General features: G+C 37.7%; 1 protein-coding gene across 3 annotated transcripts; it reads right to left on the bottom strand.

The window, feature by feature from the left end:
* Positions 1-30,497: 30,497 nt before the first annotated feature.
* VRK1 (VRK serine/threonine kinase 1) lies at positions 30,498-66,269 on the bottom strand. 3 transcript variants are annotated; one of them, XM_068946992.1, is made up of 15 exons: positions 66,138-66,155; positions 62,930-63,016; positions 61,838-61,999; positions 59,608-59,776; positions 57,797-57,852; positions 53,343-53,412; positions 52,854-52,941; positions 51,312-51,420; positions 51,069-51,161; positions 49,929-50,061; positions 48,471-48,591; positions 47,368-47,426; positions 45,967-46,145; positions 41,601-41,694; positions 30,498-30,736 (listed from the first exon to the last, which is right to left on the bottom strand). In XM_068946992.1, the coding sequence occupies exons 3-15, from the start codon at positions 61,967-61,969 to the stop codon at positions 30,654-30,656; spliced, it is 1,386 nt and encodes a 461-aa protein (XP_068803093.1). In that variant the 5' UTR covers positions 61,970-61,999; positions 62,930-63,016; positions 66,138-66,155; the 3' UTR covers positions 30,498-30,653. The 3 variants fall into 3 exon arrangements, with proteins under 3 accessions (XP_068803093.1, XP_068803092.1, XP_068803094.1); XM_068946991.1 differs by lacking the exon at positions 62,930-63,016 and having other exon boundaries at positions 66,138-66,254; XM_068946993.1 differs by lacking the exons at positions 61,838-61,999; positions 62,930-63,016 and having other exon boundaries at positions 66,138-66,269.
* Between the last annotated feature and the right edge of the window lie 5,820 nt (positions 66,270-72,089).

Genomic DNA, 72,089 nt, shown 5'->3' with positions numbered 1-72,089 from the left:
GCAAAGACTCTTTGAAGTTATCAGGGCTAAAGTTTCCAATGCCAAGATGCCAATTATTCTAGATTCTCAGCTCGATTCTCAGGACCTGCTGTTCTAAGAAAACCTGTATCGACGACTTTCAGGAAAATCTATGTCATTTTTTCTGATGCAGAACTGCAGCATTTGGCCAGAAGGAGGCCATAAGTGAGTCAACCTAGCGACTCATTTAGAAAGTCAATAGTACACTGACTAAACTGGGCAAAGTTTTGTCTCGTAAACCTCAGAGAATACAAAGAACAGGAACAAAACATAAACAGGGTCACAGTGGAATGGCCTTTGGAGTTTCTGAATATAAACTTGTGGAGATGCTCAATTTAAGGTTAAGCAGACTTAACATGAAGTTTGGAGAGCAAGGGTTATGAAATCCTTCCTCTTAAATAGCTGGAAAAAGATTAGGACCTGCAGCTATTATATGCCACTGTCTTGTCCTTTTAGTCCTGTTTTTTGGAAGCAGGTGAATTTCATTTTGAAGACCCTTCGCTTCTGGTTTCTTTTCCTATTTACATTCCAAACAAAAAGGAGTAGGATTTTTTCAGAGTCAATATTTTGTTATTTGCAATTATATTTCTGTAACTGAAATCAAGCAGCCGGATCAGAGAGAGCCTCTGAGGCAGGTGCTAAGGACCATGTTTTTCACCTTGGTCTTTTGGGCTATACCCTTAATTGGAGCTTAGTGTCCCATTAATGATCGTGCCTCCTGGGATTTATATGACCATTTCAAAACTGCCGTTTCTGCCTAATAGACTGCTGAACAACAAAGAGTCCTTGTAGTCATATCCCAAAGGCCCCTCTATTAAATATACAGCAGTTCTCAATTAACCTTATGTTTAAAAACCACAATAGCTCTAAAGGCTATCTGCTTAGGAAAGTCCCTGGTCTAAACTGATATCATTTAATTGTCCCCTAATGCAATTCTGTCCATATGCAAAAACCAGCTTGCATATGACACTAATAGTTGACTTCATGCTCCGCTGTGACGAGGCTAACAGATTTCTCTACCCATAAGTATCAGTTTCAAGGCATTAGGATACCAAAATTAACCTTGATTGTATCTCACAGTACACAGTACCTGCAGTTTTAAGGAGTAAGCACAAGTTCCTATGAAGTTTAAGCCATTGCAGGAGGAATATGTCACAGCTCTTTCCATGAGTTCAGGAGGGTGGAGATGAGAAAAGAAGATGATAAATTCACTCATCTCAGAAGCATTGTGGAAAGATGGTGTCGATATGCTTTCTCGCTCAGGAAAGGGGTTTCCACCACCTTCCTGAAACAACAATGACAACCAAATCTCAAAAAGAAAGATCAATTATTTAACTACATACATACACAAACAAATACACAAAACAAATAAGTATGTATACTAGGAAAGTATGCATAAGCTGTTATTATTTTTCCATGCTCAAGAAGGAGGCTTCCAGAACTTTCTTAAAACATTTGCTTCAATCTCAGTTCCACGAAAGGCTGATGACACAGCCACAAAGAAGCTCTGAAGCTGCAAAATCAGTGTTTAGCTGCTGATACTTCCAGATTTGCTCAGGAGAGGAAAGAACAAATAGTAAGGTCTGCATAGGACCAAAGAAATATGGTTGACCAGCAGATATTTATCTGCATGGTTCTAGTATAGGGAATTAAAAGCTCTCCCTTGTTGTTTACCTGAATTTCTGAGTTTTCAGCTCCTAGCATGCTGAGCCTTCCCTACTGCCTGATTCTCCAGACAATCCCCTTCTGACTAGAAAACATCAATGGGAAATAAAAACTGATTCCCTATAAAAACAGTATAGACCCAGGTTTGCAAGGTTATATGGGGGACAAAAATAAGCAAAACTCAAGACATACATAAACCAAACAATCAGGTGTCCTCACTTTACTCACAACTCCATCACTTGTTATGGCTACTGTATTGCACCTGGGATTTCTCCTTCAACCTGCTGCTGAGAAACCTCATCTGAGCTTTATTTCAAAGTCAAAGCAAAATTTTAAAAATTGTGAAGATTTTAGCAAAAAAAAAAACCTCAAGAAATTGTGGCCCTAAGAACTATTATGTTTCTTGGGGGACATAATTTGTTTTTAGAGAAGTTTAGAGATGAAGGTTGTAGTTGAACAGAAACAGCAACTATCAAGTAAATATTCTGTGAAGGGAGAGTCAGACTTAGGGGCCAGGGCATTGTAATCAAGTCTCTGGAGATCTAAGTTCAGATCCATAGATTTTATGCGTGAGCCTGGTGCCAGAAACAACAGCTGCTAGAAGACTCTGAGGACAAGAATCCTTGATTTTTCTTAAAAAATGTAAATTTAGCTCTTGTTAATAACGTACAAGTCTGAAGATGTCACCTAAGGGAAGCAGATAACAGGAGCCCAACAAACAACAATAGTTCTGAGCTGGGATCTGGTACCTTTATATGAATGGATTAACTCTGAAACTCACTCCTCTGTGTAATTCCTCCAGCCAATGGATTTGTGTGGTCTCTTTCATCATCCCTAGGCTGCTACATATGCTAAGGATAACACGAGATCTTACTCCATAAATGGGGTCCAGCTAAGTACAGAGAGATAGAATTAGTCCTAGAGAAGGAAAGACCCAGGCTGACTACTGAGGATTGAAAGTCACTCATCACTGATGGCTGGAAATCTCCTCTTAAAGAGAAGGGGAGTCAGGGAAAAGATCATCAGAGAAATATCCTAGGGTATCCCCCAGGGCCTAGGAATGCTTTGATTTTGGTCCTAAACTGTTCTTCAAGTCCCTCTTAAAAAATTGGGAACTTCACTAATACCGAAGAGTTAACAAAGAGGGGAAGGCATATGGGAGGACTGGTGTGGTCTCTCTGGGGAACACTGAAGAACTGGGGGAATGCAGTTCTGTTCTACTCTTGTCCCACTTCCCTCAACTCTTACCTTTCATTCCCTCTTTTCCCCCTTCCTCAGCCACAATTGCGCTGACATTTATCTATCTGTTCACACCTCGATTCAATTCATCAGCCTGGCAAGAAGATACTTACTTCTTTCGGCTGAACTACTTTTCTGATATTTTACTGATTGGATCTCCTTCCCATACAATCAAATGAGGAGCTGAACACAAGGTGAACAGCAGGGCCATACAGCCAGGAGCAGGCAGGAGGACGGGGGAAGGGTCCTCTGAGTGTCAGCCATGGGAAACTCAGTCTAGCCTACAATGACTCACAAAACCATGCCTAACAGCTCCCTCTCAAGTGGGCTTGCTCCCTCACCCCTCCTGCACTTTGCTGCTGGCTCTTCCTTTAGTCTGCGTGGTCCTAACTGCACAGTTCCTACTGCGGACCCCTCTCTAGGGTTAGTGGCTTTAGTGTCCACAGGACTATTTCATGAGTCTAGTTTCTTTAGGTAAGTGAGTTAAAACTGGCTCACTGAACGATCCAATGGGAGACAGATCCATTGCAAAGTAAATGACAGACTGGCTAGGAGTTAGGGTGTAGGAGAAGGGAGCCCTACTCTTTCACAAAAGTGGTGACCTGCTAGATTGGCTCAGATAGTTGGGGGAAAATGCCTTCAGACACAGAAAACTGAAATGACTCCAAGTCAGTCTGAGAAATTTCTGGTGAAGTTACAGCTAACCATTACCAAAAGGAGGAGGTCCCAATAAGCCAACTAACTTGTTGAATCAACAGGGAACCATAGTACAGGAAAGAAACAGTTTTCTACTGGCTTACAGTGATGAATCAGCCCAGCAAAGGATACAATAATTGCCAAGCTAGTGCAAGGGAGAGGACCAGACTGCACAGCTGAGCATGAAAAGAACAGGGGAAGAAAAAGCAGAAAGTTGTCAGTCATGGTCAGCACCTCACCTGGTGCTTTGCATGTTCACCCAGATCTTAGCTGAATGCCTCCAGCCATTTCAATGCACTTCCATTAACTTCTCTGTGAGGTAGCTAAGGTTACCCATGTCTTATAGATGGGGAACTGAGACACAGAGAGCTCCAATAATTCCTATTAAGTCCCAGAGGAAATTAGGGGACTGTCTGGAATCTGAACTCAAGATTTATCAAGTTCTCTGGTATTACAAAGGATAAGATGTTCCTGGTTCTGAGGATCCCAATGAAGGCCGTGAAAGAAGATAAATAATAGAACTCACATCAAAAATATAGCCTTACCAAACTCCTCGTAGAGGCCTCGATGGCATCTTCCCTCACAATGTTTGTATTATTAAACAAAATTTGTATTGTTAACGATTTTAAATAAAGAAACTTCAGTAAGCACATTGAGAAAGCAGCAAATGCACTTAGAGCAGAAAGCTGCCTTTATCATTATAATAATAGCATGGAAGAGCTTTATAAAAAAAATCAAGTGTACAAATTATCCGACATTCATTGCATGACATCCTGACAGCTATGTTAGTCCTGTTAAAAATATCCAGGAGGACGGCACATTGCAGATGGTACTTCACAATGCGTTCACTTAAAAGCAGTCATTCTCTACCTCAGATTGAACGCAGCTTGATGAAGGCCATAGGACACTTGGTTCAGCCAGTAAAAGCTGCTTGATGAGGGCGTCTTTATTTAGTAAGTTAGTAACTTATTCATTCATTCATTTTATGCAGGAAAATTTGATGAGATTTTGAAGAAAAAATCATAGCCTTGCACCTTCTTTGTGTCCAAGTGTGTCTGAGGCCAGAATCAAGAATCTAGTTCTAGTTCAAATAATATCTGCTTCTCTGAGAACTACACGTGTGAAAAATGGGTTCAAATACCCTAGGCTGTCACCTCTGGAAACATGAGCTCACACCTGGTTTTCTATAGGTTACAAGTGAAATGTTTGACTAAATATTTGTCAGTGCCACAAAGTCAACAAAATACTGGGCAATCTTATAGGATTTATTGACAGAAAATGCTCAGGAGTGGCATATCCTGCCCTGGATGACGTATCTAACCAGAACCCTACAAGTAACCTTGAGGAACACTCACTGCCTTGCAGCCCACTCTTCTCTCATACACATTTTGCCTTGCAACAAAAAATACATTTGCCTATTACACAGAAGAATATTAAAAAAATACCAAGTAGAGAAATATAATTTTCTTAGCAAACAAGATGTCAACTCGACAGTACAAATGTCGTATTTACATTCATCTTATTAAGATTTATACCATTTAATGGTGGGCTTTAAGTATTACTCTATAAACAGAATATAATTTTCATATAAAAGGGATGGTATATTTTTAAATCAAGCCTGTAAAAACTCACTCATCAGTGGTTTATGAAACTTGAGTACACTGATGCTTCAGTACTCAATTAATGTCAGGCAATATGGATTTCAATCTGGCTTGAAATATATTTAAACAAATGAAGTAGATACAAATGTTGGCTCTTTGGCCAGCCAGAGCTAAAAATCCATTTTCTACCCCATTTATAATAAGAAATAATCCGAATGTAATTCATCTAAAGCACAATATGTTTCCCTAATTTTTACATGTAACCATTACTTATAGTTTAAGTAATAGTTATATCCATGGATCTTAGTGCACTTAATTGAAAATGTATGGTATTAAAACGGAAGGCTCCATCCTTCAAAAATAAAAGCATTATCCTAAGGATAATAATTGCAGTGGGGGAGAGGGAGCTGGGAAAAGGCCAAGGAAGGGAACCTTAAAAAAGAATCCTTAAATACAACCATCTCTTGCCCTTTATGTTATACTAGGATTGTGTTTGAATGAAATTAGTCTCTCTCAGCTCTGTATTTCAGTTCAGATTACAAAATTCTCTCATCTGATTGTCACATTTTGCACTGAAGTCAAATCCTTCTGCAGCAGAGTGACATGTCAAGGGTGACAGTGACAAATTGTCACTAAGTAAGGAATAACACATGACAGGGCGTTCGGCCATAATGAGATATATGCATGCCTCGAGAGCGTTTGCAGGCATGAGGCTGAAGGGCTATTGCTCCCAGCACTCATAATGTTGCTAAGTCTCATTAAGAGTTTACATGCACTGGAATAGATTTTTAGTGATTAAAAGAAAAAAAAAGATTTATGAATGAGTAAATCACGGCAGCAAGTTTTATTTTTATTCATACTTACCTAAAAGTTTGCATTGGCTTATAAAGCTGAGGGAAACAAAAAAAAAAAAAGAGAAGAGGTCTTTTATCCCTCTTTTAAAATTTTTATGCTACTGCCCATCATTGCAGTGTCCAAGTTCCATCCCCTCTAAATGAATAGCATCAGTGAAATCCTTGCCCTAATGGACTTGATGGTGTTCCCTGACACGTCTTCATTTGTAGCCATAAAGTCTGCATGGGCGAGGTGCTACTCTTCAAATATATAATGATTTTATTAATGTCTCTTTTCTGTTGGTGTGGGTTTAGAGGTAATAGAGGGGCATGTCAAAGTTCACAGAAAGGTTTTTAACTTATCCTTTGTGATTTGATTTCTAATGACTTTTTAAACTTAGTACCTCTTAATTAATTATAAGCGCAACCGCTAAAACCTGACAAGACTATCATAACATACGGACTTTTATGAAGAAGGTCAGGCCTGTGGTTAAAGGGACATAGGAAGTCATATATTCAGCTCAGCCAGTGTCTCTCACCACCAGGGAAGGGAGAAAAGAAGATGTTGTTATGAAGTTTACTGCAGTCCACACACTGCAGACCCCGCTGATTCAGGATTCAATGCAGATATAGGATAGTGGTTTGTGCAGTGAAAAACTTGAAGTCAGGCAAAGAGAAGTGGGTAGAGCTAAAGTTCTCTTACAGTCTCCCTACTATCAAGAGCACGTCACCTGGCCTTTCTACACCACAGTTAATCCTTGATTATGAAACGCTACTGTGAAGTTTAATTTCTCCAGCATCTGTACAACACTTTGAGCTTTTTGGACTAAGAATACTGTCATTCAGAGTGCAAAGCTTCTTGATGTTAATTTCAACGTATGAGAAGTTTGTCACCATGAGCAATAACAGCCAGTCTGTTTTTCCCACATATAGAAAAGAAAAAACTGTACTTGTTTACCCCAAAATGAAAGGCAGAGTCCCATCCTACTTTTCCCTACAATACATAAGCTTATCTCCTTTTGCTTTAAAAAATGAAGATGTACCAGAGTGTTTTCAACATTCGTGCATTTGCTCCTCAGGTGCCCCAATATTTAAGAAACTGCAGTGATATTCCCAGAAGATTTTACCCTTAAAGAAAGCTAGTGGATGACAGTCTGTTACCTCTTTTGTCCAATTCACAGGGCATTAGTAACATCTTGTCCTAAATAAAACTCCCTCATCTTTTTGAAAGAGGGAAAATACTATCATGACTTGCAGTGAAATGGAAGAAAGGATGAGTGCTTTGGAAGAGACAGGAAAACAAATACAAGCCCAAAATCCAGAAGCTGAGGCTGTGTCCCTGCTTGGATGCCTAACATGAGCATACCTGCTTGTTAAAACAAAACTCAGTGGCAAGTTAGTTTATTAATCACAGTAATACTTTGCATTTCTATAGCATCTGTCATTCGAGTGCTTCACAGACCCTTCACAGAATAAACTCTTCCCATCTTGCTATCAGATATATCTGTTTCAGGGTGTAGGGAAGTTACAGACTCAGACAAATCTATCACGGAGCAGAAATAGGGAAAACAGATCTCCCAGACGTAAGGGTTTTACCAGCATCATATTCTTCTGGAGATCCAGAACTTATTTTCCAAATCTCAGTCACAGTGATGCATAAAACTAGAAGTGATTTTGAAAGCCTTTCCATTTGTATTTGAAATAAAAAGAATCAGGGCTACCTAATTGCTAGGAATGGGGCAAATCAGAGACATTTTACATTATAGAAAATAATTACAGCCAATCAGATCAGCTTGGGGCCTCAGATTCAAACCCTTACTCATGTAAATGACTCCCATTGAGGTATTTTTCTTCCTGCCAAGGAGAGCAGAATGTGTCCCTACCTCTCATCCAGCACTTCCCCAGCCATACATCCCAGCCTCTAAACAGCAGTGCCAGTCACCAGCCTCAGCTCTCCCATTCAAACAATAAAGTTACAGGCCTCTTGGATCAGGGACCAACCCCTATGGCTGGAGCTGACAGCCTTGGATTCGTTGCTTTCCCTGCAATAAATGAGTTATGCAAGTACATAAATTTCAATTACCCACTGCTTTGGAGAGGGATTTCTGGATTTTGTTGTCTATGGTTATATCCTTGGCAATGAGACTACCCAGGCATTTTTCAAACAAGAGCGACACCTGGGTTGTGGCATTCATGGGACTGGCCTGGTTTATGCTTGCCACTCTCAACTGTCCCACAGAAATATGTTTCACAGATGGGATGGTCATTGTAACAAACTGGGAAGTGAACACAATGATGGCAGTTTTTATGCATTGGCAACTTGTCTGTTTTAATTTTAGACTTTCTTGATGGCTGTGTTGGCCCTTGACAGCTATCGCCCCGGATATTGCAGAATAGGGTTTTTGCTTTTTATATAGCACCATTTATACTTATTATAACATAGCATTCTACAAAGTAATGCATTCACTGCTGCTATTTAAAGGGAAAACTTAGGACAAAGAGGCCAATTGTTCTTCTGCACCCATAGACTATAATCTGCTTTACTATGTTGTGCTTGTTATCTGCATTATTCCTGTCCCTGTGCAAACATACAAGAGGCAGCCCATGTTCACTGGGACAGAGTCTAGCATCTTGCCCCAAAGACACACAGAGAATCATGAGCTTTGGGACCCACCCTACCACCTGGCATGCTGAGGTGGCAACGCTTTCCTGGGTGTCACAGGGAGTATGCTGGCCTCCCAGGAATCGTCCAGGTCTCTTGAGAAGTCACGTGAACAGTCAAGAGGCATCACTGAAAGCAGGAGCGGATAGGAGCAACATGCCCACATTTACGTATATGAATGTCCTGGGGTCAATTCAGTTTTGGCTAGAAAAACAAAGCGAAGGCAAGTTCAGGTTTCTCCTAGAACTTTCCATCTTCAGGAATTATAGGACCTGGAGGATCCCCAAAGAGAAAAACTAACATTGGATGTGGGAGGCCAAGTGCTTGTGGGGAGTTCGGTCTGCACACCATCTATCCCAAAACACAGGAACACTAATTAAAGCCTCAGAGAGCTAATTGGACTCAAATGAATGTAGCTGCAGTAGCCAGAGAATTTTGAAACCACGGAGGCTGTGGATTCCCTCTCAAAGGAATTAGCATAGAGGAAAGTGTAAGGAAAAAAGCAAACAGAAAGGACCACAGAAATGTGGATGGAGGACCTCAAGGGGTGTGCACAAGTCTATTTTGAATACATTTGAATACCAAAATATACTGAACAAATGGATTTGGTTTTAATTATTGAATGTTCCTTTGTGCTGCCAAGTATAATGGAAACTTTCTTCCTGTTAGATTAGGGAAGATAGAGGAGGATCTTAGTTAAGGTAAGCGTTATAAGCAGTTGAACAAAAAGAAGGTGCAAAAGATGAACATTCTGAAATTACTTTTTTTTTTGCTTTTGCTCAATGACTTTAAAACATGGCTGGAAAGTAGGCTCTTTCCATCTGATGTCATAGTTCTCCATTTATACAGTTCACGGTAATTATGTACAGTTTATACTGTGGTGAGAAAAGTTCCAGAAGGCTCACAGAAGTGCTCGACAAGTTCCTGAAGTCTCTGCTCCGTGGAATATTTCCCCAAGTGATATTGCTGTTGTCGCTCGGTCCTCATTCCCAGACTTGTGTAAAGCTACCGGGGCTGGGGTGGGGGGAGTGTTAAGGAAAAGAACAGTCCACATAATAGAAGTTTCCAGGAGATTTATCCATCTTATAACTGAAGACTGAAGTTAAAAAATTTGCCACTAGGTTTGTGTGTTGTACAAGGGAGAAGATAGGTGAAGGAGCGCAATGCATTGTGGATCTCTCATGAAAAAATGGGCATGCACACGCATGTTCTGCCTTGACCATCACCTGCACAGTCCCTGTCTGCCTGCCAGGCCTTCCTCTAACACTCTGCCTAGTGTTTGCTCTCTGCATTGCAGCAGAAGGCTGTCCTCAAAGGGCAGGGGAAGGATATAGAGAAAGAAAAGCACAGCAGAGGAGATAGATAGTGCTGCATTTGAGCCTTTACACTCAGCAATGCTCACTGAGACTACTCCCTTTCTTGTGACAGGAAGAAGTCCACAGGCTTTTTACAACAGTAGCTTCAGTCAGACCAGGTTCAGGGGACATGACAAATGGTACAAAGCGACCCTCCTACCAAACTTAAAAATCTGTTCAGAGGGGAATTGAGTCCTGAGCCTTTAGACTCTCTTTGAGCGGAGAGTAAACCAGAAACTGTTCTAGAGTTGTCTCTTTTTTTAGTTTGGATGTGTTACTAACACAGTACAACGCTACAGTCAGCTACACATCATCCCAACTGTAAAAATTAAAAAGAGCTGTTGAATGTCAAGTGATGAAGCACTAAGTGTCACAACTTCAAAAGTCCTGTTTTTCTGGCAATATTTACTCATTCACATGACACACTAACATATGTAATCTGTACATAAAAGAACAAATGTCATATGGAGAAGAGAAGTCGATGTGTACCCATACTTTAGTGAACAGTATCAGAGCAACCTTAGATTTTTAATTTCTTGTCTCAAATACCTGGAATGAAAACCCTATGAGGCCAGAACATATTTTGCTTCTGTGATTGTACAGCACCTAGAGCTACCAGGGTTCGTGACTACCCTCTATTCTGCCTTAAAAAACCTAACAGAGATGAGTTGCCCCCACACTAAATTTTTTCTAAAGTTTAAGAAAAGAGATAGGTTACAGTTGTAAAGAGGAGCTATTATCTAGAAAGTCATTTTGAGCATCTTAGCTCCAACTTTGTCAACAAAGACTCAGCCCGTCAGTCTTAACACATATAAGCAATGCGTGTTATTAAAACACTAGGTTTTCACAGGATTATTTGTATAAGATTATAACCAGATCTTGAAAGTTCCTTTTGTCTCAGCTTTTTAACTGGCATACCCTTAACTGCTTTGCTTGCCTCTGAATTATGTCTAACATCCATTGTATGCGTCATATGGCAAACATCAGCCAGTTCTGCAAAAACCGTTTCTAAATAAGTTTGGTTAGAACTTTTTAAGGAAGAAAAATAAAAGTTCCTTTATTCTGCCAAATTGAAAGAATAGATAGCCTGATACGGATGAAGCATTTCAGCTTCACAGGTCAATGGTCTTCATTCACTATTCAGGTGTGAAAATAAAGCATAAGAAATGAAATGGTTCACAACGTTCCCTACATGTGATACCAGTAATCAGTTCCTCTAGTGAGAATATTATGTTCTTGGTACAAATGCAAAGAAAATAGAAACACAAAGGCAAATGATGAAAATGCATGAGTCAGATACAAAAAATTTCATTATACTTTAGGCTGGTACATCCTAGGCCAAAAATATTTCCTTCTCCAAAAGAAGGGGAGCTACTAAGTTAGAAAAGATATCTGCTGCCATTTTAAACTTCTAAAGAGTGTGGAGATCTGTGGCTATATAAATCTCCCAATTTTTAAACTAACAGAACAGTAGCAAAGATGCTGACTATGTGCTATTCATTATATAAACTAATACATTTGACAGTTGAACTGAGACTCTCACAGTTACCTTCAAACTTGAACTTCGACTTGACCTAATCCCATATCAAATGATAACAGTTTACCATCTGTCCTTGGTCAGCCCAGTGGAAGACTTCAAAGGATAGATTTAATAGCATATAGTTTGGCCTTGACATACAGACTGTATCTGTTCTTACTTAAAGAACAATAAAACCTTGTATTTCATTTCTTTTTTTTTTTTTTTTAACAGATGGAGGGCTGGTGTCTTATTCCATTCTGTCACCCCATCTGGACGCCTTAAATGTGATACTAAGGGAGGCAAGGGGTGAACCCACCAAAAGCTCAGTTCAAGTTGAGATACAGCGGGAAAGGAAAGAAAATAGACTGATACCTATCTTGCATCATGGCAAATTAAAGGCATTTAAAGCTGCCATAGGGGAATGTGGAGAAGAAATCAGCTCTGACTTCTGAAATAAGGAAGGCAGAACTTAACAGTGCATCATTAGGGTGCAATGCAAGCTTTCAGAGAAGTACCATTGCTTCACCAGTGACATCTAATTGAAATTAAACATTTTTTTCAGTCAGTTTACATGGCACTTTGCAAAGCACAAAATCTCAAGTATAAACACCACAGGAATCTCTTTCTGCCTACTGTTCCTTCTCAAATCTCACCTGGCTGTGTTTACCACAGGAAAAACTTGTTTGGGGAATTCAAAGGATGTATCTTACTTGCATTGCAAAAGAAAGTATTTTGCTTTTTTTCTGAATGAGCTCATCGTTATAATCCAAAAATTCTAAACGCTTTAATACAGCAATAGCATTTTTTTTGAGCTCAGAGTAGTATTAATTGAGTTAATAGTTTTTACAGGCTGAAGGACCACTGACATTTTCTAACCTGAGCTACTGTTAGTTTAACACAGTCCAAGGGTCTGAACTCAGTAATTCCTAAAGGAGGACTTTTTCTTTTCCTTGTTATGAAAATGGGCACAGTAGCAGAGCACAGCAGTAGTATGATTATAACAAATATCTTCTCAATGCATGCTGACTTCTTTGCTCTCTGGTCTGCAGAGACAACCAAGGACAAGGGATACTTTTTTCATGTCTCTGAAGTATCTAGCATATTGAGCATTGTTATAAAATAATAAACAGCAAAGGGGTTTCTTATTAGTATGGTCATTCAGAGTTTACTGCGGTCATTTGTTCATGTGGGCTTCAATGTTCCTTTGAATTACAGAACAATGAAGAAAAATGTTATCAGTGATAGGGTGCTTTCGTGCTAAGATGATGTCCTTGATCCTATAGATCAAGCAAAAGCTTCTACTCCCCATAGCTACCTCTAACCTAATTCGTCCCAGCCTGGTGAGTCCTGACATAAAGAACCTCTGAGGAAGAAATGAAAGATGGCTGGACAAGTGAATACATAAAGCTAAAAGTTTACTGAATATTAGGAATTCAGCCCTATCCCTTCCTGTTGTCTGTAACCCTCTGTGTCCTCTGTGTCTGTGAAATGTGAAAAAGCAATTCCCTTTCCTCCTAGCAGAGCATGTTGGATCAGCCATCATGGACAAAAATGCATCATAATGTTGTCATGCCAATAAATGCTTTGACATGCAATGCCAAGTCCAACAATTGAAGCTTCATGAAAGTATGAACATGTTTCTGCTCCATGAATCTCTGTATAGCTCCCTCTAATCAGATCTAAGAATATTATTTAGCAGCTGAACCAAAACAAAGGAATAAAAGGAAAAAAACAGACTGATCAAGACCAGATACTTTTTTCCATTTTTCATGTCAAAGATGAAACCCTAACATTTTGTTTGGACTGAAACAAAACATTTTGGGGACTTTTTCAAAAAAAGTAGGGAAAACGAAGAAATGTCTAGATTTTCACAAAACTGATGGTGCCAACTTTCTCCATTTTCATCTGCTTACTATTATCTACAAATTACAGTGCTTAGGTAGATCACTTGGAACTGAGCAACCCTGTTTTCTGTCCCCCAGGACAGCACCCCAGCCCTGAAGCAATAAGGCCAGTTGAGGTATGAAGCTTTCCTATTGACACTGTTCTACTCTGGAGAAATAAGCATTTCCTAGAGCAAAGACTGAAACTTACGTGAGTATCTCAAAGCTGCATAATTTTATATGTAATATAGCTGGCTTGAAAACTCCAATGGAATCTCAGCTCCAAATGCACTTTGGCTTGGGATTTATGTGCTCTTCTGAAAAATGGGAAGAGCTTGGTTTAAATTGCTGTCGTCAATTCTTCTGTGAGAAAGTGCAGGGCAGAGCATCCATGGAGAACAGCTCTTAGGAGCCAATTCCTCCGGAAGCAATAAAAGAACAGGTATCTGTGTGTGTGCTGCAACTACTGACCTTTGCAGTTCAGAGTTAGGAAAGGAGGGTTTAAACTTAAAAATGTATATTCTCTATCAGAACTTCAGGTACTTAGTATTAGGCAGACTAGCCAGACATGTGGAAGTAAACATCCAAATCCCAAATCCCCACTAGAACAGTGAGGGAGTGGCATCTGCCAGTGTTACAAAGTGGAAGTCTTTAGAAATGTGCTTGTTCTTTTGTAAGGGAAATTTCTACCTCATTTCCTCTAATGGAATGTTCTCCTGTTCGCTAGCATACCTGCATCAGCGTTCTCAAGAGGTAACCAGAACAGTGTATTTGCTTTGAGATAAACACTGAAATGGTGCCCTAATGTTGGGGCTGGCACCAAAATGGAGGGAAAGGATCTTGATAGGTCTCAAAGACTCAGACTGCAGCTCTTCCAGAGGAGTTAAGCTAGATGATCTGTTTGAAGCCCAAAATAAGGTAGTGTACCTGTTTTCTTAATGCTCTGTCCTTTCTCATCTGCAGAGGGAAAGCAAGTTAAGTGTGTTCTGATACACTACTTTAGTATGGATGTGCAGTACACACTTCATTACAACCCCCATAGGGATTAAAAGTATCTTGAGCAAATGGCCCCAACTCCTAGTAATTACCTTTTGAAGAAATTCAAAAGACCAAAGACAAAAATTAACTAGCTCAAGGGCAGCAGAGTTCTCTTAATTGTCTGTTCAGTGCTCTCCTTAACAAGCCCGGGCTCCCAGTGCAGCATCCCCAGCTGATGACAGAGGCCCTGGCCCCCGTGAGCCAGTGAGCAGGCAGAGGTCCTCCTCAAAGAAGACCGAGGCCACACTGGATGTGCAGGACCAGGCTCTAGCAGCGCCTGGCTTTGTGTTTGAGCAATGCTGCCCTCCAATGGCAAGCACGTTGTCACCGCTCAGCCCACTCTGGACTGACACCCCGTGGTCTGAAACGGTTCAGCTACTGTCCCCTCAGGCTCCTAACTCCATGAAAAAAGACAAAAGGACGAGGGTATGTGGTGATCAATCTGTTACTCTTTCTGGCTCTGGGCCTCTGAGACATACTCCCAGATGTCTGATCTAGCTAGCAGAGCCCTGTATGTTAACTGCCCAGGCCCTTGTACTGGAGCCACAGCCCTTCCCAGTCTTCAGATCCTGTTTCCCTCTGAAGTTTCTTGGCTGTGGAGCTCAGTTCTCTATTAACCCTTTCAGCAGCAAGGCAGCAGCAAGGCAAGATGCAGAGGAGTTTAACTGAAGGCACAAATATTCTTTAAAAAATACAGTTCCAAATCATGATAAGTACAGACCTTTAAAAAAGCTCCTGAATACAATCATGTGCTCTCTTACTGCACCATTCAGGGAGACTCCAAACCAGTTTGAATCCTTTGACTCTGATGGGCAAATAATATCCCACTTGCTTAAAGATGATTCCTCTTTTAAAAGCAGTTTCTAACTCCTTTCTTATTTTCTCTGGCCAGGTTCCTCTTCTCTGTTGCCACAAAGTGGCTGCAAGTGGCTCTAGCGTTGTTCTCCATAGACCCCACTCACAGCAAGTCTCTAGAATACAAGTTTGTGTGAACTCCCTTCCTTATAACCACTCAACCCTGATGGCCCTCCTAGAGTTTGTCTCAGCTTACTAGAACGGCTTCCCACTGGGTTACCAGCCTCCAACAGAGTCAGTCGAGGCTTGCTATTTACTAGTGGGATCTGGCCTTGAGTCCTGAATGTGTGTGAAGATTTATTAAATAAATATAACACTTAGTTCCTTTGAAATGTGGCACCAAAGACTAAAGGTCAGCTGGTAGTTCACCAACAACAACGGTACCCGTGTCTGAAACAACTTTTACATGCACAAAAGCCCATGGCTACGTTTATGTGAATGTTCTTTGTGGAGAAGGAGGCTTGGAGGATTTACAAGCAGCTGGAGAATATAAATGTATAAGGGAAAAGAAATTATAAATTGAAGAGATTTAGCACGGGAGGAAACATGGAAATCCATGGGCTCTGCTCAGATCCAGTCAGTGCCTTGGATGATAACATCACAGTTTGAGCTCTTAGTGAAGATGGCTGCATAAGGTGCTGAGATACACAGAGCCACTTTTAGCTAACAGGGAATATTCTTCCGCCTCTCCCTCAAACCCCCAAAACACCTGTGAAATCAGTTTTCCAGTACAGAACTATGTTTGCCTTAAACCATGCCAGCCTCTTCCCAAATTCGCTGTGGGGGTGAGAGCCCTGCAGTTCTGAGGCAGACCTGTAGGCTTTTTATATTAAAAAAGTAATGGACTTTGTGTTTACCACGTGTGTTCTCAGATGCTTCTCTCATCTGGAATGTTTCCAGGGTACAAATATAGTTTATGTATGTTTATAACTTTATAAAGTTTTAAAAGATTTGGCAGTTTGTCAGCCAGAGCTGCAATGCAGGTCTATTGTGTATTTATGGGATCTGAACCAAGTATCAAAAGTATGGGAAGTTTCAGCTGCTTTTATGGATTTGCAGGTAGAGTTAACCAGAAGCTGTAACTCAAATGAAGAGGATGCGTTCCACACGTGAAAACTAAAGTTTTCCTACAACAACAAATTCCTGACTGAACCTGCCTATAACAAATTAAAACATCAGATCCTGTGCAATGCACTTCTCCGAGTGACCTGCAGAGTCCTGTGAACGGACACAGAGACCGTTCCCTCCCAGTCCCACATATGGCCTCACAACCCTTCAGGCCCCTCTGCAGCCCACAGAGATTTGCACATGATGCTGTGCTTGAACTTTAGGCCTAGCTCACCTCCAGCCACCAGCATGCTCCATGTGCCATGGCCACTGCTCTCCTCCCCTGGGTGTGAGGGCCCTTCACACTACTAACCCCAGCCTACCTGTGTCTGAATCACGGCAGCCCCCACTGAGGAGTGCAAGAAGGGAGGGTCAACAAGTGCCATGGCCCATCTACTCTCTGATGCAGAATTTATCTTTAGTCTCTCTCAGGCTTTGCTCCCACATCACACCCTCAAGCCTCCCTGGGCTCCCCCTCAGTAGGTCCTACTACTCCTACCCTTCCATGCCCTGTCCTTGAGCAAAGTCGAGTCACACTCCACTCTACGAATATCAGGCAATTGGATTTTAGTTCTTAATTTTTAGCAGAAAAAATCCCACCTTGCATGATGGTGTGGTAGCCCCTACATGGGCTACTATATACTGTAATATCATAGCTCTACAGTCTCCTGTTTAGACCACCCACTGCGGCATGCTCTTGAAACCTGAGAAGAATCTTCTGATAAGAGGCCAAAGCTGGCTTCAAGCAGGCAATCCAACAAGCTGTGGAGATTTTGCATATGAAGCTATTAAAACACAAGGTAACATGAAGGTTCAACTTCTTTACGCTCTGCTACAGCAAGCAGTGAGAAGAAAAAGACAGAACATGTTTCTATAATGAGCTAATTACACTTGATGGGAAAGAGCATGGGATGTCTGCTCAGAGAGGCCACATTCAACACTGATGGATCTAGGAGTGCTGGACACTGTAGTTTGCATTGCTAACAATACCTCAGCATCTCTGTCAAACTATTTTCTGACAATCTAATTTCCCCTTTGAAATTGCAGAAGATGTAGCCATCAGTTTTGTTTCCCTTCCTTACCTGCGGAAAGTGAAGCACTACTATTTTTATTACCATTACAAAACACCTTCCATTTAAACCAAACTAGTATAAACAACTGAAGACTTTATTGCTTTTATATATTATGCTGAGCATTGCTATTTTTTCATTTTGATAAAATATCCTTTATGAATATATATATTTTTGAACTGATCCCACAAACTGATGAACTGGTTGCAACCACAGTATTACTGGAAAATAGACAAAAGGTAAATAATTACATCAAAAATACAGTCAGTCTTTTACTAGTGGTATACTAGCAGCTTCCTGTAAAAAACAGCTATAATTTTGAAAAGATTAGATACTCAAAATGCAAAGAAAATACATACCAGCTCACTTTCCCTGCTTGTACAAAGTAGAATGTTTCAGGAATGCAATGAGAAAGATCACCCTAATTGTTACAAAAAATTCAGCAATCATAATTTACTTTTGCATAGGGTTTTTCATCTATAAAGTGCACAGGACCTCACAGAAGCAGACTGTGAGTTTTCCTCATCTCTTAAAGGGAGGTAAAAAAGAAGGTTGCAAACCTAATGCAGTCTCAGTGACAGAGACGGCAACTGAACCTAGCAGCATCCTCATTCCTAGCACCCTACAGTATCAGCATCAGGAAGCTTCCCTCAGAAAAAGAGACAGAAAGGAGTTGAATTCTTGCCTCCATAACACCAGCGGAGTTCTAGAATTATGACTAAGGTGAAGACACAACCTAGTCAGTCAGCCATCTCCTGTCCTCCCAGGTAATTACATTTTAACTGTTAAAAGGCTTTGGTAAATTGGCAGCCATGTGAATGCTTGGTTTGTGCAGCACATACATTTGCCATCTTCAGATGATGAATGTCATTTCCAGCCCAGCAGACACACGGCAATGTGTTCAGTGCAATCACAGATATTTGCATGCAACTGACCAAGAGACATGATCCAGGATACACCCATGCTACCCTTCATTTGTGGCTGATGAAAGACTTCAAAGAAGAACTGGAAGCTGGACAACTTCCACTACAGAGAGCTCCTCACATTTGACTGAACCTAGGCCATTTTATTCCACGAGGCCTCCATGGAAGATTAATACTGTCCCTAAACAATTTGGCTTGATAATGAATCAAGAACAAATGCTTTTCAGGACTTGTATGAAGAATCAGGAGAGGAAGTGACATGTAGTGGCTGGGGATTTAATATGCAGTTTAGCATCTGACTTCGCATGCGATGCTGAGAAAGCTGAACAGTGTTTCAAGTCCTCTGCTTCCTTATCTTTAAAAGGAAGCTGGTGCCTAGCTACTACATACGAGCTCCTCCTACTGGGCCTGTGAGGCTCAGAGTGTGTCGAATAGTTTGAAATGTTTGGATGAAAAACAGACAAAATCATAATTGGCCCCCAAATATTGTGTATACTATATTGTTGTACTCGATACAACAATCAAACACAGAACATGCTTCTGCAAAGCCAGCAAGTAGAAAATTCTCTGTTGTCTCTTTCTACTTTATCAAGCAACCTTTAGAGGTTCCTTTATCAAGGAACCTTTAGAGTCCCCATTTAATGCTATTTACAACACCAAGGCTGATTTTACCCTCCACATTCTTTGTAGTTTTCTCTTTCTCTCAAACAGGTAATATATTTGTGGGAATAATATCTTCCCTTAATAATTATTACACACAAAGCTTCAGATATGCAAATTTCAGGTAAAGGCCTAAAATTTAGAAGGCTATCATTATCCTTTCAACACAAAGAGACTTTCTTGGGGACCACTGGTTTTGCATAAAAGGATGTGTATTCTGTTTCCTTTCACTGTTACAATAAAAGATAATGCCACGAATGCCTCATAGACTTATTGGTAAACCATTTCATGAACAGTCAAACCCATCTATTGTTTTATAATAAAGCTACATTCATGCAAGAACTCCTACAAGGGTGGCCTAGGAGCAAACTGATTCCAGCTTATCCAGCTGAAATAATCAGCTTCCACTGCATGTCTCTTGGAGTCACAGGGCTAGCACGTGAATCTTGCCAGCCCTGGAAATTATTCTAAATCAGTTCATCACATTCCAACCCAACACTTCTTCTGATTACAACGTTAATAGCTTGAAATGGACATTCTAGAATTAACCCTGTGACCTGCCTAATTGGTGACACAAAGAGTGGCACAGTGTAGTGCAAGTGCCAGGCTGAGAGTGACAGCATCCAATGATGCTTGAGGCTCCACTGCTAGAAGCAACGCTGGAAAAGTGAGATAATTGTAGGTTTTTCATTTCTCCTTTTGGCCTGCAAAAGTTTGCTTTCCATAATCGACTTGCACATGCTAGTTATTATGTATATTTCTCAACAGGAAAATATCAGTGATGAGCCATATGATGCAGCTTCTGCTGGCTCACCACTGGGCTGAATGTGCAGTGCTGGCACAGTGAAGGGGCAATAATGAAGAAGCAGTAAAAGGAAGGGGGACTTTGCTACTGACCCCATGTACCCACTAGATTGGCTTAGTTGTAACATGAATCTACTGTCTGACTGATATCCAGGCCTATCTGTAGAAATGTGTGAGACAGGTATCAACCGAATGAGTTTTAGTCTCTGAATGTAAGATTTGACAGCTCTGAATGTGGGTTTTAAATGCCTGAACAAGGAAAGAAAGAGAGATTTGGATGATGAAAACTCTTCCCAGAACAAAAAAAAAAAAAAATCCAGCCAGAATCCATACCCTATACAGCACTAAAGACATCTTTTTATCTTTGGAATTTATTCTACAGTTAACTGAATAAGAACTCTGAAAATAAAGCCTCTCTTTATTCTCTCTCCTTGGATTTGCAATAGGAAGAACTATATTTGATCCATTAGGTTTCAGAACTCACAGTGCTGTACATTGTTTTAGTGTACTAAATTTAGTTGACTTCTGTCTCTTTCAATTACCCTTCTAAAAAGGACAGGTGAAAAATAATGTGTCTCCTTATATCATTTGGCTTGCTGTTGTTTAATTCTTCCCTTCTAGTACTTGCTTATGTTTTGTAGGGTAGGGAGGACAGAACAGCTTAAGGGGAAAAAAAGCTTTAACAACAAGTTCTTTTTGTGAGTTTGAACTTGTACAGTCTTCCCTTTCATATTTATATCTCATCGATAAAATGTCAGGATTGTTGATAAGGACACAAAAGTCAGACGGAGAATGGGCTGGATCTTAACTCTGGTAAAATAGGCCTACTGTTAGAAATACTAAACGTAAAAACAAATTCCTCTGCAGTATATCTTCATGCCAAAATGACCCATCAGTAACATAAAGCAAAACCAAATAAAAGCTTTACATATTTAATCCATTGTCTTGTCCATTTTTGCCACTGTAAAGAACTGTAGAAGAATAGCATGCCCTAATTCTTAAAAGAAGAGCTGTGCTTCCCATCTGAGGTACCCTTAAACATTTCAGAAATAGTTAATTCCATTTGGTATCAATTATGTGTATGCCCTCAGTTCAGTTATGCACAACATCTCTGAACATCCCTCAGCCTCTCAAAAGGAGGTAGAAAGTAGGCATGAATTCTGGAGCAGGTCTTGAACTCAGCTTCTTCCTTGCAAAGGATAGAACAGTGAGAGGTAAAGCATTCCTGACTGTGATGTCTTCTAACCATCAAATGGTAATCAAATACTTTGAGGTGGAGGAAATGAAAAGATGAATGTATTTTAGTGATTCGTTGAAATTTCCAAAATAGTAATTGCTGAACTTGATTGCTCTCAAAAACCTTGCTCTGAAAACAGAAAGAAGCAGCAATGGTTTCCCCTGATTTTCTGCAGTGTCTGAAAGATGAAAGACATGCTGAATTTTTATTCCCCCACCTTGTTTTGGTGCTCAGACTGGGCTGATACCCTAGAAGGACATTTTTAAACGGGCTTTTGGAAAAGGAAGGGCTTCATTCAGAAATTCAGCATTTCTTGTTAACCTTCCTGTTGGAAAGGTTAGACCAGTCTACCTTCCTGTATCTGATAGTGCTTCATTAATTATCAAGACTAACTACCACTGAAACCTCATGCAGAAAATTCAGCAGTGAGCACATAGGTTTCAATGACTCCTCCACAGACCTATGAGGCAAGGAAGCCATGCTCTGTAATAACACCTGGAAGAACCTGTGACAGGAATGAAAACCTTTCTAGTGCACCTTACGAAAGTGCTGGTGACAGGAGTTTGGGACCAGCTGCAGAGGGGAAGATGATAAAAAACATTTAGATTTCTTTACTTTTTTCTTGACAGCTAGGTCAAACTCACCAGGGACAAGATTGCTATCAAAGGCAGAGATGATGATGAACAAGACTACATGGAATTGCTGGGGGTTGTGACTTCTTGGAGCCAATATTTTTGAAGCAGATCTCCTGGCATCCCCCTTTCCCATCTATCCACCAGATGTTCCCTAAACTTTCTTTTGATGAATGTCTTCTTCAGATATCAGGATGTCATCAGGAACTGGGGAAAATAGGCCACATCTGCAACCATCTGCATGGTTGGTACAAATTTATGGGCGATGCCCATAAATTCTGCTATAAGGTATGCAGGCAAGCAATTCTGATAGTCTTTGTGGCCTAATGGCTTAAATAACTTCCAAACAGATCACATACTAGAAATATGTCACTGCCTGTGCTACAACAACAGGTGTGCTCTTGCCCGTAACCGGAATGCACCTCTTAGGGCAGAGTTTGAAATTCACCAGTTCAGACAAAGATATTTTCTTCAGATTGTGACAAAGACAACAAAAGAGCAGAAATATCTTAGCAGAGATTCAATTTTTTCTATATGAACAAATTATTTAATAAATGTCACTTCTCAGTTAAAGCTCTATTTTATGAACAGGCAATCATTCCTCAAAAAATGATTGAAGTCCTTTTTCCACAAAAGGTTTGGATCCCTGTTTGGCTGTTTTTCTACTAGACTGATCAACTGATGGGCATTTTGAGTACATCAAGTCCCTTGGCACTTCTCTGAAGAAGTCTTACGAGTAAGGAATAAAACTTGCAATTTTAAGATATTGGATATTCTCCAATGCTTGCTGCTTCTTCAGACTAACTGCTGACCTAAGTGGACTAACCATGCATTCAAGCAGGTTTCCACAGTAAACAAGTTCCCAGTGGAATGTGAGATGATATACAGAAATATTTGTCTGTCTTCCAATCTAGATACTTGAGAACTCATGAGATAATTAGGGACTTAAAATCTATGCTGTCTCTCCCTTGGGGACCATTAACAACACTGAGAAACTGAAACACTCCTGAAACCGTAATCAGGACAATACATCTACACAGAAAAGCATCGTGCCTGGTAAGTGAAGGAATACTCTCATGGTTGAACATCAGACATTAATACAGCAATTTGCATCTGGATAAAATGGTTTTCCAGAAGAAACTACTTCTGTATCGTACTTTCATTCCCAGTTTGATTGTGTTTTAGAACAACTAATAGGATTGAAGGCAAGACTATGATGTTGTAAGAACAGAGTGAACTGTAGACTTATGTGATGAGTCTTCAGATGTGGTTGTGGGAGAGGAGCAGAGGGAAAATGGACGGAAGGGGGAACGCAGTGTCTGTAGGTCCTACACAGAGATGGTCTGGGGAGGTGTTGAGATGAAAAAGGGGAATATATGGACAGAAATTAGGGGACAGTGCAGAACAAACTCTTCTCTGTTATTCCTATCCCCTGGAAGGCTCCTTGTGATATCACAGCTCCTGCCAGGCTGTGGAACTCAGCTCACCCCTGGTAATCTAGTGAGTCATCCTATTCCCAGTCCAGGGCTCACACTACTGGTGCCACAGCTTTGAACATTGCCCTGTCCTATTGTGCCCTTGCCTGCTCCAATCCCTGCCAATGCCTCAGGTCTGCTCTGGCTCTCCTCATTTTCAGTGCTGTTCAGGGCAATGTAAATTTCCATAAGGCTAATAATTAGCCTAATGAGGCTAAAAAAAAAGTCTAATAAGGCTAAACGACTTGTTGGACTAAACCAAAAATTCCGTTGGAAGATAGAAGGAAGACGCATATTGACATGAAGTAAGTAAAATAATTAATAAAAGAAAATTCATCTTACTTGAAGCACTCACATCCTCTTGAGCCAGCTGCTATGCAAATGGGTTAGAAGACAACTATCTCTTGAAAGAGCTTAAAACAAAGCCAACATGCAAAACCTGTGAAGAGTAGAGCCAAAGCACAAACACATTCCAATACATCTGTTTGTTTCTCACTCCTGTGGTTCCTCATTACCTCAGTTACAGTATCCTTAGTTAATTGAGGAATGTCAAGTTCAAATTAAGTTCTGAGGGTGAACTTAATGGTTATCTTGTTGCAGCGTGGAATTTCACTGATGAATTACTCATGTTCTGTTAGGGCCTCCCTTGAGATTTTGCTTCTATCACGTCTCTTAAAGGAGAATTCAGAAATATACTAAACAATCGACTAGTATCGATACCTTTCGTGAAGACAAGGAATACATTTTTGGAGGAGCATAAACTTGATTTTCAAAGATTTTGGATAACTGACGCTCTTATGGGCTTCAAATGATATTTTGGGCCATACCACCTCAGAAAAGTCAGGCTTTCCTTATAAATGATTCAAATTCACCCCCAAAACAGATCAGTTTCCACATAGATAAAAAGTATTCTGGTCAGATATGCCCACAAACACCTAGACATGCTAAACGGAGAAGTTCCCCTCTAGTGACGGGATAAAAGAGCGTTCAAATGTTTCATCAAACATTTTATCAACTCTGATAGTGAATAATTCTACGAGGAAGTCATAACATCTTGAAGAAACACTAACAACCCAATGTTTCTTACCTTTCCTTTTGAAACACATATACATTTTCCACCTTCTTTTTTTTTTTGGTACCTACTCCCATGTTAAATGCAGACCTTTAAGATTCAGAGAAAATGTTGTGCTGTACTTACACTAGAAATGGATGACAAGTATCAAAATTTTTTCGAGACGGATTCCAGCTCAAGGAAGGGAAACAAGCAGTGAGATAACTCACTGCCACACATGCAACCAGCTAATGTATGAAGATAATAGAGACAAAAAATGTTGTCAGTTTATAAACTGATATATCAAGGTTCACCTGGTCTGGATAAGAGACGAGCTTTAAATTCCACCTCCTTCCGGGTTTGACAACACCGATAAAAAAACAAAGCCTGTAAATGGTAGATGATCAGCTCTATCACTAACAGAGGAAAGTATTTGTTAGACTATGTCCTGATATTTTATTCATCATATTGTCTTCTAAATATGGTAGTTTACACTATAACTTCCACTATGGCTACCACCAAGCATTATTGGAAGTGAGGACTCCACATCTGCTAGTGTAGACCCACCTTCACAGTTCCAAAGGAAACAGTCCCATAATGACAGATTAGTGAGAAAGCAAGAAAAAAGGCACTTTTACCTTTTATAGATATATCTGTTTGCTGAAAGGAATTCAGTTTATAAGAAAAAACTATTTTTGTTCAGATTTAGCAGCAGATAAAATTAGCCAGAGGGTTACTTACTTTCAAGTAGATCCAGTGTTCCACTCCTCTCCTGGCAGAAAGGAAAAGAAAAGAACCTTTAGGCTTTCAAGGCATAGATCGTGTATTTCTTGTGGTATGAAGTAATTTCTTTTAATATTCTGCTATGCAATTCACCAATTCCCAGAACTGCATGTTATAGTTTGCATTCTGAACAAAGCTAAGTACATTCCCTTCCAGGGCTCTTTTGTCTTCTAAATGCATCCTTCTTGATTGTGTTTCATGTTATTGTGTTCACACTGGTTCTGTATAAATGAACATATTAATCCTTAATTTTCTAGGTTTTTTGCTCAGTTTGCCAAGGAAGGATTTTTACTCTCTCAGAAGCTGCAGATGCAGGTTACCACTGTGCCAGCTTCTGTCTTGTCCTGGCAAAGGAATTAGTTCAGGAAAGTTCATAAAAACGTGTATTTTCTTTTCACTTCTACAGTACTTTGTGGCTGTCTTGTTGTTTTCTCATCCCTTTTCTTTCTATCGTTATTTAGGAAGATCCCATCATAGCAACTAAAGTCTGCAGAGTTGGAATGCTGACCTTTCCAAAACAGAGGGCAGAACTATGGGAGGCAGTCTTTCTCCCATGAGACGATGCCTCCTCCACAACTCCTTACCCTTTGGGGCCTTCAGGAGAAAATGCAAAACCATCATGTTGGTTTGTTGCAGTATTTACAATGGCTAAGAAAAAGCTGCCGGGGCACTCTCACTTGTCAGTAACTTATGCATTTATGGAACTTGAGGTCCACTTGGAAGTACTTCAGCTATCCCTATGCATTTTCAGGAGACCTAAATGCAAGACAGGAATCAAAAAACATTTTTAATATCCGATATGGAAGCCTGCACAGGCAGGAGATGCTCTAGTCTGAAAGGAAACAGGTTTGGGATGGGGTGAGGAAACACATAGATGGCAAGAATGAAGCACAATTGCAACACTGATGGAGATTTCACCCTTGAAAGCACAGCACGTCAGTGTAGAGAAAAACAGTCCACGGCATCCAGTCAGAGTCCACACGTTTTTCAGAGGTGTCTGGCTTACTCTGCATCCAGGCAAAACTCAGTTCACAGAAACACTATGTTCTCTTTACTATGTATCTCTTCTGCAAAAAAGCAGAAAACAAAAAACTTATTGGTATAGAGGCATCATTCAAAAAAATTAAAAATGGGCTAAAATGCAACAAAGTTGTTGATTCATAGATTTCTAGATCCTCAGCTCCTCGGTCTAGAAAGTACCAGGGAAGAAAAGTAAAAAGCTAGTGAGTTAATATGTAGTTGCATAAAGCTATCCATGAGATCCTGGCTAGGACTGTAGGAAGTGCTAAAGAATAACTGCTGATCCAACCACACCTCCTTTCTACTTGCCTATGGAAAGGACATCCACAACAAGGAAATCCTCAGTTACATAAAACAGACTCCTCCTTCCTTTGAGTACTACATCAGTGCAAAACCCACCATCGCATGGTATGTGAAGAAATCAAGACTTACTGCCCCAGAGTTTTTCATATCAGTTTTGATGTTCTAGTCCAGCTACAAACAACAGGGGTCTGATTCATGTACAGGCGGCACTGGCTCTGTGCCTGTTTAACAGAATTGCTGTACTGTGGAAACACTAATTTAGAAATTCGACTATACTTCCTTGAAAATAGATCAGCTAAACTGGTTACACAGAAATAATCTGGGATTTAGTTCACACCTGCTATGATGAAGCTACTGGTACTTATCTATCATCATCCAGACAGGGCACTGCAAACCATCTCTGAAACAACATGTCAGCAACTGGTAAACTCTGTATTAAAACTATAGTGGCATTAATATCTGATGTCTTCGCAACAGTAAGATATCTTCTTTTATAAGCGGGAAGAGTCTAAGAAAGCCATTATTTGTCACAGGATGATCAAAAAGCTGTTAATCTCCTGTCTACACTTTAAGAAAGAAGAGAGGAGAAAAATCTAATTTTAACTAGTGCTATCAGGAATAAAAAATTCAGACTGATTCTATGTTAAATTAATCAGGAGGCTGAGATACCCAGCAATGGTCTTAAGAAAAAAAAGAAAATTATAGGGTCTATCAATTAGAGAAGCGGTGCTCTGAGCCTATGTGCTGGCATGCTTACAGTTTTTTTAATGTCTGGCAGGATGTTTTACAAACTAAACTCAGCAAGATGACAATTCCACCAGAAGGTGCTTCAGATGGTCTTGCTAATAATTTTGATCGGCTGAAATGGAGAAAAACATCACTTCACTTATTTGGCTTTTGCAGAACCTGTCAAATCTGAGCAGAACCATTAACTGCCCCCTCTTGTATCCTTCCCCCATCCTTCCCACCTACTTCCAGAAAAGACACACTTCAATTTATTTTTTCTTCAAGTATTCAGCATAATCAGCCTTTTTTCCTCGAACTAAGTTTGGTCATTCCTTGTGCACTTCCTTTGCCAGAAGGAAGTACGATTTCTTGAGAATATTCATTGAAGGCTGGGACTGCTACTGCTGCAAACATGGAAGTGCTAACCACCATATATTGGCTTTTGTTTTAATAGCCTTTTAACCAACTTTGTTAATGGACTGAACACAATTTAGATATGGAACTTGGCTAAAATGTAGCTTCAATTGGCTATTAAAATTTAAGAGCCAACTAAGATAGCTAATTACAAAAAAGCTCCAGTGATAATGCTAAGCAGAAATAGTAATAGCAAATGACAGTCTGTCTAGTCTTATTCCCAAAGGGAAAGAAACTCTTAACTGAGAAGTCAACCAGACAACGTGCAGAAAACCTAATTGCATTACTGGTATTATGGCATCCCAAATCTGGCAGCTCACTGGGACAAAACAATGAGTAAAGTCTGTCAAACTACTCAGGAAAGCAACTGACCCCCTTCTTAATGCTAGCTGCATCTGACACCAGGTATTGTTATTTGATCTGAACTTATTCAGAAATATTCTTGTAAAAACTATCAAATCAGCATCATCTGAAAAATATGCCTATGCTGAACTTGATTCTCTCGCCAGATATTTGAGATTAGGGAAAAATATAAACAACAATCTGTCTGCTAAATGCTGAAGCACTAAAAGAAGCATTCTGTGCCTCATTATCAATATCCTCATTACACCATCAGCTGAAGTGCCGACTAGTTCTCCTGTGAAGATTTATCTTGCATGGTGGCCACTTTGAAACATAGGTAGCGGAGTCTTTAACATTCCCTACTCAAGTGTCTCCCTGCTGTGCCTGTAAATGTCAGTCCAGTTTTTTCACGGCTGTGCGCACAGATTAGAAACAGCAGGAGAGCTGGGGAGTATGACTACAATACCAGTAAGGACACTTGTCTTCATGGCACTGCTCAAGTGATTCTTGGAATGCAGGACCCTGCTGTTTTCTAATATTTACACACAACTGGAGTCATCAAGAGCAGTAAATGCAGTCTAAAGGCAGCTTGCTTCTTTTGTATTAGGGACTTTACTTTCAAATGGGGATGTCAACAAAATCTACTACACCCTCCTGTTCCTACAAAGTGGTATATTTCCCCATCACTGTTTTGCAAAACAAATGTAGCTACACATACAGTAATACAGCAGGTCTGATCATAGCCTTCTATTTGGTTCATCGTGACCGTCCCACACTTTAAACGTCACGGCAGTTCACAGGGAGCCAGAGAGATTCTTGCTTGCAAATAACGTATTTTTGCAGACTGACTTTTGTGAGCAGAGATAAGACCTGCAATAACATTTACGTAGAGCAAAAAGCATCCTTTTGGTTCTTAGAACGCTTGTCAGTAAAAATTTCAACCAAGGCATTTTGGGGTGGGCAGAGGGCAGGGGAGGGTTTACCAAATCTGCAACACAAAACATTCTTCTCAAATAGAATGAAATTCCTTTTTTTATGGGCATTTCGTTTTGGCAGTGTCAAAAGAAAGTACCCTCCTTGAAAACTGGGAAGGTAAAGAAAGCAAGTTTAACACAAAATAAGTTACTAAAAAATGAAAATGTCAGACAACTAAAGTACAAAAGAATGGCTTTAGCTTTGAATATGCAAGAAGGCCAATGGAATTTGCTTTCTTAGGAATCTTTCTTTAGAAGAATAGTGCATCACATTTTTTGAACAAATTGATCCTTACCACCAAAAAATTTAAAGTTTGGTTTGAAGAAATTTAGGCATAACAGGGGCTTCAGGAGTCCCACTTTTATTTCTGAAAGGAAGAGATAATTTTAGGCTTAAAGTCTTCAACCACACTTTGCTAATACCTAGGCAAAAAAGAGAAGCCCTTAGTGATCAAAGCAGAAAAGAGAAGGCACTAGACCCTTTAGATATGTTCTTCCAGTTTTTATTTAAAAAAAAAAACCTAATGTTCTTCTTTTCAAAACCTAATCCCAGTATTCATTCAAGATTTTATGCTACAACGTATTTATATCAGTATGTGGCAACTCAAACATTACACAATCAAGCAAGCACAACACAGGAGATAGACACAAATACACTTTCCACGGCTCATATGGATTATTTCTTCATAAAGCAGTCTCCCTGAGAAGAATGATGTTCACGCCCAAATTCCATGCATTTTTGCAGAATCGAAATGCAAAGTAGTGGATATTTCACACTAAAATCAAACATTGCATATTTTGACTTAAAAGTCTGAAGAGAAGACTTAAAATCCAGTAAAAAGTGCTTTTAAAAAGTTTTTGGAAGCACACTTGTTTCTCCGCTATTAAGAAAAATGGAAATCATTGATTTGCTATGAGAAGCACAACTGAGTCAAGCTTTCACTAGAACAAGATACTTGATGACATCATTCTTCATCTTTGCAACTTTTCTAGTTTTTTAAGTAATATAAAAAGAAAACCTGAGAGGAGGCTGGGGAGGGGCTTTTTTTTTTTTTTTTTATTTTCCTTCCCTCCCCTGGTCCCTATATTAGAAATTCTGGTCTCTTTCTCTCTCAAGAAATTATAAATAATTGGAAAAGTGATACAAACAAAATACTATGCCAAAAAATTAACTAAAATTCACCTATCCTACAAAGAGCACATGACATTGCTGTAAACTGTTTAAACACATTTTATAACAAACTAGAGTAGATGTGAAACGTGATTTTGCTGTTGTGTTTTCTTGTTTAATTCGAACACTTTAGCAATACTTAAAAGATGTCTCTGTCACTTCAGACCTCTGACTGTGCAATGGTCTAAGCATTCATCTAAGTAACCTCCAATAAGACTTTACTCAAAATTAAAACAAATCAGATACAACACTGCTGGCTCCTTAAAAAGCAGCAATAACTAAACAATAAGGCTTTATTTTTACATTAGAAAGCAATAAAAACCACTTTTTTTTCAAGCTCGCCCTTAAGATATGAATTTGTGTAAATAAAAAATAAAAATGCATCCTCAAAGTTGGCAAAATTTTGCATCTGTGTTATAAAGTACCCATAAATTATGCAAATATTTTAATAAAACATTTATTTTTCAAAAAAACAGGTACAAACAGCAGTCTAATGTTTTTTACAGGATTTATCATTTAAAAGGGAAAAAAAAGATTCCAGTGCTACAGTAACCGAGAGGAAGAGAGCTGAACAGAAGACAACTTATTTTGTTTCATCTATTTCTGGACCTTCTTTCTGGTTCCTGTGCCTTTCTTGGTTTTTGGTGAGGTCATCTTCCTTGTTTTGGTTGTCACTGCTTCTGCAATTCAAAAGAAAAGTCAAAACTTTCCATAAAATAAAATACTAGAAATGTACCATAAGAAAATAATTTGCAGTATTTTTAAATTGATAGGTCAAATCAAATGACCCATTTAGCTTTGATTTACATGATGGGGGAGGGAGGTGGGGGGGAAGAGAAAGAAAAACAAAGGAAAAAGTCACAACAGGTTCTGGGCATCAATATTCTCCTGAAAAACACATTATACAATTCAACTTCCCAACCTGCAGCATTACATACAGTTGAGCCAACTTAACAGCTCACCTCCACCAAAAGATGAAGGATCAGATTCCCTTCGCATCCTAAACCCACCCTTTCCGTGCACTGTTTCAGTTCTGTGATCCTTCCAAATATTGAGCCACCTCTGGTGCTCTTTGGACCTTGTGCTAAGCTGATTCAGCTGTCTAATCTGGCATTTAATAACTTGGTCCAGTATTTTGATGGTTTACTGAGTTGAAGGGGCTCAGACCATTCTGATTAGAGCTCTTACAAACTGAGCTAGAGGGCACAAAGGCAGAAAAGAGAGGCAGATTTTTTTTGGCAGCGGTGAGCTATTAAACCAGCTCAGCTATCAGAGTGCAACTTTACTCTCAGATTTAAAGCTATTACTTGACAATATTTTATTAACAAAGGTAACAAACACTGCCATCTAAATAAAATTCCTAACAAAGCCAGCAGGCAGGTTGTTCAAAGAGACTATAATCAAATGCAATAATAAAAATCTCCCTGTATTCTCATTTTTTTCCTGACCACTAGCAGGGAAAAGGAGGGCGGAAAAAAACCCATACAGCTCCTTTGCATGACTCACATTCATCTGTGGTCACTTTGTGAGAAAATAAAATATTAAATGTAATAAAAAATACTACTATTTTCAGAAATGCAGTTACCAAATTAAGTTTTTCATCTCCTAGTTATAGTATTTAAAAAAAAAAATTCCGATTTTCTCCTTGAAGTCACTATGACTCATTTCTTGCTTGTAAAACCAAATATAACCCTACAGTTCCTGCCAACCTCTTAATCTGCATTAGTGACAAAGAAATAAAGGTAAGATTGAGTTTCATGGCAGTCTAAGAAAAAGGCTGGTTGCATAAGGCAACAGCCTTTGAGCTGTATGAGTCACTTATTGTTCAAGCTCAATAGGTAAGTTCAGAAGGAAGCAAGGAGGCAGAGAACAGTGCAAAATAAACCAAAATAGTCTTGTGTCTACTGTAAACCAAACGACACCAAGAAAATTGTAGAATCATTGCAATCTTGCTTTCGTGTTTAATTTCATGCAACTTTATTTCCTCTTAAAAATGTTGTTTTGAAATGAAAAATGTGAAAATTAACTTTGAAGAATTTCTGCATACTTGAAAATGCAGATTGAAAAACTATCCTTACTTTTTTCCAAAAGTGTTTGTTGCATTCAACATAAAACTAAAAATAGATTTTGCCAGACAATGCACCTTCGATTAATAAACCACTTTAAAAACCCCTGACAGCTCTAGTGCTGGTCTCTTACTGAGCAGAGCACCTTTATCAGTGAAAGATCCACTTTGGCAAACCAAAACAAACTCCTGAAGACTGCTATATAAAAATCAAATCTATTTTGGAATCCTTACATGCTTTGATAGTTAAAAGCTATACTAGTAGGTATTGAAAATTAATGGAGTAACTTAACTATGGGAAGCATTCCTTCTCTCAGCTAAATTAAGTATCAGCAGTTTATACCTTGCAAAGTCACAAAGTATTTCAGATGCTATAATTGTGAATTCTACCATTAGACATGTCTTTTGAGCTCAAAAGAGTTTTTAAACTGAGTGATCTCAGTGGCAGATAAGCTGAGTTATCCTGACCACTGATTGTATATTCTGTACTGTTTTTCCCCCTCTCCTTTCCTCCGGAGATTTATCCCTGGAATTTTTGTACAAGAAACACAGAAGGATCAAAGTTTTCTCTTAAAAACAAATACATAAACAAAAAGACCCCAAAATCTAATCTTTTCCCCTTTCATTACTCTTCACCAGTTTTGACTGAGCTAAGTGTGTTTTTTCTTCTCATCTAACTATAGACTGTATAATGGATTGCTGCAAAAGACAGGTCAAATTCATGTCTCATTATCAGAAAGACTCCCAATATGAAAACTATGACAGTAGCCAGGAAAATACCATTGATATCTGTTTAGAGAGAAAGAAGAAATATGTTATCAGATGTTCACATTCATAGTTGAGGAACACAGTATTTCCCAGGTAGTAGTCAAGGACGATACAAGCAATTCAACCTCACTTGTTGAGGTTACCTCACTAGTTCAGAGAGAGCTTACCTGTTTCTAACTGCCCATCGAGAACACCAAAAAGGAGAGGAGAGTCACCCTGCCTCCACTTTTTCCTTTACTTTTACTGCATTAATAACCTCTTTTCAAAGTTTTTCTATACAAACCATGAACACTGAATAGCTGAATCTTCAAGCAGATCCCAAATAAGCAGACTATAATAAAAAGGAAAAAATCCTTGCCATGGTCCTTTATGCATAATCTAAACTTAAGCAGGAGAAATACTGTCTTAAATTCAGAACTACTCTCAATCCATATTTAGCTTTAAAGTTTGCTGCTATTTCAGAACTGAAGAAGGTCTGTGCCAAAAAGCTCGTCTGCTTTTTCAGAATTAGTTAGCCTGACGACATACATTGCCCGCTTCCCACAAACTTTTCTTGTGGAAGAAATGTCAATACCGTTCTCTGAAAATAGGAAAATTCCTGTGTGAGCAGCACCAAATGAGGGTGCAAACAAAGCTTTTACAAGCAAAGGAGAGAGCTTCCATAAAATAGGTTAAACTGAATTAGGTTGAAATAGCAATTTAAGTGAGGAAGAATTATACACACACAAATAAAACCGGTGGCGTCACTGCACAGCTTGTTTTGAGGCTGGAACAAAGTACAGCAGAGGCACAAGGAGTCCCACAGGCTCTAGAGAAATTATTACAGAGAAGCTGACTATGATATCTGATCCTCTCTGTGTAAACAGTATCACAAAGCAACGTTACAAAAGAAACCAAGCAGAAGTACTGTGTATAGGGCTGGGCACTATCCTTCAAGAAAGTTCTGAAATAAATGAAAAAACGAGCATGATGATCATGGCTTCTAGCTCTCTAATGAAGGAAAAAAAAAAAAAGAAATTATTTAACTAGCTTATCTGAAGATTTCCCCCCCTCCACCCCCAAAGGAATCGATGTGATGGTGCACTCTTCAAAGGTGCAAGAGGTTGCTACACAGAATGAGAGCAATTTTTACATCCACAGCAGACAGGACAACTAATAAGAAGCTTAAAACTGCAACATGGGAAATTTCAATTAGATATTAAAAAATACATATATATAGCAAAAGAAAATACTCCAGCTCATCAGACTTTTTAATGGTAAGGATTAGAATAGGCCTTGCACAAATACGTTTTGTAACCTCCATCATGGAAGTTTTTAGGAAAAAGTTTTGGTAAGTTTCTGTAATTTCTGTAATCTGTAAGATTACAGATGATCCTGCCTTTCAGCTGGCAAATGAAGCTGATTACCTGTTGATGTCCCTTTTCACCTTGTTTTCTGGTTTTGCAAGCATCCTTTTAGAAGCACACCTAGATCTTATGAATAGGGGAAATAAGACTGTACTTGAGTCAATAAAATGGCAGTTCCTATTGAATTATAAAGATTCCTCTGGTAAGAAGCAAAGACCAGAGTCCCAAGGTTCCTACTTAATTATCTGCTGGAAGGAAACATGGACAGTTGAGTGTGAAAGCATAGCTGCTGAGCAGATGGAAGTCGGGTAAGATTCAAGTGTTAAAGGGGACTGCTAGCTTGCATTATAGGCTACAACATTTGAAAAACAGAACCACATACAGTTTTTAGACTCCAAGCAAACATCACAGTCAGTGAAAAATAACTAGCAGCAGGCATGCTACAGGTTAGCAACTGCATCACTTGCACATGCTGAATTTACACCTGATAAAGACTGAGGAGTACATGCCAGTCTCTGTGTAACAGTTGAAAAGTGCCAGCAATTCTAGCCTATACAACTCTTAAACCAGGCTTACAGCAACCATCTTAATTAAACAGTACAGTTAACACATTCTGCCCTCAAAAGAAGCATGTGCAGTTGAGTATGTTGTTCAGGTATAGCAAGGTTTCCTTTAAAAAACAAAAAAACTATCACACATCTTTTGTGCGTGTGTGTAATCTCACACACACACTTTGCTGTATGTTTATCTTCAAAGAACAAAAAGTCAATAAACATGGAGTGTTGGACTATGCGGTGGAGAGTTCTCAAGTGGTTTCTGCTAGAGATGTTCTCAGACTAGCCTCCACATAGATGGAACTTAATCATCATTACTATACAGAGGTGTGTACAGAGTGAGTCATAGCAGGACAATTCTATGATAGAATTGACATTTAACACTGGTGACCTCATGACATGAATACTGAATTGCCACAGTGATGAAACCGGAATGAAAGGGTCATGATACAACACTCCCCAGTCAACTAGATAAGATCTTACACATGCCGCTGTATAAAAACTCAGCGTAATTATTAATCCAAGAATCTGTTCTGTTACCATCTAACCAATCAGTCAACTAATTGTGGATTTGTGATTTCTACAGGAGGCAAATTTAGGACTGCCAGTTTTTCAAAATGCTTCCACTGACCACAGTATCACTTCTGTTTTGCAAAGTATGCTTCAGTCATAGTTCAGATGTCTTTGATCACATCGCATAACCAACTCATTTTGCTGGGACGCTCCCTAAGAAATCTTTTTCTTCATCCACCCCTTAAAAGGGTCCTACAGTCAAACTGAAAAGGAAAGACAAGGGAATGGAACCCACACAATTGTTATTTACATGTGGGAGGAACAAAAAAAAAAAGAAAAAAGAAAAAGAAATAGCATTGGAAGCTGAAAGAGCACATTCAAGATCCAGCCGCAAACACCAAATGGGAATTGAAGCCGAGCAGCGCAGCACTTAATGAGAAGTTAAGTATCACTAGACTACTGTTATCAAATAAGTTTGGGCAGTTCGAATATGGTGCCAAGGAACAGCTACTTCTTCTCTGAGAAGGTGAAATAAGGAAGAGTATGTAGTCATCTGACAAGCCCTTTCCCACAACCTTTCTACCAGGAATCCTGCATAAATAATAAGTCCTGTAGCATAATGCTTCTCAAAGGGGAAATTTTGATACTTGGAAGCTTGTTGAAGCAACTGTAAGGTCAACAGACAGTAGTTTTAGTTAATTGGCTTTTTCTTTTGTGCCAGCAGTTCCCTTCTCTACAGTAATTCAGAACCATAACTCAGAAAGAAGAAGAAAGGAAAGAAAACACGGACTTGAATTCCAGGCAAAATAAGATTGCAGGATGGAGGGGAGAGAGGGGAAAGACAGTTTGTAGATTTGTGAAACAGAGTTTGGCTTTATGTACTCTATTCTTCGGAATCCTGTTTCCTGATAGATAATACTACAACAAATGAAGACTACACATTTCCATAGGAATAATCCTACAGAAAAACATCAGGACAAAAGAGCATACTATTCCATGACTTTATGGCTGCATATTTCCTGAAGAAAACATCGGCTTTATGAGTGTTCTGTTAAAAAATTAATACTAAATTCTTCCAGACAAAATTGAAATACAGATTTTACTTTTATTGGTAAAAACAGATTTACTGAAGAGGTTCTAAAACACAATTCTACATACACATACACATATAAATAAGAAGCCACATGCAGCATATGTTTAAAAATAGTCCTCCTTTCCATCACACAGTGAATTCCAGAAGGAACAAAGAGTTTAATTTAAATATATTACCTACAGTCTTGAAAAAGGTTAGAGTCAAAATGTGAGTCAGTGCAGTACGATATTTTTCTCCTTTTAGAGACATATTTCACTTCCAAAAATTTCAGATCTACGTTTGAATTGTAACACTTACTCAGCATACTGCAATACATCTTCAGACCACAGAAAAACAACAAACAAAAAATATATCATTGTTTTATTTTTAAATGATTTAGCTCCTCATGTAAAGTCATCTTCCTCAAAAGTTTTTTGTTCTACATTTTGTCACAGAATCACATCATAGGGAAAAAAAAGTTGATATTATTACTTTTCATTAGCAGCAAACAAAAAATTCCCTGAAGTGTAACAGAGAAGTGTGCTTTATATTTTAAATGTGTTTTAGTGATAAGAGTGGTCTGAAGAGGTTGTATGGAAATAACAAAATATAAAGGAAGACTAAGTAGAAAACTGTCTTCCAAACAGATACAAGAGTAAACAGGAACACTCCCATGCTTTACATATTCAAAATTAAAGATTGGCTTTTTATTATCATCAGTACATGTTCAAGGCACTTCTCAGTGAATTTCTTTATCACTTTCAAATTGTCCATGAAAACTATTACTCAGGAAGAACTGCAAAGATGTTTTCATTTTTATATATACTTAATTTATTTTAACCTTCCTACCTATAACACTTAAAGGTCTTTCTACTTAAAATCACCACCTACAACACCTTTCCACTTTAAACAGCTTTTCAAAATCATCAAACCATTTTGGAGCAGACCATAAAAAGGCAGATCATTTCCTATCATGTTTAAATATAGTTAGTGCAAAATACAGAAGCCCATTTGTCAGTATTTCTGACAACAATGAGCAGTATTTCTGTTCTAAAATCATGCAGCTTCCTGTTAATTTTTAGATATAACTTAGCAGTGCATGCCTTTACCTTCAAAAACCAGATAACTCCTATACTAGAACATTCAACTTGCAACAGTTCTGAGGGGTAAGGGAAGGCTAAGAACAGTGCTGCACAGGACAGATCTTTTGGTAACTAGTCACAGAAACTGATACGATGTTTTAGACTAATATTCATTTACTTCTGGAGTTTTTCACCAATACTAGTCAGTACCAAGGCCTTCACAAGAAGGAATAAAAGAATAACAGACAATTAAAAATATCCTGACCAGTACAGGCTTTGTTAAAATATTTATACTAGAGTACAAAATTAAGAGATAAAAATATATCCATAATGTGAGCATGGGTGGGGATTAGAAAGCAAGTGGTGCCATGAACAAGTTCAAGAGAACCCTATGATTTGCATTCTTCTAAAGCATGAGGACAAGGCCAGTAATTCTCCATACATAAAAACTAAACTAAGTGTAAATTTAATCTAACATTAAGTAAAAAAATCTTCCTTGAATAAAGGAAAAAATCTCAACTAAAGATTTCCAAGATTATACTCCAGAACCTGATTTATGCAAAGCCACAGCCACACAACAGAAATAAATGTAAAACTAAGTTCCTATTAATAATAGTAGTTCTTAGTCAAATCTCTGCGTTTGGATTCTTTCTAATCAATCCATCAGCATAACCGTTTTCATACCAGAGCCGTTCACAGGGTTGTCATCTCTTATATCAGAAGAGCACCTAAAGACTTCAGTTAAGGCCTCACTGTTTTAGATGCAATAGACAAATATAGATGCACAATTCCTACCCTAAAAATATTCACTATTACCAAATCGAAGACATTTTCACAGGGAACTTGCATTGTCATATCTATGTTACAACAGACAGTGTTTGGTCTACATTGACCAAATTATTAATTCCCAAAATTGTTTAAAAATGTTTGCATGTGTATGTGTGTGTGTGTGTGTGTGTGTGTGTGTGTGTGTGTGTGTGTGTGTGTGTATACATATACATATAAAATACATATATATGAGAGAAATTGGAGACTGATGAACACTGGGCCATATCAAATATTTGATACAGCCCAACCTTCATCAAATCCAAAATTAAAGAAAGCTCCCAGTACTAATAGTTTTGAACCCCACCGGTAGCTTTGAACCTAACATTGCTTAAAAATTTTGATGCAACTTTTATTTTTCCAGCAATCATACCATTTTCACAGAAGTTCCCTATCCTAGCTACCTATTCCATACAAACCGATTTAAAAGAGGTGTATTAGCTCTATTAAAATTACTAAGTGTACTTCTGCAGAAGGACTGCTGGACATGGTTACCGAATTACGGCAATACACCGTTTTTTGCTGTAAAAGCATCATGATTAAAACTTTGTATTTCACTGTCATACATGAAGGCAGGTAAATACTGAAACTGTTTTCAGTATGGAGCTATAAAAGAATGGGACAGAAACTTTTAAGTAGAAATCACCTCTTCTGACAACATTTTTCCTGATGGAAAGAAAATGACTAATAGATTACTTCAGCATCATTCATCTTGAAAAAGTATACATCTTAAAATTCCAGCTTTCAGGAAAGCATATGAGTTGCCATTATCACAGAAAAAAGGGGAAATTGATCATAACCTGCTAATTTAAATCCAAAAAAACAAATTTAAGAATGCCATAGAATTTTGTGTATCTAATTTTGGAAGTAAAAGAGTTTATTTCTGGTGGGTTTCCTGAGACACTGTTTCTAAAAAGAAGATTCTAACGCTCTTGGCTTGCCAGTTCTAGAAAGGCTGATGGCTCACATGGTTGAAAGAGATGGCCTTTTCTGTACTCATCTGAGCGACCACTCTTAAAACAGAGGGAACAGAGGGAACAGAGGGAAGGAGGAAGCAGTGGCACAAAATTCAGAATGTCCTATATAGGCTGGATTCTTTCTTCCTCCTCCAGCAATCTTGGTGGCTCCCTAATCTCAGCAGCAACAGATTTCTTTACTGGCAGTCTCTACAGCCACCGACCACCTTTGTGTACTCCAGCTGCTGCACAACTGATCAGGATCTTTTTGGCATGCTATCTGCTGGCTGGATAGGACAAACTGCATAGTAGGACCCAGTTAATGCTAATTAGTTGAACAGTAAGAACTGCATCATTCTTCTTACCACTGTTTTAACTCCACATACTTCTGAAATATTGTTTGACCACCTGAAGAGTAGATCCTGTTCAGCCATGTTCATACTCATATTGGAAACCAATAAAATACTATTTCAAGAACTTGCAGAATGTTTTTGTATGACTAAACTTCAATTTCTACAAGAATTAAGACTCATCAATAAATTATACATTTTAATGGATAGTAAACATTCTTTTAATTACAGAACTAATCACATAAGGGAGAAAAGTCCTTGGTAACATAAAATCAGACTGCAAAACAGTTTGAAATATTTCTATAACAATCAATTATTTTCAATTTATCAAAAGCATAAGATGCGAAAAAGAGTTGCCTCTTTCGCCTACGCAGATTTAAGAAACATATAGTAAGTGGTAACATTTTTAATTCCAAAGTTGAAGAGAAGGCAGTGCATAAGTACACACATCACTTTTCACCCCAAAACGTTTGGTATTCACCCCATTTGGTATTCACTAAATTGGGTAGTACAAAAAGGTGAAATTAGAATCACTTCATCTATAACTCTATTAAATTGACAAGGGAAGGTTTAAATTCAAGTTCATGTCCATCACTCATTTTAACTGCTGAATGTTAAAAATATATAGCCTACCAAACACATTTAATTAGTCTGAAAAAACTTAGCTTTTACAAAGAGCTGCTGCTACTACTTGGACTGCGATTTCTCAAGCTCTCTCTTATCTCAGTCTATGAGAGTCTCAATACACAATTCCAGAGGGATGCAAAAAAAAAAAAAAAATATATATATATATATATATATATAAAATGTTCATGTACATCAAATAGCAACCAGTAAGCAGTCAGCTATACTTTTAAATATTTTGCTATAAAATAAATTAAGAATACAAGTCAGTATAAAAAAAAAGTTCTTTCAAAGAAAATATAATCTAGCTAATTATCATTTTTCAGCCACTGACAGACTAAAAAATTTGTAATATACTGAAGTCAACAACTCAAAAGGCATCAGAATGAGAGAGACATAAATCATTGACTTCAATGATCAGAATTCTATAATGTTTACAGCTGAAAATGAACAGAATAGTGTATCCTTCCGGAATGACAGTCACTTACTTATCCTTTGCACCATACTGATTGGTTAAATACACTAGGGTCAATCCTTAATTCACTAATATGGTTTTTTTTTTGTTTTAAATATAAACATTAGAAACATTTTCCCATCCTGCCATACTACTACTTCACACCTTTTTTAAACAGGCAGATCTGTTTTGAGGTAGAATTTAGTGTTTGAGTGCTATTGTTTTATTATTTTTAGACTATTTGACCATATATAACATCTGGCCTTTTACTTAAAGTCTGAAGCAAAAGTCTCTAGAATAAATATTTTTGTAATTAATTGAATTCAGTTCTCATGTACACGAAGGAGCTACTAGGCTAGAGCAAGGAACAGTTTGACCAGACACTTAACACAAGCTTATCCTGTACAGATCTACTGAAGTATTCTGATCTTGGATTTGCAAGATCTTAAACCTACTTCACCTGTTTATGGTTTTTTTTTTTTTTTTCCCCCAAAAAAACACTGCCGGCTATACTACTTGTACCAAATTACTTAAAAACCTAACTTCAGTATGGTCTATCCTTATAGCTAATCCTTTCCTTGACTTTAAACACACTCACTCTTGTAAGTGGCTGCTGCTAGCCTCTGATTGTAACATACTGTGATGAAGAGGTCTTGAGGAGTCGACATTTTCTGACATCAAATTGGACAAAACGAGAGGAGAAAAATAAAAATGGTGAATGATGGTGAAAGGGACAGGGTGCAACCACTAACTTTTATCAACTGAACATTTCTACCAGCTTTATGTAGCATATACCTAGAGAGAATATACACATAGAAAGTTTGCATATCTCAGTTTTATTATAGCTAATCTAAAAAGAAAATACGAAAGAAAAAAGCATTTCAACTGCTAGAGACAAATAGCACAAGTGCCTATGAGCACTTCTTTTGACTTACTAGAAGAAGTAGGTTTCTTTTTTTGTGGACTTCCTACATCTTCCATTTCTGCTTCAGTGCCCTCATCAGTTGCAGCTACTGTCTTCCTTTTTTTCTATAAAGAAAAATGGCAATTGCACTCAAGAACAGGAAAGGCCACACAAAGTAGAAAACATCTTCATAAGGTACTCCCCCAATTTTAAGCATTATTTCCTCATATAAGACATCTCCATTTGTAGAGAAAACTGATTCATATGCAAAAGTTGTTAGTGCTAGGCAACAGTCAATTTAAAAGTTCAGCTCCCCTGTCTATACATCACTTTAAGAATTTATATTTTTTGCATACGAAAACAGTCTTTATGATAAAAATTTATTTTTATTTACTTTGAATAACTGCTACTAAAGGATCAATCTGAAAAATCTTAACACAGAAAAAGTACTTTACCCAAAGTTGATTTTCTTTTTTTTTTTTTTTAAGCAATTACACCTCATTAAGTTCAAGCTTATCTGAATCCACACTTCTTAAGGCTTTCTTTGCACAGCTTAAAAGTACCTAACACCCACTGACAGTACATTATTATTTTTTCTAATAGCAACTACGGGTTCTGTTCCAGAGAGAGGTACTTGGAAAAGCTGAATTCTATTCAAGGTACATTATCTTAAAACCTCTAAATAGATAGAACTGTTATTATCTGTGTATTACAATTAATCCTACTATTACAAAGTATTCTTCAGGTGGTTACGGAAAGGTTATTTTTCAAAGCTACGTCACTTTTGCAAAGGATGAGTTGTCCTATATCTGTATCAGGGACACGGAGGATAACTGATGAACGCTGGAAGAGTTTACCTTTTTTTTTTTCAATTTTTTTAAATTGTGTAAGACTGCACCGCTTTACTAACACAGCTTTAAAAACGGTTACAACTTCACATAGCTCACGAGAGAAGGGGAGAGTGCATTACATCTTTCTTTTCTAAAGTGTTGCTTCATGATTACCATCTAAACCCTGCTGGGCTGAACAGATTGGTTCGATAATTACATACAATAACTGCAGTGGGCAGGTAACCCTCAGCTGGCACAGGGCAGCTCCCCTGTGAGAACTTCCATATGCAAACTGCACTGATGGAGTGCATTAGGTACATCTTTCCTGCCGGTGCACAGGCCTGATTACCGCCAGCCAAGACTCCAAGGTTAGCATGTCAGCAGATTTGTGATGCATTAGGCAGGAATAAACACAGACACTTTTGTTCATTCTGACCAAAATTAAGGAGGACTATTTCAGCACTGTACTGCTTTTATATGAGAGATAATGCATTCCTCCCAATTGTCCTAGAAAAGATTTCAAATGCTTATCATAAAAACAGATATCCAATACATGCTACACAAAAGCAAAATACATTTATCTTGTTTCCAAGCTTATTTAATAAAAAGTGGTTTCTTAATCTTGCTGCAGGTGAATTACATAGCAATAGGAATCAGGCAGCATTCATCTGACAAAAGCAACACCTGCGCATCTGAAGCGGAACATTAGAAGGAACTACAAATCACTAAAATCCATATTTCTCCAGTTTAGTTTACTCCCAATATTTCCCAGCAACTAGTAAGTGATGTTAGTGTACTCAGCACTTAAGAGAAAAAAAGAAAGAAAGAAAGATGTGGTTCTTACTCTAAATAATTTAGTCAAGATTTCCAAATACTGCCTTTAACGCAAGATATTGTCAGCTTCTTGTTCTTGCTAGAACTGTTATAAAATACCACACACACACACACCAACATGCAAGCATTACACAGAAATGAAAAACTCTAGCTGAATTTTTGGACTCTATTTCATTTATTTAAACATCAGGGGAAACTTGAGTCATGATACAGAGAATAAAATGCTAATTTTTAACATAGCAAGCATTTGTCAATTTGAGCCAGATACCAATACTGGAGAGTGATTGAGATTCCACAACCGTCATGCTTATATGCAACATATAGTGCACGTCATGGCTCAATTAGCTATACGAGCTAAGTGCACCAGAGAATCCTACATTCCAATAATTTATTTAAACAGGAGTCAAAAATAAGCTCTTCTAGTTATTAAACAGTATAGCTTCAGAACACTGAATAACACTGTTTTAAGAAAGGTGAGCGTTACGGTAGATTGCCCCAAAGGAATATAAGGGCAGGTGTCTTAAGAACTGTCATGATTAAAAGATCAGTACAGAAGAAATGCCATAAATCCTCTATCCCAGAGGTCAGCATTTTCTCAAGGGTGAATGCCAGGCTGCATTTTTCTTTCCCATATTAGACATTAAGCATGCCAAAAGAATGCAGCATGTGCTAAAGGATACTGGCTTTCAGAGGTAAGATGCTACTGATCAGTGGCACATTCTATCTACCGAAAGCAGTTTCCAACAACGTTTGGAACTTGGAGCTTACTTTTAAAATACTAAGTCATCAAGTCAACCTTCCTGTCACAGCAGAAAATATATACATTTTTAATTAGCATAATACTTTCTTCCTCTGTGAGTCTAAATGCCCAGCTATTTTCTAGTCCAGCTCTCTCATGACCTCCAGCTAACACAAATCTTGCTTTCCAATTCTCTTAGCTTCTCACTAATGGTGATAACCTTTCCTCTGGAAGGAAAACCTAACAGCATCCTGGTTGAGGACACCGGTTCCCAAATACACATTTTGGGACAAAGGACTTGTTGGTGAGGACCCTCATTCTACTTATTCTTGAGGAGAAGTTCAAGATACAACCCTGGAAGGAGGAATGATTCAATTTATTCTTCTACCCTAGCCTACAGTCACAGCTGTTACTAGGCCTAGAAAATGCAGCACTGAAGCAAGAGTCTTCTGACCTAGTATTTTGTCAAAAGCAAACAGACTATGTCAACCCGATTTCAAGCAATCTTATTCTTTAGCCACAGCTAGCATGAAGTACCACTGCAGTTTGAAGTGGACTGCTGGAAATAATTATTCAAAAGGGTCAGTAACACCTATTATTTTATTTAAGTGCTTAAATATATTTGTGACAACCGACCAAGTTGACCACTCATGTGGTGCCTCAAGTGAAAACATAAAAAACTCAGCGTAAAAGGTCCTAATTGATGTTAACACATAAGAACCTATGGAGAAGGATTATCTCACCCTTTGGGGATGGTTTTGACTGAAAGGAGCTAAAGTAGTAAGATTTTTGAAGTTTTATTCCATTGGCAATGTGCACTAGGCATCTCTGCTGGACAAGGACATAAAAGGTCACAGATGTTGGCTCTGCAGCAGGCCAAGTTATTCAGCAAAGAAGCCAGCCAACCATTAAAAACAGATTTTCTCTAAAACACAAGTCTCAAGCCATGTAGATCCACAGGGGAGGGGAAGAGAAGAATTTTTGCTAGTGAACTCTCCTTTTGGACCGATTGAGCAGAAAATATTAATATAAAGACCACGGGCATACAGTTTTAGTCAGAGTACTGTTTCGTGGTCAAAAAGAACTGAGCAAAACTAGAGCATATATGTAGAAGATTTTAAGGTCTTACAATTTTTGTTTGTTTTGTGTTTTTTGCCCATCTTTAACATACAGCTGATCTAAGGCAGACAGAATTCTTGTACTATCATCCTATATTATAATTCTCAGCTTCCTAGTTTATGCTAGAGAAACTAAGAGGCTGCCCACTTGTAATCAAACCCAAATAAATGCCCAAATAAATGCCCTTAGAAGTGCAGGATAATATTTATCGTTTCCCTCTTTCTCCATTTTTGTTGTTATAAAACATTTTAACATACTATTTCCCTAACAAAAAAAGTTCTCACGCTGCATTCAAATGTGCAACCCAATTTAGAATTTAAAGGCTTCTTACATACAAAAAATAAAATACTTCTATCACTAAAATTAAGATTCATAAACAACATACTAGATCACTGTGAATTCAATATGGAACTTCAGTACCAAACACTTGGCATAAAGATGTGCATTTAAGAACAAACTTTGAAGTAATCATGGAAAGGAAATCAGTAAGAAATAACTAGACTTATTTTTCCTTACATGTATTTTGACCCATCTGGAGAATTTTAAAATTTTGAGAAAGATAAGTAAATTAACTGAATGTTCATCTGCTGAAATGTCATTACAACTAAATATGTATTCTGTTACCAAAGGTACAATTCATTATTTATTATGAAAGTACACCTACAAGCATCATTCTATATTAAGCTTTCATAACAATTTGTGAAGTTAAAATCACAGAAATAACGTATATGAGTAGGACTTAAACAAATAAACATTTGGCTATTTGCTTATTTCCTATTTGATGCAGCTCTGACACCTACTTCTGATATCACTTTAATTCTTTTACTTACTCCAAAAATGCATTAAAAGCTGACATAAAATTTTAAAATACAAACCTTTTGCACTGGCTTTGTTTGCAAGTCTCCATTCTCTGACAAGCCAAAGTCAAGTAGTCCGTCATCTCTTTGCCCAATGGCCCTGAGGCCTTGCAGAAGTATTTCTCGAAAATGCTGATATACAGGTTTCTCTTCATAGCTCAGTAGCTTCACCTTTTCCATATATCTGGCTATTTCATCTAAGGAAATGGTACCTCTAATTAATTTCTGTCTGAAAACATTTTAATCGTTAGCTTTTACCATAAAAGAGTCAGAAAGTATGCATGCACTACTTATACTATTTTTTGAAATGATTATTTATAAACTCATAATTATGATTTCGTCATAACATATTTTACGGAAAAAAATCATACCAAGGTTCATTACCAGCGACGACAGCATCTTATAAATTTATGTTTCTTATACAGTTATTGTAACAAAGAAAATAGTCGATCATAAAAAAAGTAATAGAGCAATCTTCACCAATGAATGCTTATTTACACAGTATTTCTTACACCTATATTTTAAAATGTTGAAAAGGAAACTCAGTATAATCCAAGCACTTCATCAGTTACATAAAGAAAAAATATATATATAAAAATAAAACGAAGAAAACAAATTTGAACATTGTAAAACCACACAAGCAGTACTCAACAGAGAAAATCCTTTAACCACCAGAAGTAGCTGGAAATAACAAAATATTTAAGTTTATATTCCCAACAAATCACCAATGCCAAATACAAACAATCGTCTAGAATTCAAGTTTGCATTACTTCATATTTTAAATTTCTAGAATTCAGCTGTGAAAATCGACTTACACATTTCATGTTTGCAAATATGCAATTCTGTCTTCTAGTCAGAGGCAACAGACACACTACAGTTCAAATAGCTACAGCCAAAAGGAAAAGACTCTAAGCTATTACTACTCAAAAACTGAATCAGTGCCGCTTTGTTTTTGCCAAGAAAAGTAAAAAGAAAAAAAAAGGTGCAAACTCCAGTAACCAACGGAGATTTAAAGAAGCAACAGAGAGAATACCATTCCTGACACACACGTCTCAGGAAAAGTTTCTGATAATCTGAAACTTCATACCTTCTGCAGCAACTGAATTTATCCGTTTCTATTTGAATTCAAAGTAACATAGTCCTCCTCTGCATACACTCAATTTGCCCCATATAAACTGGAACTTCAAAGCTTCTACCCAACCTCTAAAGTGTTCTACAACGTGGTGATAGCACCCAAAGAGGCACATAGGAGCTTTTTATACATACATACATATATGTATGTACATATATGTACATATATGTATGTATGTATGTGTCTGTGTGCATATGCATATATAAAATAAAACAAAAATGATTTAAGAATGTTTACCAAGTGGTATACAATTTAAAGTATTACTATTTTAAAATAGCTCTTCTTACCTGGTTTATTTTTCCCTGGAAAACATTTGTCCATCAAATCTGAAATATTATCTCTACATCTGAAAAACAAAATTATTCAAAACTATTATTTCTTTCAAGTTTTGAATACCAACTCTTCTGACACACTTCCTAAGAATGTGGCTTGGGACACGACCAGAAGCAGAAAAACCTGGTAGACGAGCCTTCAGTATGACTAAGTATGAGTGCATTTTTATAAGCGCAGTGCCTTTCAGAACCTGATGAGTGCCAGACAGGTTATCTGAAACAGGATAAGCTTTTGTTCCAGCAGTTTTCCATTCTTATAAAAGCAAGAAAGTAGAAGCCTGAAGGAAAAGAACTGTTCCATTTAAAACTTTCACATACCAGTGCCCTCATCTCTTCCTGCTAGAGGACTCTTTCTCAAACTGATACTACTCAGAGCAGCTTCCGTGCCAAATCAGTAACTACAAAGGGAAAAGTAAGCTCTGCTTACTGATGGAGGCAGAAGAGTTAGAAGTAGAGAGAAGGAAACCAGATTAACAAATATGTGTGAATGAGACAAACTGATACACACGGACAGTTTTCTTGATATTGGGTATCTGAAAAGAAAGGTTTGAGGGTTAGGGAGAGGAACAAAAAAAACAAAAACCCCAAAACTCACATTAGTAGCCCTCTAGCTGGGGCAGCGGTCAAAGAATTTGGAGATCCAACTTTAGCTCTGCCCTCTGCCACAGACTTCAGGGCATAATCCTACAAAGGTTACTCAGAATCTATCCTACTGTTTCTCTTTCTGTACAGGACTAATGGTTATCTCCACACTGATAAGACTGCTGTAAAGTATTACCATGGTGGTATTCTAAAATAACAGCACTGTGGCATAAATAACCATCTCACATATCCAAAAAGATGACAGCTAGAGGAAAATTTGGAACAATACAACTAAACAAAGCTTAATTATAAGCCAAAAATGCATGCGGCATGATGAAGGGAAATTGAGGAGGAACACACTATGATACCCTACTCACCAAAAGGGAATTTATTAAAAGTACAAAACCCTGATACATCGAGACATTTCCATTCCTATTTTTGATTTCAAAGGACAAAGAAAACAAGAAGTTTCTCACCTGATTTTTGAGTCTTTGACAAAGTTTGGATCTTTCAAATTATCCTCCCATGGTAGATGGCCACTAAGCCAATGAATCATACAATAACCCAAAATCTCCAGATCACCACGTCTTGATGGAGCTAAATACACATACATACATAAAAAAAAACCAAGAACTTTAAGAATAGGTGGAAAAAACCCATATTTTAACAACTGTTAAAACTTGCAAATGTGGGAAGAGAGTAGAAAGCCAATGCTGACAATGTAAGACTCCTGAATCTCTTGACTCTTTTTTTGTTTGTTTCTTTTAAGTGTGAAAGCAAGGAAGGGAAAAATATTGCTCCTACATGTGGAACTTACTTTTCAAGTCCTTTATCAATCTCTTTTTTCTACTCAAGAACATGACATGCTGCAGTTATCCCAATTTGTGAAGCTTTTTAAGTAGTTGGATCAGGAAAAAAACGGAGCAGGATAGTGAAGTGATTGAATTTCTGTTTAAAACAGCTTTTACTTCCCCTCTTCTATAAAAAAAGGTAGTAGTGCTGAAGCCCCAGTTCCCAAAATAATTATTCTGCAAAACTGAAATATTTCATGTGGCCTGAAAGCCAAGTAGAGCACAGTAAAATATCACATCCCTAAGTCTGGCCAAATAGACCTCATTTAGATATTGACCGCAGATCACGCTTCAAAGGGATAAGCGGGCTTATCAAGCAATCTTCATTCAGTCAGTTTTAAGCATAGGATAGGTGCAACACTTCAGTAAAGTAGTAATACTTTATTTACTAAATACTTTAGTAGTAAATATCAATTTTCAACACTGACATTTTTGCAAGACAGGCTTTTACATTTTTCTGCTAATTAAATAAAATTTTAAAATGAAGAAAATAAAACTGATGTTCACTACAAATCCTCTATGTTCATTCAGACATGGTCAAGTCATTCTCATGTTCAGCATTTTCTCACTTCTTGCTTTTCAACGTTCAGTGACTAGAGGCACAATTACAAAATAATTTTTTGTTAAAACATCATCTAAAAACTAATTTATAAACAAAATGAAGTATATTGTACATCTTTGCCACAAAGAAACAATCTTCAGGTTGATAATGGGAACTATTTATCCCCTAAAAGCAGAGCCTGTTTTTCTGTCAAGACTTCAGAAGCAATATTCCATTTCTACTTAAGACAATAAAAGGCAATACACTAAACAGCTTACACAGTCTTCATTAATTAAGGAAATCTATGCAAAAAAGTTGCACTAAAAAATACAGTAAATTAATACCAAAGCAAAAGCTAGTAAATGTAGGGGAAAAAAAAACAAATGCCAGGATAGGTCACGTAGAGGAAGAAGAGAGATATTACTGCAAATTCAGAAACTTAGTTGTTTACAAACACAGTACAGCAAGTAAACCTTCTAAATTTATTTTTAAAAGGCTATACAAATGCCTGTCACTGAGAACAAAAGTTTTTGGATCCTTACCCACACCACTGTGTGCATCAATACTGGTATATTCAATAGTTCCATCATGACACCTTTTAGGATCCTCTTTATACACTTTGTGAACTCCTTCGGGACAGTATCGGTAGGCAAGTCCATAATCCACCAAGTACACCTAATAATTCCCACACAGAATTCAAAGATTAAGGAACTACAAATACAAAAATATACAAATAGAAATAACTCTCAACTGTTCACATAACTTCTTAAAAAGAATTATAAATTGTCACTTTTTCAACTTAAATGATCCTTTCTCAATGTTTTATTGTGATTACTGCATACAATTTGAAAACAACATGTTAGATAGCTTTTGTCATTTTCCACAGAGCAGGCTGTTCTGGAAATCATTTCTTGCTGATGCAGGGGTCAAGTACAGCAAAATATTCAGTTATTACCAGTAAGATTACATACACTAAAAAGATTCAACGTTCATATACAATTATAAATATACTTACTGGCCTACCTTCCTTGAATTCAGCTGTCCTGTTTGAACACTAGACTTATAAACAGTGTTGTAAAATGAACACACCTATTATTACTCCTCACTAACAGCACAGTTACTTTAGAGGAACTGACATTATTTTACTCATTTAATAAGCTAACACGTTTGGATAAGAAGATATACACAATTTGGAATTCTAATATGTGTTTTCTGAATAGTAAAGAGAGTTAAAAATGCAGAAAAATGAAAGACTTCTACAAATCAAGCGGAACAATCAACACTTTAAAGACCAATTTTTCCAAGTAGCAGAACAGTTATCTGATGGATTTCTTGAACAAAGGAATGAAGTAACAATGCAGACAGGCAAACATAATTTGCTGTGTACTATACAATTTTAAGCTTCCACCTGCAAATATCTATCTGAGAGTCAATTTTTTTTTCTTTTTAAATCATGAGAATTTCTCTAGAATATTATTTAGGGCAAACAGTCAATTTGATAAACTGTCCAACAAATTGCATAAAAAAGTAGAATATTAACTAGATATAAATGTCAAGCAGAAATAATGTTACTACATACATTTTCTAAAATGAGCTTCTGCTAGATTTCACAGGTTCAAAGCACTTCCATGTGCTGTCAAACAAAGGCTTAAAACATGAGGAAAAAAATGCATTAGAAATACCTGATTAGGGTTCTTGTAACTCAGAAGAAGATTTGAGGCCTTGATGTCTCCGTGCACATATTCGTGCTCATGGATATATTCCAGAATATCAAGCTAATAAAACAAAATATAGTCATATCAGTGCAGTACCCAACTCCAACCAGCAGATGACCTGTATTCAGCACAAAAGTGTGATTTAACAGAAAGGCTAAAGGGACATTTAACAAAAAGAAGCCAGATCGTAAAATTCCTTTTTAAACTTACTATTCTCAGGCCTAACTGCAGTACAGTTTTGTGGGCAAATCGTTTTGCATTCTCTTCATATATTTTCTGAAGATCTCTCCCAAACCTGTCCATTATCATAAATCGATAGCTAATTTCACAAAGAGAAACAACAAAAAGTTACTGACTTGTACTTAGCAAAGTTTTTTTTTATCTATACGTTCATTACATGAACTACAGAAGAAAAGATCTCTCTCAACAGACAAACTTCAGGTACGGAGGAAATAATTATATGGGATATACCTGACATTCTTTATACTGTACTCGACTCTAACTTATTTCGTTTACATCAGCTCGTCAAAAGTTTGTCTCTCAAAAAGAACTGCTCTTTATGCCTCGCTAGTTAAGCGATACAAAAGCAAGTATCCATATGGGAAAATACCTGTGTTATAATTCACTACAGGAAAAAACAAGTGTCAATAACTCACAGAAATACATTCTTGGCTTTACAAATGATTGAATACATCAATATGGTCACTTTTAAAAGTTGGTTTCTCTGATCTGTAACCTTTCTTTCAACTTATTAAAAAAAAGAAAAAAGAAAGAAAAGAAAAACGAAAAACTCACTTGCCAAAGGTGTTTTGATATTCACTGCTACAGTCAAATTGGTTCTACTGGTATAAGAGCTCACAGCAGCTCTATTAGCGTTAAGAGTCTCGTACTTTAAACGACAAATACGACGAAAAGCTTACTTGGAAAAAACTTCATTTTTTTCTTATGTTTACTTTTGCCTCTCAGAATTAATATTGTTTTCACATCAGATTAGTTTCAAACTGAGGAACTATTGGGCCATTGCATTCCAACTGCCCTATTCAATGGCCCATACAAAAAGCCTGTCCTAGTCTAAACTGCTTGAGTAGTAAAATTTCTTTACAGCATAGCTATACAAAGTCCACTACGAAACCAGGACTGCTACATAAACATGTATACTGTTCAAAATTAAGTAACAAAAACCCTTCATGATATCAAACAATACTAAAAATCATCCCTAAACTTAAGATAAATGTAACGTGAGTAGCAGCAATTATTCTAGCTCACAGATTAAGTCAAAAAACTATCCCTAGAGAAAATCAAACAGGTGTAGAGAGAGCACTAAATCCTTTATATTCATGAGTCAAAATACTCTTAACTGCACACCGTGCTAGAATAAATAAAAAGGAAAAAACTTAAAAGGTAGTCATATTAGTCAAAGACAACTACGTTAAAAGTGGACTTTATTTTAAATCAGGAACGAAGAGCATCTAAATCACCAATATGTAGAGTTACTGTATTATGGCGATGTTTGAGACAAATGAAAACTGAATCAGTAAGAATATAAGACACAAATATGAGCAACAAACAGAATATAGATAGAATTTATCTATTCCTTATACATACACTATTATGAACATGAAATTTTGCAATATAAAAATGAACAACATGCAGATAGCTGGAAAATGTATCTTATAAACTAAATTTGGTTAAAAGGGATAGCAGTTGTGGATGGAATAAATCCCAGTATGTGCCAACAACAGATTCATTTACCTGTTTCCACTTTTTTCATGCAAGCCAGAACCCCAATATCTTGGGACACCTAAATATTTCAGTTTACGGGACTTAGTCCACTTCTGAACTAAAAATACAAATAAAGGTAAGTTCATGAATTCATATCAGTAGAGACTTACATAAAAGGCAGTACTCATATTACTTCGAGTTCCTGCACGCATGTAGGCTAATTATCATTTTACAGAAAGTCGTATGTGAGCTATAGTGGTAAGCAGGTGACACACATCCTTTACAGGGACAGAGATACAGCTAAAAGTGTCAATTTATATAATACCAGTAACACAGTTATAAAGAACATCTTACAAAAAAAATCCTGATTTTACTACATGTCTGAATTAAATTTTCATCATTTAAAAATACTTTCAAAAATGATCTAAAAGGATTCCTTTTAAAGAGCCACTTTACCCCTGTAGGCTTTACTTTCCTAGACGCTGTAGTTCGTTAAAAACATTTTAATAGACTGCTTACTTTCATCTGGCTTAGCAGCTCGCATGTAGAACTTTAACTCAGTAAAAAGAGGTCCATTCTGGCTGGGTTCCTTCAAGACAATTTAAAATTAGTTAAAAAGTGCTGTGTTAGTAACTAATAATTATTAAAGGTTCACAAAATGTAATGTTCACTATATATTCTCTATATATTCTCTCTTTACTCAGTGCTGATACTTCATTACAGTACGTTCTCTTTACAAAATAAAGATGACCAAGTAGTTATTTTATAATAAATTGCTCAGCACTAAGGGTATCAAAAAATTCTTTCTCATAACAAAAGACCAAAGAATAACGAATTAACTGAAGCATACAGAAATATTACCAATAAGTGGCAGAAGTAGTTTTGCAGAGAATATTAAATAACATTAATCATGTTGAATTTTCCAAGTTAAAGCTGAACTGCACCAACTCTAGTAGATTTTAGTAACCCCAAAATAACATCTGAAATCATTTGATGGAAAAATGTTAACGAAAGTTAAATTCTTGATGAACATATGATATTTTTTCCTCTTCATACGTTAGTTGATCAAGGCAAGAATTGCAGAGGATTTCAAAATTTCTCTTAACAAGCTGAATTACAAAAACTGTATCTATTTTGACTTAAGCATCTACCTTGTGTTAAAGCTAACATAAGATACTTTGATTCCATTTCCTAGGGACAAATCTGCGGTAACTATATATTACAAGTAAAATATGTGAAAACATCAAAGCTTTGCAATACTACAAGAACTGCTAGTGAGTGAGTGCCTTAACTGTACACTTCCAGAAGTCTGTGCAGAAAAAAACCCTTAAAGTTGTGATTTCAACTGTCAATTTTTCAATTTTGAAGTAACTGATTCCGAGATAAGTTTCAGCAATTTATTTTACGCTATAGTTACTTATATATGTTCAAACTCATTCCATTTCAATGGAAATACCTGTTTTGGAATATCCTAGGGTTTAAAAACCAAACAAAATACAGGTATGTTACTACTGGTAAAAAAAAAAAAAAAAAAACCAGAGAGAATGTACTCATGTATTAGCAAAAGTTTCAAGATGTGTAATCTTAAACCATTTTAATTGTAACTTTTAAATGCAGATGCAGCGATCCAGAAAATTGTTAAATGCCAAAATACACTGCTCAGTTAATATGGGTTTACTGCTGTCTGACATTAATGAATCAATGCAAAGAGGTCAAGCCCACAGATAACTGTGGTCCTTAATGTGTACCTGATTTATTGGCTGAGAAGCAGAGTAGGAAAACCAGTCAGAATAAGACCGCATACCAGCTTAGGCACCAATCACAGGCCTAGACATTGCAGTAGAATGTTACAACCGTATTCGCCTCACTTTCCCCAACAATATTGCCCTGAAAGACATTGGAGCCTACAGTTTTCTGGCTCCTCTGTGGAACAGACCGCTGTATTTGTTCAGACCAGTATTAAGCCATGAAGATTTAAAAAAAAAAAAAAAAAAAAAAAAAAACCCACACACAAACACTACACCAACTGATCTTTGCCCAGAAACTTTGGTACATGCATAACAACTTTCAGTTATTTTATTGATCCACCAGGGTAACAAGACTAGTCATATATAGATTACATGCACAGAGGAGAAAGTGAAATCTTATACTGCAGGTATCCTACACCTAAGTTACCTGATGTACTCATTTGTTTCTGTGTAGCATAATCAATTAAAGCTCTAAATTAATTAGGATGAAAGTTACACATATGATTTTGATTCAGTTTACACAGATGTGAAGAATGTTATTCTGCTACTAAAACTTAGCAAAAAAGTGCAGGCGCTAAAGATCTTAAAGTATCCTTTTTTAATTATGTTATCCAAAAACATTATTTCTATGTACTGAAAAAAAAAAAAATCTTTCTCTGGTCAGAGCAAAGGTTGAAAATCCGGTATCTTTTCATATTTGAAGGGCCGGATAGCTGATTTAAACACAAAATTGAACTCAGCAATGACTATGGAGCTGTTTCCCCATAATACCGTTAATACTACATACAGATAAATGAATGCACGTGCTATGTTAAAAAAAGCTCATGTAATGATGTCCAATATTTGCCATACTAGCAACCTTATAATACACTAAAAACAGAAAGACTTCAAACTCAATTTTCCACAGCTTTATGCCCAGAGCCATTCTAAACACACTCGTGGTTTGCAAAATTGAAATTAAAGTCTAATTAGAAGACAGATCATAATGAAAGAGATTATGGAGTACATGTCAAAACTCAACTAACTTCTTCAAGTAATATTTTAAAGAATTCTGATCTTTTTCAGTCAGCAATTTAACAAAGTATTATTAAACTCTGTATCCACTGCTGCCCAATGACACCTGAAAGGTTCACATGTTAAAAAACATCTGTTTACTAATAAAAACTGTGGTTCATTTCATTCTGCTTAGACACCAGTAGTACAAGGATACGTCAAAGACTAAGCCAATTTCCATCCCACTTTAATAGCTTAATTTGAAGAACGTTATGATACAAGCACATATTTTGTTAAACCCTAATAATTGTTCGAGGCTGTTAGCCACTTTTCTTCAGCTGATGGATCAACTAGGAATCACCCAGAGCATCAGAAAATAGGCCCTTATTAGTAGCTGCATTATGCTAGGCTGCAGAGGCATAGAACATTATGGGTCATTTGTGAGGGCAGCACAACAACTGGGCTACACTTTATTACCATAAACACAAAATTATAAAAGACAAATCAAAAGTGAGTAGTCATGAGGGATTTGCAATGGGGGTATTTACAAATTGTTACGATAAAGTGAACCTCGCATAAAAACAATTCAAAAGATGTTGTGACAATTCTTATAATCAGAGCCCAAAGTGGAAGGGAGAAGCAGATGAACTGGAGAAGAACCTGCTTGAACCTGGAGGAAAAAGGAGGATGGCAACTGCGCACAGCAGTAAAATAATGCATATCTGACAAGATTCCAAAGAAGTTAAGTTGGATTCTTCCATGAAAGTCAAAGGGTTCTGCTTCCTGGTCAGTTTAAACTCAAGCAGGAGCCAGGCACTCAGGAGCCACCGCCTCTCAGAGGCAAAGCACTGCTGATAACCTGAATATCTGTTATTTGCTGCTAACAGAGGAAACAGTTCCTGCAGGAACAGACACCCCCTGCCTCAGAAAGGGCAAGTTGGACATTGCCACCACACAAAAGCTGCAGGTTGAGGCTCCTGACCTCGGTAGAATAGCTGCCCACACACACCTAAAGCAGCAGTATGGCGATGCTGAAAGTGTGGTAGTTCGACACTTGTACCATAAGCAGTGTTTTTTCAGCAAGAGACAACATTTCCAAAAGAGTTTTTTGTGCTCTTGAAGCGGTATCAAAAATACTATTCTAGAATTCTCCTGTAACCAGCAGTTCTAAATATCAAGATTAAAGACTCGTATTAAGAAAATTTTTTCACTCCAAATTAACATAACTTTTTAGTTGGGGGGGGGGGGAAGGTTAAGAGTATCAACATATCTACATAAGCAACAAACTATTACGGCAATGCATTTCAGTATTGCTTTATAAACAAAAGATGAAACCATGGTGCTTCTGAACTGCGTAGAATTAATTTTTCACATTCTGAAGTGCTTGTAAAATTTCTGGTACCTGCGTTTCTCATGGGACTAGAAAAGTATTAAGATAATTAATAGTCTGGCTTTACTACTGTTATTCTTTTTTCTTGGGGGGGGGGGGGTAGATTTTTACCAGGAAACCACATATAATACCAGGATCTATCTGAAATAATCATTCAAAATTTAAGAAAAATAATTTTATACATTTACCTTAGAAAAATAAAATGTTGCCAAAATCAAGTTAACTTGTAAGATTTAAAACATAATTTATTTTCAACTAATAAAAAAATCTTACTGCTTTACTGCAGTCGGCTAGAAAAAGAGTCATCAACGAGGCCTTTTCTTCTATCTAATCATTAGGTCAAAAAAATTGCACGTCAATACCATTTTTATTCAATAGAAATTAGAAGTACTTGTGTGTTTTACGGTAAAACATTTAAATGACTTCATATCTGTGAGGACCTTGGGAACCAAAGTTTTGCTATTGCAACTACCAAGCCATCCGTTAGCTTACCAACATCCAGTGGCAAACACTTCACACAGACTCACTGTTGAATCACAGAAATTCTCCAAAAACTATCTAGATTTCATTCATTTTGTGATACTTGAGTTGTTTACAGCAAACAGCAAATGGAAACAGAACCTGAACCATTTTATGAACCTTTTTCAACACCACCACCATTCCACCATTCCACAATGTGCATCACTATACTCATTCTCATGTATAGACTTAAACAGAGCACACTTTGACAAAATATGCACTACGTAATTGCACTATTTCTAGTGAAAGGATGCCTTAAAACCCACACTATTCTAGAATAAACATTTTCAAATTCTGAAATAAATATTCAAATGTTCTCTTACCACTTTTACAACATAAGGCGCATCACTGCCAACCGACTTCGAAGAATTAACATCAGCTGTTAAAAAGGAAGTGTTTATTAGTAGTACGAAAGGAAGCTATCACAAAACAAACTTACTTGCGCTGCAGCATGGACTACCAAATAATAGAGTAATTAAGCACTGATACGAGCATGCATATCAGTATGTGAGACCTTGATAAGAGAAATATTCTATATTGCAAGACTATATTGACATGGTCTCACATTCTCCCTTCTGTTTGAGAAGAACAGGTAGTTCACTAAATAAAGGAGTTCCCTTCTATTATTCAATATCTCTTTTCTAGATAATAAAACTTCTGACTGTGATGAACGTACGCAGTTGTGGATACGAAGAAAAAGAGATCCTCTCTACTACTTTGCCAAAAGTGACTTTCTGTTGGTACTAAGCCTGCTGATGGCTGCCACAGAAGGAGCTACAAGTACAGACGACATCAAGTTAGGCAAGTACCAAGTATGGAAGGAGCCAGGGGCATGGCTTTGTGCAAATGATGGGTAAGCAATCTGAGAGAGGGCAAGCTTTGGCTTGCACAAAGCACAAATTCTCAACATGAGGAACTATGCAACTGGAACTACAGTCTCAGTAAATTTAGAAGCTCAGTGAGCAAGAATCAGCAAGTAGTACAGGGACTCTTTGGCAAGCAGCAGCCCACTAGTCCGGTCTTTCTTCAAAATGGTTCTTAACCTACTTACACTGCAGTCTGTTTATTTTGAAAGCAGGATGGATGATTTTTTAAAAACAATATGAATTCCATGGAACACTCTCATCCAGTGGAGCAAAAAAAAAAAAAACAAACATGTTGCAAAAACACCCTTATTAACATGGTTACCTTAAATTTCATCCCTTCAAAGTTCTTTGGAAAATTACGAGGGTTAAAGCAGGAAGTCTTTTGGATTCCCTGAGGTATTCTCAAGGACTTTCTTCTTTGTTCATTGGTTCAAAAACAGCTCTACTGATTTTAAGTATGGAAAATTATGCATTAAAAGAAGTTTTCCATGAATTTGATACACAACTTCACAAAGCAAGACCTGTGCTGATGCTTTAAACAGTAAGGTCCAAAATTTCAATCTGTTCTGAATATTGGTTGCGTAACAAAGTTTAATAACTTATGTCAGAAGTTCAGAAGGCAATGAAAAAGTCAAAAGCAGCACAGAAGTCAACAGCTGTTTTTTGATGGCTGATCAATAGCCTGCACAAAATATGTTTCGACAGTTTCAGTTCAGAATTTGAGAGGTAACGATATTCACACAAACATTCCCTCTTTCAGCAAGACCAAAGAAGAAATTTAAATAAACACCGAACTATCATTTCACTGTGCACAAGGGGTCCCAGAGACATGGGGACATTTCAATCCTGTTGCTCTCAATATCAGACTTCTTTCACAATTTACTTTAGAAATGCATGATTGAGAAGTTAAAGCAATTATGCAAGAATATATGAATTATAAAATCTGTCTATGAACATTTAAAAATATTACAAAGAAAGAGTATGGTTTGCAAAACATGAAGACTTAACTGAAATCATTAAGAAAAATGAACTATCACTCTGAAATAGCATATTGATAACTGCAACCTCACGCAATGAGTGTCTTCAACGACCATTTGCCCACTCCGCTCAACTTTTTCCAAGAAAGTGAATGAAGCTGTAATTCTAATCAAACAGAACAATTGAAGACACTCTGCCTTTATAACTTTGGCTCAATCTTTCATTGTTTTGAACAAGGACAAGCAATTCCCTCTCCATTTTAAAATATTATGGACAACAACCAAACTTACCAAGATACAGGCGTCCAAAGCCTCCTTGCCCTATAGAAACACCTAATTTCCATTCTTTTTTGGTTGTATCTGCTATAACCTCTCCTACAGCAAACTCTTCAGCAAGTTTCCTCTTTGCAGGAGCTCTTTTTCCAGAAGTCTTCTTCATATATGGCATTTTCACTTGGGGCTGGGGGAATTAAAAAAAAAAAAAAAAAAAAGCATAGATTACATGGTGAGTAGAATTATTTTCATGCTATTCCATATGCCAGTATTTTATGCTTGCTTTTACTTACGACGAATTTCCACATAAAGTATGGATTGTTTAAGTTTTAAGTTGTTACTAAACTTTAAAAGAAATACCATAAGTCATTTCATTGGCATGAATTCTACGTGAAAAATGAGTAATTTTTTCAGGTATAAGAAAAAATTCTGAGAGCAAATTTTAAGTCTTGTAAGTCTTCTTATAATACATGTTAGAAAAATCATAAAATCTGTTGCAATCAATCAATGCCAACCAATCATAGTTCTAGACTTAAAAAGTAAACTAATGAAATAAGGCTCATCACTTTTCTTGGAATTAAATTTACTTAGTTTTGAAATTTCATATAGTCCAAGGCTTAAATAAAAATAAACATAGGTATTAATGGTTATATTAAAAAAGAGAAAGCAATCTCAACATTTCTCAGTGATTTCTCTTAGCTGTCATAATATCAGAAAAATATTAAATTATTCATACTATTAATTAATTTTCTCCCCTTATACAACTGCAACCAACAAAACTGAAAGTCTGCTTATTGTTCTCTGGACAGCATTTAGTAGATCATTAACACACCTGTGCATAATCACCCATTCTGAGGTCATGAAAGAGGTCGTGAAAGTATTATTCATGCCAACCTCCCAATCTCCTCAGATCCTATATCAACACTGTTTTTGGAAATATAAGGGCTCACCAGAACCAAACATGCACGTCTCTCTCCAGAACAGACCACATTCTGATTAAATAAATTTCTTTCTTATTTTTTTCATACCCCTGGAATAAGAGCTAGATTTTGATTCAATAAAAGAACTTGCTGAATATTTGGCCATGACATGGTAAAGAGTACACTAGATCCCCGCACACGAAGAACTTCATAACTTGTTTTCACAAAGAGCTGATCTTTTCCTTATGAAGTTGAAAGTTACTTTCTAAAGAGTATTTGGTCTGACAGGTGTGTTGGGGTTGGGGGGGGTGAGGTTGGCTGTTTTTCTTGGGAAAGAGGGAAGGAATATTAACAATACACATTTGAGGAAGCTTCTGAATAGCAAAATATCTTTTTTTCCTCCATTAGTCTAGCTATTCAATAGAATAACTCTAAGTCAAATGCAGTTACGTAATGCCAGTTTTCTTTTAGTTCTAATGTTCTTCTAGGACTTTCTTAATTTCCCAGACAAATAGAAAGTCATACAATTATGATAACAGCATTTCCGAAAATACTCTCTCCCCACAGACCCCGTTTGAGTGGTACCTTCAAGAATTCCTATTTCTCAAATAATATCTCTCATCTAACTAACATCTGAAAAGAGCAGCACACACTAGTTTCTCTATGTATACTAAATACAATAGTAGCTGTTAAGTATCTCAGAAATCTTTTTCTGTCCTCTGCTACATGAGCCTGCAGCCAGAACACCATGGTCACTCACCACAGGAATAAACAAAGAGGAGGCATTACATCCCATGCCAAAGAAAAGGTCTGTTTTTCAAGGTCCTTGTTAATATGAGAAGTATCTTTAAGTCATAGAACACCTGAATACTCATGGTGGCTAAATGAATAATTCCAACAAAAAATATTACGAAATATGCACATTACAAGAAACAAATAGTATTTATCAAAAACTACATGGAACAAGCTTCCTTATTCTCAAAAAATAAAATGTTTGAATCAAGATACAGTTTTGACATTCTACACTTAAAAAGGCTAACTTTTCCCATAGCTTTCATTCTGTCTTCAGGAAACTCCTCTTTACACTTTTGTGTCTTTTTTGTTTTCAGCTGAAATATACTGCACTATCTTAGAGGAATGTTTTTCCATCAAACTTTTAATAGGAAAGAAATGAGATTTCCAAGTACCAAACACAATTCAGCAAGTTCAGCTCAGATGGTACCAACAGGCTCATAATGACATGAAAGCACTAGAAGGAACAGAGCACTGTAGGAATGGCATTGTGGTGATATCACTTAGAGTAGCAGGGCATCAAGATCACAACACACCTGTAAGTAGCTTCTCAGGATACCCAGATCTGGAAAGGGAGGACGGACTAAAACAACAGATAGACTGAAGCCACTACAGATGGTGATGGTAGGAAGACAAACAAGTCTGGAGTCCCAAGACTGACTTTGCATTCAAGACAGTGTAAAAATCTTCATTGTTGTCTGATGGACAGGACAAAGGCACAAAAGATCATAATCACCATCAGCTTCTAAAGGTTACAAAAATGAGCCTGAATATAAAACAAGCATATGGTCCCCAAGCTATAAGCAATGCAAGAGACATGACGAAGACCTGACAGACCGCACCCCTTGACCTCTGTATCACTACAAATAATCCTGGTCAGACCACTTGGACAGATGCACTCAGGTGCTTAAATCTGGGCAGATCCCTCGGACTGGTACACTGGTGCTTGCAAGCATATTAGTGTGACAGGGATAGCAACTGAAATCAGTTTTGTTTTTAAATAATTTCACCTTATCCTCTTCTCTAATCTTGATAGAGCTTTGTAACATTAATTGAGCTCTGGTGCTACAATAGCATGCAACTTGCGTGGGCATTTTGGGTGTGCAATGCTGTAAAAAAAAGTCCAGAGGATGCAATATAATTAGCCAACTGAGCTTTGTCTTAAGTCAAAGACATGCCTGTAGAGCAGCAAATAAGAAAAGTAAAATTTGTATCTGCTTTCTCAAAAAAAATAGCAAGCCAGCGAAACAAAACCATAGATACATTTCACATCTTTGCCATTCATGGTCAGTCTGCTAATCATAGATTTGCTTAAAAGGGAATTAAGTTTACTTAAAATAGCTCCACTGGAGAGTTAAAAAATGAGCTGGTATCTCCCTCTTTTTTTTTTGTTTTTGTTTTTCCCCCTTGTTTAATGTGGTCAATAATTATATGGCTGAAGGTAGTTAATCAAAAAAAATTAACGATGACATCTCTTTATCCATAAAAGCAAAAATTCAAAATGGACATAAGCTTGAATGTCCCCAGCTGAGAACTCTGCCCTTAACAAATACACTAGACACACATACATGGTTTCTTGGCTGTTTATATTCATACCCATCTGCTAAGATGGCACTGTGCCTACTTACAAGTTGGTCAAACTATCAGTAGGCCATAGGTGCCAAACACTGATCACTTTCAATGGGCAGCATGCACAAGACTAGGCACTCACTCTTCTGTAAAAAAGCTGTTATCTGTGGAAATACTTGAGCAATGGGCATACACCACATTTATTTAGATAATTCACTTCAACAATATTTTACTGAAATCAGAAATACCTGCAGACTGCAAAAAAAAAGTAAGACTGAAAAAATGAAAAAGGTAATGATTTTTTAGTACAAATTATATAATTCCATGTTATTCCATTTCAAATCATGATTTAACAAACATGAGTGGCTTGTCAGAAAACTTATGAACTAACATGATGTCGCACTGCCTACTGTACTTTCCACAGCTGCAATAAAGTCATCTGCTTCTCCATAAGACAGTACCACTCATATTCTCTGTTCAAAACATAAATTCACTCCAAGTGATCTTGAAACAGGAGGGAATCACTTCTCTCACATCACCATATTGAGAAAAAGTTAAAGATTATGAGGGTCACCTGCTGAACCAACTACAGAACTTTTTGCAGCACTGTAGCTTTTTCATCCAGGAACTCGGAGTCTGAAGAAAACAATGGTCTTACGGTCAAGCACAGAACTAGAGGCGGAAGAATCCTGAATTTAACACTTACATCAAAACTTACCTTCACCTTTCCTGCATCTCAATTACCTCTCCCGATCAGTAAATTGAAATATTTTCTATCTCATAGGTATTGTAAAGCTTAATTTATTAGTGCCTGCAAACCATGCTGAAGTCCTTGGAAACAGATTGCCACAGGTGTCAAGTACTATACTGTCACTCAAGTACCAAACAGACCCGACCCTGCTTAGCTAAGGTATCTGACAAGAACAATTTTCAAGGTGCATGACTCTAAATAGCAGCATTTTACATAGCTACAATATGCTCAAAACAAAAATTTTGCTAAGAAAGAGTATGAATAACAGAAGTTTATTTGTCTAAACTCTCTCCAAAAGCCTCTTTAGCACTACAAAGGTTATTTCTCCTCCTCCTCCCTAATAAAACATCTTGGAAGAAACTGAATACACTGTACTTGAGATATGCAGACAATTTTGCATCAATAGTGCCATTAGTGGTGTTGTCCTTACAAATGCTGTCTGCAATGGTTGCTAATCTAGCTACACTTGAACTTTTAGAATAGACATGAATAGCCACTTCTCAATTTGTGCTGGCTTCCATTCTCAACAAAACTCTGAAATTAATATAAACCAAATTTATCTTGAAGGAACTATTTCTGCTGTGCAGCAAGTCACAATGGTGAGTTTCTTCCTGATCCCGCTCTTTTTGTTTTCTGGAAATTGTCATTTTTATGGTGGTTTATCTCAGTAGGACCTATTTTCATTTTCAGCATAGAGAAGGCATGCTGGTAACCTGTGCTCCTCTTCATGAATAGGAAGTCCCAGTAAGATCTGAAATCTAAGTGTTGTTAATACTGTCCATCAGTCATAGCAAGACCTTTATGTCTGCCTGCAAAAAGAGAAATAACAACAAAAAAAAACAAAACATGTTTTTTCCCAAGGAGGGAGAGGGGAAACAATTTGACACTTTCTTAAGACTTCTGAATACTGTTGAACTGTTTTGCAGAAGGAAACACCAAAAAAGTATCCAAAGTAATATCAATGGGAGTAAATAAAAGAATCATTGAATGTCCAATTTATGCAAGAAGTCTTTCTTTTCCATAGTCTACTTGAATATCATCATAATCTCCATTCCTGAAGATTAAGACAGTTGACAAATGATGCTACTTATGGGGGAAGGGGACTTAGGTTGCGCTCCATAGGAGATAAGAAAGCTTATTTTTAGACAAACTGGATAAACGCATGTTGCTAGACCACAGTTTATTAGAATATTTTTTTACAATAGCATCACGGTGGGCAAACTGAATATCTTGTTTTGACCAAGATGACTTCTTTTAAAATTCCAAAATATAGCTTGCTCAGAGGTAGGAAAAGGTGGAATTACTCTGTTGCTAACTGATTTTAAAGAGTCTTATCCGCAACCAATTTTCTTCCTTCCTACAATACTTAAGGTTCTCCTCAGATTTGTGAGCATCACTCAGATAATTCTTGCAATAACAAGTGAGCTCACATAGCAAGCTTTGTAAAATGTCACATCATCTATCACTCCCAATCACCTCACCTCTAAACCACCATTAAGTATCCATGCACATGAGCAAAACACTTAACTCAAGGACTTTCTTTTCTTCAGCTTACTCCCACAGAGGGAGGGTATAAGCTGCACAAGTCTTCTAACACAATAATAATTGTGGTCTAATGCAGTAATAATTGTAGGAAGCTTCCCAAAAGCCTTTATGTTCTTGCTAATAACAAAAAGGGCCCATGGATTCCATACAAATTAATGAAACCCTTAAGCACAAATTGAAAAAAAATCAAAGAAGGCAACAGGGTTTAATCTGTCTGCACATGGATAATCCTAAAACAAGGAAGGCAAAGGGTGAGCAAGAGGAAGTGAAGAAAAACACAACCACTGAAAGAAACTAACTTAGCCCAGTGTTCCTCACGTGATGGGCCAGCCCAGTTTAAGAAACTGCAGATTTTTTTTTTTATTTGTGACTTGTAGGTTCGTATTTAAAATAATATTATGCTTATGTAAAGGTAAAATTCTGTAGGGCCTCCCAATCAAGGTAATATTTCAGTTGCTGGCCACCCCTGAACGTCCCTGCCGGTAACAAATCTGTCACTGACACAGCATACCTTCTCTTCCGTGAAGAGCCACGAAGGAAGGCAACTGTGGCCGCTGCCACCAGACAGCTTTAGAGTCAAGGGCCCATGCAGGGGGTGCAGACCTCAAGGGCGAAACTGAGAGAGCTCTTACACGCCTGCCCCCAACCTCTCCCTCCCCCCCCCCACCTCAGCCTTCGCCCCACGGACTGGCGGCGGGGCGGGGAAGGGGTCTGCCCCCAGGCCAAGGGCCTGCAGATGAAGGGGGCCGGGAGGGGAACAGGGCCTGAGCGGGCCCCGGGGGTATTGTGAGGCTCCTCAGCGAGGGGGAGGCCAGCGCGGGAGAGCCCGGGCGCAGCCCGCCAGCAGGGCCGGGCAGGCACGGCGAGCCGAAGGGGAGGCCACACAAACTCGGCTCCTTAAAAAAAAAAAAAAAAGAAAGAAAGAAAAACAAAACAAGGAAACCCCAAACGCAGCCGCCGGCTTCAAATACCTCCTCCGTCCCCGAGGCCCGGCCCGCCGCTCCTTGCGCCCCGTCCGAAATTCCCGCACTGCGAGGAGCCCCGAGGCGGCCCGCCCGCCCCGGCGCCCACCTCCCACCATCGCCCGCGCCCATTGGCCGCCGCGCCCCGGCCGCCCGCCCCCGAGGCGGCAGCGGCGCCCAGCGCGCGCCGCGCCGGCCCCGCCCCGCCGCCCCTCCCCTCGGCGCGGGGGCCGCTGGGAAGTGTAGTGCGCGGCCTGGGGGCGGGGGGTGGGGCGGGCGGTTGGGGCCCGGGGCTAAGGGCCGAGAGCTGGAAGCGGGGCTGTTTGAAGGCGCTGGGTTTTAAGCCAAAACAAGTTGGGAAAGGACTTCCTCCTTGCGCTGTTCGAGCTGCGAGGCGGGCTGGCCTGGCTGCTGGAGGACAGCCGTGCTTCAGCAGGCCCAAGGCGCCTCGCAGCCGCCGTGCCGCCTCCTCCTCCTGCCCGCCAGGCCGTGGCGGAGGGGAAGGGATGAGTTGCTGCAAAGGGGCAGCAGGCCCAGCCTTTTCAAGGGAGGGTTTGAAGCGTGGCCTGCGAGGGTGGTTGCCTGGGAGCCCTTTGTGGCAGTGGAACACGGAGCCATCCTTCCCCGGAGGTGGCCCCTCAGCGCGGGGGAGGCTTTGTCAGGCAGATGCCGAGTGGGACACCCCTGTCCGGGGGACAGGGCAAGGCACGTGCCAGCAGGTGTCCTGGCCTCCATCAGGCACCGCAGGCTGCTGTGACTTCTGACCATGCCGAAAGCAACCCGCTCTTACCATCCCAGCACTAGAGTACGCTTGCGCGTGATCTCGTTAGGAGCATGCGGTTTTTATACCTTCTGGTTTTACATATTACAGTCTTCTAGTTTAGGTGGGGGTGGCTCTACCTGCTCTGAAGAAGCTTTTCATGTATCTTTTAACAGCTGGTATTTAATTTAGTCTTCATTGATTTTTTTGTTTTTAAATATCAAGCTCTATGATATTTAATTTTGCTTTGAGTGTATGAGAACATTTTACGAAATTAATAGTAATTGCAAAGTTTTATGAAAAAGAAACTGTTTAGAAACCCATGCCTTTGAAAGGTCAGGATGGATTCTGCCGTTTTCCCCCACCCCCAAAGCCCCCATCTCCTTTTTTCAGGTCTGAGTCAAATCTTAAAGGGTTGATTCACCTAGCAGGTCTGATCTATTTGTCATCTGATATCGCTACATCTGACTCTTTTTTCACATACAAAATCATGCACGGCTTGTTTCTGCCAAACTGTGAAGTTAGAAAGAGACACGGAAGATCAGAATTAAAGACATACCAAACAGAGGATTTAGGGGATGAAGTAGGAAAAGGAGAAATTTTTTTTCTTAATTTGCTAGGAGGTTAGGCCTTTACGAATAAGATTATGATTTAATGGCCACCATCTTTGTGTGCTTTGTAAGTTAAAAAAACTAAAAATATGTTAATCATGACAGTTCTTACATGAAAGATTCCTTTGAAAATCTGAGCTATGTTAGGAATAACAGAAATATATAGTAGGAATCTTAGATATTCCTCCAGATTTTCAAGAATCTGCACTGTTTTGAATGCTCTAGGGTATTATTGCTCATAGGAAAGCCAAAAAAGTTTTTTATTAAAAAATCCAAGATGCTACATGTGGTAGCATTTAACTCAAAGTACCACTTTCTTTCCTTAAACTGGATGATATAATGTTTTAAGTTATTTTTTTAATGGAGAAATATTTCAGTGAGTTAACTGTAGCAAACACACTTATGTGGTAATTGACATCAGGTCACTGGGATCATAAAAACATTTTAAGATGCCCACATAGAAAATGAAATGAAAAAATTAATATGTATTCCATTTCTGAATATTAATCACATTCTAATTTACCAGAATTTAGTCTTCTAATTCCAGAACAAAATTATTAGAACTACAGTGAGAAGCTGATCTTCAAGACGTCATTCTGAAAAACACCAATCAACAGTGAGGCCACAGAGATCAAAAGTAAATGCTGCTGTCCCATGTAAAAGTTTGGCCAAGAAATATTCTCTTGCTTGCATGAAGGGAGAAACACAGACTTCCTTCTGCCTGTCAGTTTTCTCCATTGTGCCACAATAATCAGCTGCATTTTCAATGACAAGTTACATGTAGCTCAGGTATACAAATCCTGGTCCTTATTAACAAAACCATCATAAGATTCTGCCAGTTATCAGGACAGAGTCTTTCATACATTGTGTATTCGTACACCAAAGGGGTGGGTTTCTGTTTAGCCATTCTGGATGTATTTGCTTTAATACAGCTGGAGATTTTTCAAGTATTAACCAAATCTGAAGTGGCTGCAGCTTTACTAAGATGTTCCCCATATATTATCATTTACTGTTTTTACTGGATCTCAGAGAAGCAAGTATTGACCAAACAATCAAATGCCATTATTTTTCCATTATTATCCTTCATTGTATTAGGAACATTCCTGGAAGACGCTGACTACCACTTTCAAATATGCTTTCAGAATTATTTTAGATTCTTTCTTCTCTTACATCTTTTCCTTAAAAGGTCTATCATCTCAAGCGAAATTGGCAATCTGATCTATATATGCTGTACAGCCACAGCTATCAATAAGAATTCAAATGCTGCTTTTAAATAGTAGCAAATATGCAGTTTATATTGTACTATTGTATATAAGCAGTTAGTTTCTTTTAATTTAGCCATAGGATAAAAAGTTTCACATCTTGAATATGGCTTGAGAAGAACCTCTCAAGAAAAAGCGATCACATTGTAGTATGAATTCATCTAAACCAACATCTCATAAAATAACCCACACTGATTAACCTTGAAAGATCTCAGAACACTGGTGAATCTCCAGGGTAAGGTTTTTCACAAATGGATGTTCTTTCAAGAGAGCCACCTATACTCATCAGTTCCAGAAGACATACAAGTTACATTTCCACATCCTCATTTCTCAGACAAAATTAAGAGTGTGCCTGCAATGGGCTCAAAATAGTACAAAGAAAATTTGAATCACAACTTCATTCTCTAGCAAGAAAACTGCAGCATAGTTTGATTAAATTATTCACTCAGGGTCTTCAGGGAGTATTGGACAAACTCAGAAATTAAGCCTAAATCTCTTGAGTTGGTTCCGTGCTTTCTCACAAAGCCGAGTTAGACTGCAACGCAGGAGTTTAAGGATGCGAAGGTTCTGGTAAGAATGACACATAACAGAATGCCAAAAGTCTGCAACTAGCGAGATCCAGTACTTCTACTTCAGCTAGGCTCATTTCTCCTTTAGTGGGGTGTTTTTCAGGCTGCACTTCATGGACTACAGGTCTGTAAGATCAGAAACGATTATTGGAGGAAGAGACGCACACATGCATTTCCACATACAGATGGAAGTATAAATTGGTTGTTTCTTTATAAGAAGATTAAGCAGCTTTTGCATTTAAAAAGTTAATAATGCCACCATGATAATTTAAATGTAATTTATACATGATGTTCTTGACATTTTCACCTTTTCATAAATTTAAGAACAAAATAGCTCAGAACTCCAGCATGTATTCCTTTCGAGCAACCTTTTTGTCTTATTTTTCTGCTTTGCAAAATGACAAAAGTCCTAAAACTTCTTACAAACCTTGCCATAGTACCCACGATGGTTCAAAAAATGCCAAAATCAAAAGAAATGATTATAGACAGACAATCTGAAAATGAATGGGAAGACTGTACCACCACAAATAACTTGACAAAAGAGCACACATGCTGCACTACGCTCTGCTAACTGGGATTTGTGGAGCACAGACAGGAGTAGAAATTAGAAATTACTATTCCTCAAAACCACCATGATATTCGCTTCAACATCACAGTTCTCTTCAAATGTTAGACCAAAAAAGTCTAGCTAAAAACTTGATGGTCAGAGAACATAAACAGTTTAAGAAGAAACAGTGATATGATCCAAGAAGCAATTCTTGATTCAGTAGCCTTGTGTATCCACCCCAGTATATGTACTGCTGTGGACAAAAAATTATGCTTTCAATCATATCTAAGATGTTATCCTGCAGTATGAGTATACTGGCACTAGGGAAAAAATGTGGTTACTGCAAACTTCTTTCTTTTTCCTCTTCTTCACTTTTCACATTCTCTTCCTTTGTGTAAAGGTGTGTATAAATTAAATGAAAGATTTTTTTTTTCTTTAATACACCTTTATTAAATTTTAAAAAGGTAATAACTATTCTCTAAAAATAGCAGTAAGACAGTCCGGAGTTGTCTTTGTTGGTCCATTAATATACATTTTAAGAGTGCTTAAGATGATCTGCCCAGTAACCTCACAGTTCATGATGCACTCAAGGTGTATTTTAGTAGACCACTACAGCATCACATTGTGCCTGAGTGCTATTAAAAGGTGGTTAGAAACAAAATGGTTTCTGCCACATGTTTAAGATCTTCCTATGTGTCTTTGCAATTTAGATTAATTTTTGTATATGATTGCATAGGAATTTGAAATTTTGCATTCTGAAGAAATTTATAAACAGGGATTAAGAAACTGGAGAGAATCAGCTATTCTTTTGAATAGTCAATCCAGTTGATGTGAAAACTGATTAGTTCAATAAAGATATTATGCTTCTGTCTAGAAAATTCAACTTATGACCTTGCTGACAAGCATATTTTCCTTCTCATCAAAGGAAAGTACAATATTGTTTCATAAGAGGACCAAGTTCTTAAATAATAATAAAGAAACACTTCAGCAAATAAATATTTACCCCTTCTAATGAATGAACAAGCTGAGACACAGAGATGCTGAATGAAGTTTATTTAGCCTGATGTGACAAAGGAAATTGGTAACAAACTTCAGAGTAAGACCTGGATTTCCTGACTCCTAATTCTGTATTAGGAATTACAAGACCATTGTTAATTGTACTATTCCAAACATATTAAATCCAGAAATTAAGATACTGAGGCAATGAAAGGTATATGTAAATCCCTGTATTCATTCCCCAAGTTAAGTAGTTAAATAAAGAAATGGAAGAGGGGGAAGAGGAGATCTGAACTTTACAGAGTACTCAATAATTTAATGAAAAGGGGGTGGATTATGAGAAGATTGTATTAGTGAAAATGTTGTGGAAGGAAAGCTGCAGTCGGATCCACTGGAAGTTTCACTTTTTTTGGAAGTTTTGTGATGCTAACAGACATACGATCTGAAGCTGTTAAAGGGAATCACTGTAAATAACTTGAAACTTCTAAGACTAGAACTTGTTTGAAGTGCATTAAATTAATCCAAATTAAAGGGCTTTTATGAGCTTCTAAAGGATTTGTATGTTTCTTTGGTCAAGGTCCAAAACTCATATGCCTGGGCAGTTTTGCTACTTAAAAATAAATGACCACACTGTCTTGAACATGAAGTGTCTTCATCCCTCTTAGTCAGTAGCTTTTTTGGAAAGTTATTTATAGGTATGTAAACTTTTAGTCTGGGGAACAGCATGTATCCACATACACACAAACAACAGTACATGGAGTCTAACTATAATGATGCAAAGAACTTCTGTTTATCATCAAACATTTCATATATCGCATTACATGTGAAAGAATTATTATCTATCCTGTTGCAGTGCAATGCTTTTTCCTATAATGGAATTTTACTCTGCAAATTTATTTTGGTATTAAAAGGTTCCACTTTGTAATGTCTATAGTTCAATCAGTGATCTAAAAGGCACTTAAATGCTTTGAACAAGATACATAAAATGCTTTTATTCCAAAAGCTTTGCTGCATCTACCAATTTTACCATTGATCTCTTTCCATGTAAGGCAGTTCTGGAAGCTGCCCATGCTGTATAAAATCACATGGTGGCTTTTGATCTCCAGCTGGTGATTAAAGCACATTATGGAGGTTTGAAATTTTCTTGTGGTCATTAGCATACCTCCAAACACTTCTCTGCTAAATAGTAGTGGTGTTCTCGCTACGTGCTATTTAA

The sequence above is a fragment of the Struthio camelus genome, chromosome 5 (assembly GCF_040807025.1).
Source record: "Struthio camelus isolate bStrCam1 chromosome 5, bStrCam1.hap1, whole genome shotgun sequence".
NCBI classification, from domain to species: domain Eukaryota; kingdom Metazoa; phylum Chordata; class Aves; order Struthioniformes; family Struthionidae; genus Struthio; species Struthio camelus.
Note: the sequence above shows the minus strand (reverse complement) of the source record. Positions and strands in the feature narration are given on the sequence as shown.

Coding starts and splice junctions, on each gene's coding strand:
- VRK1 (XM_068946991.1), bottom strand. CDS start 61,969: ATGCAAAGTCAGTCTTGGGACTCCAGACTTGTTTGTCTTCCTACCATC. Junction 53,413..57,796: donor CGCCTTATGTTGTAAAAGTG/GTAAGAGAACAT, acceptor ATTGTCTTGAAG/GAACCCAGCCAGAATGGACC. Junction 50,062..51,068: donor GTTACAAGAACCCTAATCAG/GTATTTCTAATG, acceptor GGGAATTATTAG/GTGTACTTGGTGGATTATGG.